We start from the raw sequence: 70,311 nt of genomic DNA on the forward strand, positions 1-70,311 counted from the left end.
AAAAATCCAGCATGTCTGGCTGGCTCAGTCGATAGGGCATCTTACTCTTGGTCCTGGGGTCATGAGTTCGAGCCCCACATTGGGCATGGAGCCTACTTAAAAAATAAATACAATAAAATATAGCTGGAAGGTAAGACTCTAACCCAGAGGTTCCCAAACTTTCTAGATCCAAGAGGCCCTATAGTGTGTCAGTAGTCAGGTCCAAACAAATTATTTCTGTTCTTATGTCTTCGTAGTTTTTGAAAAATAATACATGAATTGAAAGACAATTAATCATTTTATTTCCTTCTTGAATAACCACAATTACTTAATAATGACGTGTATGTGCCTGCTAGACACAGTACAGTTTCTCAATCCTTAGAATCAGATGGGACATCGTCCCTTCGTTTCCCTTTCCACCTCAACCAATGTTCATGCGCTACTTGCTTTTTAACCTTGCAACTGCCAACAACCCAGCATTGCAAAGATATGCCGCCATCTGATGGAACACAGCCCTAACTGATACTCAAACTATCAACTACCTCTGCTTTTGCTCCTCACTCACTAAACATGTGCTTTCCTTGCTATTTTAAAATAACTCAGAGAGGGGCGCCTGGGTGGCTCAGTCGTTGGGCATCTGCCTTTGGTTCGGGTCATGATCCCAGGGTCCTGGGATCGAGCCCCCCATCGGGCTCCCTGCTCAGCAGGAGGCCTGCTTCTCCCTCTCCCACTCCCCCTGCTATGTTCCCTCTCTCGTTTGTGTCTCTCTCTCTGCCAAATAAGTATATAAAAAATCTTTAAAAAAAAAATAATAAAATAACTCGGAGAGCCTCTGCATACCATTTTGGGACTGGCAGGCCTAGCCTCATCTGCTGACCCCCCTACCTTATCCTAGGAAACCTAACTGAACACTCCATCTGACTTCGGCACATTACATATTTGCCTTTTCCTTCTTTGAAGTGGAGGAAGCAGTATAGAATGCCCAGGGGGACAAAAAACAACAGTTTCTAAGCCCCTGCTTAAAAATTGGGAACTTTGATGCAACTAACAGGGATTCCCAACTCACTTAGGAATTTCATGTTGCTTAGGTCATTTCACTTGTTATTTTTTATAAACCCACTTCATAAAATATAAATTCAACTTTCCACCAGTGACTAGACCTACCTTGCCAAGTCAGTTATATTTTCTTAATTTTGATTGTTTATTTCTTTTGGATTTAGTCAGCTTTGAGGGGGCTTTCTTCATAAAAATAATAATAATGTTTCTTTAGAACCTGCCAACAAAGGAATGGCCCAGTTTTTACCGAATATTCACATAAGGAGCAACAACATTTTAAATGTCATTTTTTGCATTAGCATGTAAAATAGCTCCCCAATAATCAGTGGCTTTAGTGTCCTTTCCACCCTAGTGAAAGTGCCTATCTGTCGTTGATCACTCTGTCTGAAATAAAAGAGGGCAAGTTTTTTTTATTTTTTTATTTCTTTTAAGATTTTATTTATTTATTTGACAGAGAGAGACAGCAAGAGAGGGAACACAAGCAGGGGGAGTGGGAGAGGAGAAGCAGGCTTCCCGTGGAGCAGGGAGCCCAATGTGGGGCTCCATCCCAGGACCCCGGGATCATGACCTGAGCCGAAGGCAGACGCTTAACTGACTGAGCCACCCAGGTGTCCCTACTTAAATTTTTTTGATCACGCTTTGGTCTCATGTATTCACCCATACTCGACCAAGAGGTGGGAAGCCCTCCTTGTTCCCAGCACGGGAAGGCAGCAACTACCTCGTGCACTGATGTGTTCATGTGGTCTTACAAGTTTGCCTTTGCAAACATGGGAACAACCCTCCTGACACCTTGGGGAGATAGCAAGCAGATGTGAATCAGACAAACACCACAGGAAAGGAGAAGGTGACCTTGAAGCCTATTTTGTGCTCTTCTTTTTCTTTTTCTCTCCTTCTCTATTTCCCTACTCATTTCCTTCTCTTGCTGGGAGACAACCTTCAGATACACATTTCTAGTTTACCCTCACGGCTCTGATTCCAAGTATGCTGTAACTTTGTCTCTGTAAATAAACCCCAAATTGCCAGGGTAGATATCTACAAAAATGTCAGATTAAGGAAAAATCTCCTGAAGCTATAAAAATAACATAGTAACATCTATGTCCCACATGCTGGGCTAAATGCTGTTTATACATTAGCTGATTCATTTTTAGAACAGGTTCTACTTCTAGACACTTTAGAGAAAAGGAAACCGAGACACTGAAACAGATTAGTGGCCTAAACTCATATGCTGGTAATTGGCCAGCACTGAACTTCACACCCAGGTCTGACTCCCAGCTTCCCGACTGTCCGGTGAGGAGATACACCGCTCAGAGGAGGCTGGCGGGATCTGGTCCACGCTGAGTTACCATGATGGCTAGGGAGAGGATTTCTGTTTATTGTGCATTTGATAGTCCTTTTGAAGAAGGGAACTCTGACCCAGGATATTAGCTCCCAGTAAATATCTGCTCAATTAGGTTTTTTTTCATTGCAGAGGGTATATGGTGATGAATTCATTCATTTACCCACCAGGAAATCAATGCATTGCCTAGTATTTATGCAACTATGAGCACAGTCCAAGGGTGCAACTCTAGAAAATAAGAAAAAGGGAAAATAAGAGATGAGTCAAAGAAAATGTCCTATTTTGGGGAAACGTATAGCCTTAAGCAGAGAGAAGATTAACAGACATGTTCCAGTGAATCAACACCGTGTTAGTCTCCTCTTGTGGGGAATATGCTACTTCCTGTAGGTATCAAGAGGATGACAAGCTCGTTACGGAGCTGAGCAGTGGTAGATGACGTTATGGACCATCTCTGGCCCCTACTCTTGCTGCTGTCTCTGGCGCTCATTTCTTCCCGTCTTCTGCCCACTGGTGTTCTGTTCACTAGGGTTCTTTAAACCCTAAAGCAACTAGTATTCCTCAGTATTGCTTTCCCATCATCCCAAAGTCACAATACGAGCCTTTTCCTTCATGCTTTTATTGCAATGTGTACAGAATACACATCTCTGTCTTAACACAAGACACAGAATGTTGTAATGATTTATTTATCAGTCTGACTTCTCCACCAGAGTGATAGCGACTCTAAAGAAAGCATCACACCTTATTCATCTTTTGCACCGCCAATACCTTGCCTAGGACTTAGGATCATAGAAGCCCCTCATTGAGTGTTTCATGGCTGAACTAATCTGAGAATGACTCACGGAATCTGAGTTGACAGAACCCTATAGGGCATTTGATTCCACCCTCTACCTAATCTCCTACTTACAATATTCCCCCCCCCCAAAAAAAATCATCATACGGACTCTGAACAAATATCAGAGCCTGAAATACTAGGAAGTGCTTATATTGAGCTAAAATTTACCTTCATCTAACATCTTCAGTTCCCCCACTGGCCTTAAATCTAATCCTTCTGTTTGCAATGATCCCTCAAATGTTTATAGGCAAATGTTTACAGAACTGAGTCAGGCCCTTGGAGTAAGAGTTAACACTTTAACTTCTTTTGCAAAGTGAGCCCAATACAGCTGATTTTCTTGCCCAAGGCCTCCACGGTTAGTTCACAGGGAGCCAGGTCTCTGGCTGGTCCTCCCTCTGACCAAGCTAAGTGTTGGAATGGATGCATTTCTCCTCCTCCTCCTTCTCCTTCTTTTTAAATTTATTACTGAAGCGTCATTGGCATACAATGTTATGGGTGCCTTTCTTCTTACAGAATCAGCTTGGTACTTTCATTCAGCAGTATGTCCCTGAACTACAACATCCTAGTCAATGAAACATACACACTGGTTTTTGCTCTACCAAGAGCCCATTCTTCCTGCCTGGGACCTGCCCTGGACACGTTATACTAGATAGACACCGACTAGCTTCTCTCCAGGGAAGTTAGATCTCCCCCTGCTGACCTCTGGTTTCGGTGGAGCCAAGCTCAGGAAATTGCCCCAGGCTCTTTTTCAGTCCAGCTACTGCAAATGGCTGTACATACTCCCCTTACACGGAAGGAAACTGCTTTGTTTCCTGGTCTCCTGCTGAGGGCCCAGGCATCTTGCTATAATCAGACCCCCTGTCTCTATAGGGCCAGCATGCTTCTGCACACAGCTTAAAGTATCATAGTGCTCTGTGCAATTTCCCCCTTCGTTCCTAGAGTCATTTTTCCCATAAAAGTGGATATTCTTCATTGAATGTCTACTATGTCCCACAAAAATGAATAGCATTATGTCCCATTTTACAAATAAGGACAGTGAAACCCAAAGGGGGTATTTTCCTATGCACCAAACTGATAGAGCAGGGATTCGAAACAGATGTATCTGGTCCCAACACCCACATTTACTCCATTACATCAACTGCCTCTCTAAATGTGGGGTCACTTTACTTCTCTAGGACCCCGGAAGGGGAAAATTGTATAAGGTTGTGATTCTAGGCTGTCCATCATGATCTAGAGCATGACTTCCCCTACAGGGAATCTACCAGCTCTTCCCCAGTCAGAGCCAGTTGCTACAGGGAAGCAACCAGCCCTGCAACACTTTTATATAACACCTGAAAAAAATGGGCCTCACCGTTTCATTCAAGAGCTATTTATTGCTTAGCATAATACCCTCTAGTTCCATCCACATCGTTGCAAATGGCAAGATTTCAATTTTTTGATGGCTGCATAATATTCCATTGTATATATATTATGCTAAGTGAAATAAGTCAATCAGAAAAAGACAATTATCATGTGATCTCACTGATACGAGGAATTTGCAAAACAAGACAGAGGATCATAGGGGAAGGGAGGGAAAAATGAAACAAGATGAAACCAGAGAGGGAGACAAACCATAAGAAACTCTCAATTTCAGGAAAAAAACTGAGGGTTGTAGGGTTGCTGGAGTGGAGGGGGGTGGGAGGGATGGGGGGCTGGGTGATGGACATTGGGGAGGGTATGTGCTATGCTGAGCACTGTGAATTATGTAAGACTGATGAATCACAGACCTGTACCCCTGAAACAAATAATACATTACATGTTAATTTAAAAAAAGAGCTATTTATTAATGTCCACAATAGCCAAACTGTGGAAAGAGCCAAGATGTCCATCAACAGATGAATGGATAAAGAAGATGTGGTATATATATACAATGGAATATTATGCAGCCATCAAAAGGAATGAGATCTTGCCATTTGCAACGATGTGGATGGAACTGGGAGGGTGTTATGCTGAGCGAAATAAGTCAATCAGAGAAAGACATGTATCATATGACCTCATTGATATGAGGAATTCTTACTCTCAGGAAACAAACTGAGGGTTGCTGGAGAGGGGGGTGGGGTGGGAGGGATGGGGTGGCTGGGTGATAGACACTGGGGAGGGCATGTGCTATGGTGAGCACTGTGAATTGTGTAAGACTGTTGAATCTCAGATCTGTATCTCTGAAACAAATAATGCAATATATGTTAAGAAAAAAAAAGAAGAAGAAGATAGCAGGAGGGGAAGAATGAAGGGGAGGAATCGGAGGGGGAGACGAACAATGAGAGACGATGGACTCTGAAAAACAAACTGAGGGCTCTGGGGGGGAGGGGGGTGGGAGGATGGGTTAGCCTGGTGATGGGTATTAAAGAGGGCATGTTCTGCATGGACCACTGGGTGTTATGCACAAACAATGAATCATGGAACACTACATCAAAAACTAATGATGTAATGTATGGTGATTAACATAACAATAAAATTTTTTTAAAAAAATGCCTATGCACAAGCACCATGGGGGACACAAAAATGAGAAGGATGCATCCTACCCTCATGTTGCTGCCAGGGTAAAGGGAAAAAAAATAGGATCCTACAAGCCAGAAACAGTTCTATGGACATGTAAATGAGGTCAGTATTATATCCTGCACTGGAAGGAAGTCAGGGAAGTCTTCATGGGAGAGATGGTGTGTGATGGACTTGGAAGGATTTCAACAGGCACATGAGATTGAGTGGGAGATTACAGAGGGGGAACCAGTAAAGAAAAGGTACCAGGCATGCTTGGAAAATAAAAAGAGCTTATTGGTGTAAGTGGCGCAGGTAAGATAAATAATGGGAGGAGACAAGGGTGGTTGAATATTCTGGCAAGGGATTCCTACACAATTTAGAAAGCAATCGATAATGAGGAACAGAATTAAGATGTCTTCTTGTTGTTCTTTTGTTTTTGTTTGCATCATGGGAAGACCCAAACACATTTACAGGTAAGGAGAGAATATCTGGACAGTGGGAAAACTACTGAATACCTGGGGCCAAACTGGGACAAGATCCTGGCAGAAAAGGGAAGAAGTGGAGTTGGACACACATGGAAGGGTTTGCCTGGGAAAAGGGGGAGAGATGCAACCTCCTCAGACACTGGAGGGGAAGGAAAAGTGAACATGAAGAGACACATTGAGGTAGAGGGGAAGGAAGATGCAGGAGCGCACATGTCAGAGGCCAGGATGCTTTCGGGAAAATGCAGCATCTGTGGAGGGTGAAGAAGGAGTGGGGGTGGTGTGGAGAAGTAAGAAAAATAGAGATGGTGGTGAACACTTATTGTGAAGCCCATGACAGGACATCAAAAGGATGGCAAAGAGGGTAACCCAGCAGCAGCCCAATTAACAAGTCATTCCAGCCCCATTGCTTCATTTATTGAATGAAGACGTAGAACCAGTTTGAAAAATAGATAAAACCTAGGGGGCTGGGAAGGAAGAAAAACCACCCCACCTTCATGCAACAGCCCTATCTTGACACAGTGGCCTCCTGAGACAACTGGACCTTGAGATTCCTCCAACGCCTGAGAGAAAATCCCTACACTAGGTGACCTTAAAGGGGCCTTCCAGCTCTAACATGCTATGAACCTCCAAGTCTTTCTAGAGACATCCCATCCTCCTCCTCCTATCTCAGCATGCACACACACACACGCACGCACGTGCGTGCACACACACACACACACACACACAGGCTTGGTTAGAGGTATCTCTGCACTCAAAGCAGGTGGCCAACTCAAAATTTACACATTAAAGTGTCTGCCCTAGCAAGGGCTGTACTTACCAGAGAGCCCACAAAGGGATCCATAGTGCCTCTTCTGGGCAGCAGGGGCCATCATGCAAAACTGGACAAGTGATCTGCAGAAACCCAAGAAAACACATATGAAGACCGCTTCCATTTCCAAATAGGGAGACGTGCCAAAGATTACAGAGATTATTAACCACTGCACTCAATTTGACTCTCTCTTCCAGCTACCACAGGCTTAAGCAAAGAGGAAACAGACAAAGGTTGCAATGGAAAAGAAAGGCCATCATTCACTGGGGTGCGAGAGGGGGTGGCAATCTTTAAAAAGAAAAGGGATACATTGGTAAAGAGCCTACATCTGTCCACTAACTCAAGTGGGAGCTGGGGGTATGTACAGAAAGTCTATTTTACAATCAACTTTCTTAGGCTCTTGAGTAGTAACCTGTAGTGTTACCACAGGTTGATTACCTCAATTATAAAGTAATATTGAGGAAATAAAATGTAAAGAATTGCCCCATCACTCAAAATTAATATTCCTCTTAGAGAATCTTAGTATAGGAAGGGATCTTAGGAGATGATCTTCCTGTAGAACCACACTGAGGTTGCCTGGAGGGAATTACACTCTACTGGTAGGAACACATTCAGCTTCATCCTTCACAACCCTGAAACATAGTCCAGGACCTAATAACCCGCCCTGGAATGATGTTCCTCCTTATGTGCATCAAGGTCTTTTCTTCTGCACATGCATCCTTTCATTTATTCAACAAACATTTATTGAGCCCCAACTATGTGCCTTATGTACCACATATTTTTACATTCAATGAGTGCAATGAAGATGTGTAACACTTTACCCCTTAAATCACTGAAGAAGTTTCTCAGTTAATTCTTATTTAGGCTTAGTAAACCTAATTCTTCCAGTCTTTCTTTAAAAGGCTATTTCTGGGCGCCTGGGTGGCTCAGTTGGTTAGGCGACTGCCTTCGGCTCAGGTCATGATCCTGGAGTCCCAGGATCGAGTCCCACATCGGGCTCCCTGCTCAGCAGGGAGTCTGCTTCTCCCTCTGACCCTCCCCCCTCTCATGTGCTCTCTCTCATTCTCTCTCAAATAAATAAATAAAATCTTTAAAAAAAAAAAAAAAAAGAAACAAAGACTCAAGAAAAAAAAAAAAGGCTATTTCTAAAACAGTAGTCTTGGTAGGTTTCCTCTTATTCACATATTCAACAAACATTTATTGAATTCCTATTATGTTTCAAGGGGGTACACCTGAGAGGCCCCCATCCTCTTGGGGGTTCCTCACATCACTTCTGAGCATCCACAGCTCGTATGGGTTGTAGATCTGAGAACTGGGCACTGTCCTCCAGCGAGATTCTGGCTGCGCAAAGGAGCAGGAAAAGAAGGAAACAATTGCTCTTGGAGAACAAGAGGTGTGATCATCCTGTATAGAGAGAATGTCTCTATTTAGGAGTGACTTTTATTATCATTTTACATTTATTGTTAAAATGAGGAGGGGGAGGGACACCTGGGTGTCGAAGTTGGTTAAGCGTCCGACTCTTGATTTCAGCTCAGATCATGATCTCAGGGTTCTGAGATGGAGTTCTGCATCAGGCTCTGTGCTGAGCGTGGGGCCAGCTTGAGATTCTCTCTCCCTCCCCCTCTTCCCCTCCCCCATTCATGTTCTTTTTCTCTCTAAAAAAAAAAAAATTAAAAATAAATAAATAAAAATTTTAAAAATGAGGAATGGGAGACCTCTGACCTGACAAAGTTTTCTTCCCATTGCCTATAATCCTCTCTGAAGGACACAAAGCTTGAGAAATTAAATCTCCATAATAATCATGGAAGAATAATATGAGTAACCATAAACATTCATTGAGAGCCTACCAGACACTGTTCAAAATGCATTACAGCTATCATTTCAGTTTACCCTACGGGATATAATTATTGCTATGTATAGCTGAAGAAACTGAGACACAGAGAGATTAAGAAAATCCCCAAGGTTACCCAACTAAAAATGCAGGGCGTGAAGATGAACCCAGGTGGTCTGAGTCTGGGGTGTGTGCTGTCAAGAACTGTACTTCATGCATTTCCAGAGTCTGGCTCAAGAAAGAGGGCAGGCAAATCCTGGACTGTTCGTGGAATCCCACCAATGTCCTAGCAGATGATGGTGACCTTCCCATTATATTGCAGGACCAAAGTGGACCAAGAAGTCAGAACCCCCCTGTTCATGCTCTTAGCCTTTGCACTCTGCCCACAGACCATCCCTTCTCCCCTCCCACTTATTTTCCCCTCAGTGGCCCCATCAATTCAGGAGGCATGTGCTTCCATACTTGGAGTGCCAGGGCAATTGGCAGACCCACACAGGGATGATGTAGCCGGAAGTCCCAACAGGGCCTGGGAATCACTGGGGCAGGTGGTCCCCTGAGGCAAACACAGGAGGGGGGCGCTCAGGAGCCACAAACCATTCAGAAGGGGCACGGACCCATATTCTCTGTTTATAAGCTGAACACTCCAGACCGTGTATTTTTCCAGGAGGAACAATCCGTGGGAAGAAAGAGAGACAAAAGCAAAGAGGTGGTCTCGGATTCCACCCAAAGGACTAAGTTTCCACTCTGCACTATGGTTCTTCCTCAGCTAACATCTGTGAAACATTATTTCAAGATAGGCTTCAGTTTTGCCTGAAAGGTTTTCTTCTTCTTGCCTTTACATTTCCCAGAGCTTTACAAAACAGAGTTGTTACTGGTTTCTTTTTTTTTTCTATTTGTTTCTTTGTTCATCTGTTCTAAACTCCCATAAATACATGATTCCCTGGCTTATCCAACTCCACTGAGCCCCATTACTCTTTGCTATTTAAACATGCCATTACAACATACTTAAAAATTTTTGAATCATTTTTATGGAAATCTTTACAACATGTGTTATGTGCATCTCTATTCCTCTTAAATAGTATATATTCCAAATTTAGCCTTTTATTATTGTTAACTAGAAATTGACGGTTTTAACCAAGTATGATTCACTACGTGATGCTCTCAGATGCCACAGAACAATAAAGGAGCTTTGGCCTAATTGACTCCAGAATGTTCATAGCTGATGTTTCTCTTATTATACTATAGTTTCTTCCCCTCCTGCTTGTTCTTGCTTCTCCATATTACAGCTCTTTACAGCTGTTCCTATTGCCTTTTTTTCTACAACCCAGAGGAAACTTCACTTTTAATTAAATCAAACCAACACTAAATTTAGTTCTAATACCCAGCTTCAAGTTTAAAGCTCTGCTATTCTCTAAGGTAGCCACCAGCCACATGGAACTATGGAATTGGTTGATATGACTAAAAAATTGAATTTTTTATTTCATTTAATTTTAATTAATTTTAATTTTAAAACCAATCCTCAATTCAGTTACTGGAGCACTTTTAAGTATATTCATTAACAATTTGGGTATATGAATTCCCTTTTTTGATTAACATTTAGCATTTGAATTGAGAAGTATAAAATATACACTGATATTCGAAAGACTTGCTATGCATAAAAGAATATAACATACTTCATTAGTAATTTTTATAGTGATTACATGTTGAAAGTATAAAATTTTAGATATATTGAGTTAAAGTATACTGTTAAAATTAATTTCACCTGGTTCTTTTTACTTTTTTAAATATGACTACCAGAAAACTTTAAAGTGTGCATGTTCCAACACATTCCTGTTGGGTAAGACTGCTCTAAAACCTTGTTACTCCAATTATGGTCTGTGGCCCGACAGCATCTGCAGGGGAATTTGTTAGAAATACAGAATCTCAGGCTTGAGGCACCTGGGTGGCTCAGTTGGTTGAGCATCCAACTCTTGGTTTCAGCTCAAGTAAAGATCTCAGTGTCATGAGATCCAGCCCTGTGCGTGGGGTCCGAGCTCAGTACAGTCTGCTTCTCCCTCTCCCTCCTCCTCCCCCTCTGCCCCTCCCTCTTCCTGCTCTCACAAGTGCAGTCTCTCTCTCTCTCTCAAATAAATAAATAAATCTTTAAAAAAAAATCTCAGGCTCAAGCAGACCTACTGAATCAGCATCTACATGTTATAAGATTTCCCAGGTGATTCTTAACAAGATTAAGGAGCACTGACTAGAGAGCTGTGCTTCTCAAACTGTGGAGAGGATTCAGTTTTTGTTCTGTTGTTTAATTTCCAATCAAGTATATACAATTACATTTGTAAGATATAGTAAAAACGAACTATGAAAACAATGAAAATGAAATGGAAAAAAATGTCAAAATATAAATTCAAAATTCGTATGAAGTCAAAAAATTCAGCAAATGTCATTAAATGAACATACAAATAAAATAATTCCAAAAAGTGGACCCATTTTTCTTTGAAAGCGTATATATACGCAATTAATATAGAAAATCACTATTATGCTTGCAACTTTTAGCTAAATAAAACATTGTGTGTGAAACTGTCTCCATTTGAAACACCGTAGGCACACTTTTACTATGCATTGGACATATTAATAGTTAAAGTTTTTAATGTGATGATTAAGCTGGCTTCTTGTTTTTTATTTTATCTCATCTGGATTGGAGGGAAGACCATGCTCTTCTCAAGGGATAGTGTATATCTAAACTCTTTCTAAGTTTTGCCTAATAGCACACATAAAGAGAGAAACACTGTTCACAAAAGTACATTGATTGGAATGGAAGAAGAAATTTTAAAGTGATCTCAGGAAGTTCAGGACATTCTTTTTTTAATTTATTTTGAGAGAGAGAGAGGAAGAGCAGGGTGAGGGGCAGAAGCAGAGGGAGAGAATCTCAAACAGACTCCACGCTGAGCACAGAGCCCGACATGGGGCTCAATCCCACAACTGTGAGATCATGACCTGAGCTGAAATCAAGAGTCAGACTGCTTAACCGACTGAGCCACCCAGGGGGTGTGCCCAGGACATTCTTGTAACTGCTATCCAAAATGAAGCAAGTAGTGCTGTATTTTCAAAACTTATCTTCAACCTTTTATCAGTGGCCAGTTCTGATAGTTTATTCTTTAAGTTTATAATTAAATATCAGTTATCTTTCTTTCTTTAAGATTTTATTTATTTGAGAGAGACAGAGAGCACGCGTGTTCACTTGCATGAACTGAGGGAGGGGCAAAGGGAGAGGGACAAGCAGACTCACTGCTAAGCAGTAAGCCCAGCCTCGGTCTTGATCCCAGGACCCTGAGATCATGATCTAAGCCCAAGTCAGACGCTAAACTGACTGAGCCACCCAGATGCTCCAATATCAGTTATCTTTCAATGAAAGAAAATGATAAATTGTATGCATTTTCGGATAACAGTTTTCAAACTAACCTTAAAACATCACTAATGTAGTCCCACCGCCCACGTCTAGTATACAACTCAACCACCACAGCATTTCTCGCAGGGGTCAGATAAAACTGAGACTGATCTGAGTCTCATTCAACATATAGGAGTCCACATGCGTGGATATTGAGCAATGTTGAATTACCGCTGTAAAAGTTTCCAGATGCTTACTCTCAATTTCTGTACTTATCTTGTCATAGAGTGCTAATGATCAATTCAGCGCCATATTGCTCAGCCAACTACGTCTTTGAGTAACACTGCTTTAGATCTCCCGGCAGAATAAAAGATCAGGACTTAAATAGTCATCTTTCTCAGAAGACTTTAGATTCCAGTTTTCTAGATTTATTCTGGACAAATGAAGACTGTCAGAGGTGGGGCTACAGACAAGCAAGATACAGTGAACTCATTAGTTGATGAGATCGGCAGCATTAATTGAAACCACAAAGATATGTTTATAATTTTATTCCCTGTAATCACTACGCATTTCATGCAGATCTAGATTCACATCATTTGAGGGAACAAAGTGAGCCCTCCTCTACATGTGAAGTTTATATTCGTCTTTCCACTTGTTCACACAAATAAAATAATTATTGTTTCACAGGTTAAAAAAAGAACTATACATAACAAAATGGTAACCAATATTAAAATACTAAGGCCCGCCTTCCCATTAAACTCAGAGCATCCTTCATAATACATCCAAAAGACAGAGGCAATGTATATTAACAACTACATATACCAAAACTGCTTATTATTCAACTTGGTGGGAGTTGTCTGAGATACGAATATTTGCCATTTATTCAGCTCGAAACTGGGGGTGGGAAATGGTCTTTCATCATGTGTGTGCACAGTTATCCAGTCTAGAAACCTTTGACCTGCTTCTTCTCCCAAGTCCTAAATCCAAACCGCTCCACCATCCTGTGCCTTCTGTCATTCTGCTGCCTCAATTTCCACTTCTCTTTTTCAACTGCCAATGCTTCTGCTCAGGCTGCCTTCAGTGATGGCTAGAGTGGATTTGTGTTTTAGGCTCTTCACCAGCCTCCTTCCTTCTTTTCCAGACTTCTGTCATTCGTCTTTTGTAGAACAGGAATTAGCTTTCCAAAATATAACAGGAATCACTTCCACATTAAAACATTCAGAAGACTGCCATCACCTTCCTATAAAATCCAAATTCCTTAACCTTAGACGCAAAATCCTTCATAATCTGAACCCTCTTCTCCATAATCCTTTCAACAACACCCTGTGAAACCAAACTACCTAGCAATTGTCCATCATCCAGACACTACTTCCTGGCTCTGGTCTATTTCCCTATTTTCCTGTATTTTGCCATAATGCCATGTGAATCTGGAAAGGTGAGTTCATCCTGGGTTTATTTGTTCACATGTAATGAATGAAATTGCAATCCAGATCATAAAATTCAGTGTTCAGTGTTCACCCTACCTCAAGTGCAGGATAACAAATCCCATTAGAAAGGGTAACTTTAATCTCTGTCAATGTTTGAAATGTCTAAAAATTAACATCCATTTTCATGTGTGTGCGCACACATGCACAAATGCATACACACTCATGTGCGTACACTGTTTGTACAGGAACATGTTGAAGAAGGCAGAGCCAGCCTCTATAAGTCTGTGGTTTCCAACAGCTGCAAGGAGATGTCTTGTTACTCAGACTTTCCATTCCCAGAAGATTATCCAAACTATGTGCCAAATTCTCAATTCCTGGAATATCTCAAAATGTATGCAAACTGGTTCAGCCTTCTGGAATGCATTCAATTCAAGGTAAGACACAAAACGTCAGTCAGTAGTCAGAAAGTATTGCCTACCTGTTTCCTATTTCTCTCAATAGCCTAGCCCTTGGCTCTGTAGATGAGATCATGAACTGGCAAGATTGATGACACCTGGCTGGATTCCTTTTTCCCTTGTACTCACACCCACCCTAAGTAAATCTGGAGGTAGAGGTGGATACTTTCTGTAAGGATTCACATGTATACATTTTTAGTTAGTAATAACTTCATCCAGGTACCCAAAGGGACCTGAAAATATCAAACCACAATCTCAGCTTGGGACAAAAGCACATTGGGACATTGATGACTTCTGCCAGTACCTAGGTCTCCCCTTCCTGAGTATCCCTTTATAGGAATAAACATGTGCAATGGCCCATACACAAGAGAACCTCAGTATTTGAAGGAAATCTTTTCTAGATATCCTTGGGAATAGAAAAATCTTTGAATATTGTTCTTTTCATAGACCTTACCGACCTCCCTTCCCATTTCCAAGAACAGAGATAGGAAGAAGGTAGAAGGATGGAGGCAAATGAATATACTCTCTTTTTTTCCCCTTCTTTTCCTCTCCAAGAAACATGAAAATCCATGTGTTTTCCTTCTCCTATCTCCCCCTCTCCTTGATACAGATGGGGATGGTAAGGAATTCCCAGGGAATTGAAAGCAACATAAATGACCCAAACTAGTAGTAAATAAGATTCATATTCACAACCTTAAAAGTACTGACCAAAATGTAACCACTATCTTGAAGAGACATCTGCACCCCCGTGTTCACTGCGGCATTATTTACAATAGTCAAGAAATGGATACAACCCTAGTGTCCATCAATGGGTACATGAATAAAGAAAATGTGGCATACACATACACACACACTAGAATGTTGTTTAGCCATAAAAAAGGAAATCCTGCCATCTGCAACAACATGGTTGGACCTTTAGAGTATTATACTAAGTGAAATAAGTCAGACAAATACTGTATGATCTCACTTGTATTTGAAATCTAAAAACACCCAACTCACAGAAACAGAACAGATTGGTGGTTGCCAGAGGTGAAGGGTGGGAGTTGGGGGATATGGATTAAGATGGTCAGAAGGTACAGACTTCCAGTTATAAGATAAATCAGTTGTGGGGATATAACGTACAGCATGCTGAATATAGTTAACTGTATTGAATTGTATATTTGAAAGTTGCTAAGAGAGTAGATCTTAAAAGTTCTTATCACAAGAAAAAGAATTATAACTATGTGAGGTGATGGATGTGAACTAAACTTATTGTTTGTTGGAATTATTTTGCAGTATATACATTTATCAGATCATTACATCATATACTTTAAACTTACACAGTGTTGTATGCCAATTATATTTCAATCAAACTGTAAGTATTCCAGTTTTCCAAAGAGTATTTTACTCCACTTCCTTATTTTGCAAGGGACACTAAAAATGAAACACTACCATAGTGGAGGTATATGATCCACAGAAATATTTTTTAATGCATCAGAGTTCCTGAATCCGAAGCATTTCCTTTACTTACATGGTACCCCAAGTCTATTTTAAAATAATTGAAAAAAAAAGTTTAAAGCTAGATGTTCACCGAATTTTTAAGAAAGTACACACATAAGAAATTTCTTTCCTCTCTGTGCACTCCAAATTTTTAATTACAAACAGTTCTTATTTTTAAGATAAAAGTAAACTTTATTTTGAAATCAATTAATTTTTAATTAACTGAAAACATATTTTAAAAAGGAAGAGTTCCTAATACAAATTTTGGAATCCAACAAATGCTTCAAATATTATAAAACAAATAGTGAACCCATTAGGAAAGACTTCAAATGCCTGTCTTCTCTGAGAACTGAAAAAGAAAGGCAGCAAAGTCTCTTGGCCAGTGGAGCATTTATGCTTTTAAATTTGACTGTAAATTTATTTTACATATTTTCTGAATCAGAACCTCGCACCTATAAACTTATATGCACTCGGTTAAAACAAAAAATAGACTGAAATTTGGGATCCTCCCAGAACATTCAGGCCATAAAGTTAGCATTTCCCAATCATTCTCGGGATCTGGGAAAGCTTTAGCAACATATTGTATAGGACCTTTCATAAGATCCAAATTTATATTTTCAATTTATATTACCCATGTCTCTCCTAAAGCATAGCTCTAGGAGAGATATACATAACAGAAATAATGAAAAAGACATCCGAAGACCATGGTTCTTGGTTCTATCACTTACTGTGAGAACTTGAGCAAATCACTCAAACTTTTTGGATCTCATCACTTCTCTTAAATACCCCACCACTCTAAACTCTAAGCTTAGAATACTTTCATCCAGAAAATTATAGTTAATCTGCTAACTCGATTCAATTTCTAAGTTTATGCTTATTAATTATGGTTAGTCTGTGCTCTAGAACATTTGAAATGTCAACTGATACATTGGACAGCAAGCCCTTACTAGAAACTTGACAACAAATTGTGACTATAATTCTTTTTTCAGACTAAAGTCTGCAAAGTAACAAAATGCCCAGATTTTACTGTCACCGGCCAATGGGAGCTGGTCAGTCAGCATGAAGGAAAGCAAGAGTCTGCCATCTTTGACGCTGTCATGGTCTGCACTGGGTTCCTTACTAACCCGTATTTGCCACTGGACTCTTTTCCAGGTACAGCATTTTCTGAAACTGATCTTAATTTGTCTCAAGGGAGCCATCTTGTTACTGGCTTGATCTGGGAATGCATTTCTATGGTTCCTCCGTTAAATAGCTAAAGTTGTGAGGTAACAGGGATTCTTTTCTAACCAGCACTTTCTGGCCAGCTTTCGGCTTTCATTTGTTTCAAAAACCAGTAAGTGCCCAAAGGTAGAATAAATAACTAGCAAGCAGTTTTATGCTTCACTAAGGTTCAATGTCCCTCCGTAAGTGATGGGTATCACTCAGAAAGTCTTCTAAGTCACGGGATACTTACACAAGTGGTTAGCCTCAGCAGTAGCACACAACCAAAGCAGAGTTTAGAGGCCACAAAGGTCAATCAATGAATAAAGAAAAAAGTAGTGTGATTTTTGTTTGTTTGTTCTGTAGAGGTTTAGCTAGATCAGAGGTATTTGTCACTAGGTCAGTAGTCAACAGGGAGAAGAATCTTGGGACCCAAGTTAAGTCATCCTTGAGTCTCAGCTTCCTTATCTAGTTTTTGCAACCATGATTCATGTTAATCTATGTCAAATTTCCACTGGATGACAGTGCAGAGGGACTAGAAGAGGCAATGGTTTCGTTTATTTTTATCTGCAGTAAGTTTTCAAAAATTTAAAACTTTAGGAAAATTTTCTCTTCATCATCTAAACATGACCTGGAGGGATCTCAAGGCTTATCTTACAATAAACTCACATACCTCCAATGCCCCCAGAGCTTACTCAAGACAGGTCAAGTCAGGATAAAGCACATCCTGAAAACTGCCCTTGACTAAAGTCATTGAATCGAAAGCACCAAGTCCAGTCTTCTTCCTGATACAAGGAACTATTCTCCAACATCCCTGAGAGAGGCTCTGCAGCCTCTGCTTCAACAATTTATTTGGCACCCACAAAGTGCTAAAAATACAGAGGTGGATAAGACAACAGTAGCCTGTATGGAAGGAACAAAAAGAGACTTATAGGAGTCCAGTGGCGGAATCACAGTCTACATAGGACCTGCAAGTGATACCAATACTCATTTTATGATGAACTCATGTACATCCAATGGTACTGGCTCTGCCCTCCACATGTCGTTCAATTCAGGTCAAATTAGGATAAAGTGTACCTGGAAAGCAACTGAACCAACGTCCTCAGTTTGAATAGGATGGGCTTGAGAGCAGGAGGTACAGATTCTAGGCTATACAGTCAACAAGCTATACAATCTTGGGCTTTCCACTTAACCTTTCTAAGCCTCTGGTTTTTTGCCAAATATGAGGGGCTTGGACCACCTTACCCAACAGCGTACATCACAAATCAAGCAAACGGAGCTCTATGGGACTTGCAGTCTTTTTTTTTTCCAGTCTTTTTTTTTTTTAAGATTTTATTTATTTATTTGTTTATTTATTTATTTGAGAGAAAGCACACATGAGTGGGGGGGAGGGGCAGAGGGAGAGGGAGAAGCAGACTCCCCACTGAACAGGGAGCCTGATGCGGGGATCGTGTGGGACTCGATCTCAGGACCCTGGGATTATGACCCGAGCCGAAGGCAGACGCTTAACCCACTGAGCCACCCACGCACCCTCTCAATACCAATCTTACCAGCCACTACCAATTGGCCATTTGAAATCCCTGGCTAGTTAATCATTAAGGAGCCTTTGAGCTCTAAAGTTCTGTGACTTTAGATTTGAAAAGGAGTCCTCCAAATCTCACCAACTCCCTCTCTGCCTCACAACAGACTTGCTTAGTACATAGTACATACACCCTGGGGTCATTGTTTTGTTTTGTTTTGTTTTTTAAAGATTTTTATTTATTTATTTGACAGAGAAAGAGACAGTGAGAGAGGAAACACAAGCAGGGGGAGTGGGACAGGGAGAAGCAGGCTTCCCACTGAGCAGGGAGCCCAATGAGAGGCTTGATCCCAGGACCCCGGGTCATGACCTGAGCCAAAGGCAGACGCTTAATGACTGAGCCACCCAGGCGCCCCCCCGAGGTCATTGTTAACTGTTACAAAAATTCAAATTCATTGAAAACATTTAAAAACATGTGTCTGGAGGCACATTGCTCTGGAGACAATTCCAAAGATGTTCCAAAAAGTCTTAGTAAAAGTAACAGGTATCATAAAACAAATGTATAACTTCCCAAGATAACTACTTGTATTCATTCAGATATACACATTCTAGTGTGTTTACTAACACAACCACATTCACCTAATAAAAGTGCTTGTTCTGGGGCGCCTGGGTGGCTCAGTTGTTTAAGCGACTGCCTTCGGCTCAGGTCATGATCCTGGAGTCCCGGGATCAAGTCCCGCATCGGGCTCCCCGCTCGGTGGGCAGTCTGCTTCTCCCTCTGACTCTCCCCTTCTCATGCTCTCTATCACTATCTCTCTCAATAAATAAATAAATAAATCTTTAAAAAAATAAATAAATAAAAAATAAAATAAAAGTCTTGCTCTGTCTTCCTGTGACATAAGAGGAGAAAATATTAGTTTGATAGAAGACTCAGCCAGAGTCTCATATTTGCTCATTTGTGATCCCAAAGAGCCTGTTCTAAGCAAATCTAAGATAATTAAACATCCAGGGATAATGATTCTATGATTCTCCTTAAACTTGTCTAGCTCTCCCTCCTCAGCCATTCTCTGATCTATACTGGGTCCTGGCTGAATTAATATTTGAACTTGGTTGCATCATTGTTAAATTCTAAAGGCTCTGGATTATGGTGGGTTTTAACGGAGATTCATATCAGATTTCTAATGATTCAAGGTGAACTAAAGAGCTACCAGATCTTGACAAGGCTACTTGCCACAATCATCCATATTTATCCCCTGAGAATCTAGATGTCTTATCACTTTTTTCTGGAAAAAATAGGTTCTTTGTATAGTGTGTGTTACTTTTGATTGATTGTGTTAATGCAACCTTGAGAGTATTTTCCAAAACTCTCTATTCACATTTAATGTTTCAGTGAGAAATTTGGCATCCACTGCCTGAGCTATCCTTTCTAGTTAGAACAATAGATCTAAACACAGTATAACTAACATAATCCCTTTTTCTCAGAGCCAACTCTTGCTGACTCAGCAAACTCAACCTGAGTTATACTCAGTCACCAAGGAGAACTATCAGTGAACTTCCCCAACCCACATGGATCTTTTCGAATAAGAACCACATTTTATTTATCTTATTTCCCTAATATCAACTAGCACAGTGCCAAGCACATAGAAGCCAAAAAAGGTTGGCTGAGTGGAGTGGAGGCACTTGACTCCAAGTTTCCTTTAACTTCTCTGCTCTTGTTCCTTGCTTGTGAAAAGCTCTAATATAGTCAAATATTAGTAAGTAGGATATTACTGTCCCATTGATTTCTATCAACTTTTAAATGGTAATGACTCCTTACACTTTTGCTTAACAAGTCTTTATGCCACAATATTTCAACTTGGCAGTAAATAAACCTAGAGGCCTAGATTATCTAGTAAAATAGAGTAAGTACCTCCATTACGTAATCACTCACTAATTTCTGTGTCTTATAAAACCATGTATTCATATTTTGGATTTTTCTTAGAGTATGCTATTAAAAAATAACCAAAATAATCCATCAAAAGGATATTAATGGAACAATATTTATGTTTCATTCACTGATCCTATAAAATTCTTTATTTGACTTTCTTTTTCTATAGGTATAAATACCTTTAAAGGCCAGTACTTTCATAGCCGGCAATATAAACATCCAGATATATTTAAGGACAAGAGAGTCCTTGTGATTGGAATGGGGAATTCGGACACAGACATTGCTGTGGAGGCCAGCCACCTGGCAAAAAAAGTACCATTCTTCATGTTACTTAATGAAAAACTTTATCTTAAGATGCATGCCTCAGGCAAACAGTGATAAATGATGAAAGAAATAAATATGCTTAAAATACACACACATACAAAAAACAGATTTTTATTTTTTTAAAGATTTTATTTATTTATTTGTCAGAGAGAGAGCACAAGCAGGGGAAGCGGCAGGCAGAGGGAGAAGCAGGCTCCCTGCTGAGCAGGGAACCGGATGCGGGACTCAAGCCCAGGACCCTGGGATCATGACCTGGTCTGAAGGCAGAGCTACCCAGGCATCCCCAAATAACAGATTTTTAAAGTATTTTTCGTGTTTATAAATTTTACTGCAAATTCCAAACGTCATTTTTCCTCCAAGACAAACTTCTCTGACTTCCTATTTTTGTCATTTTCCCAGTCATCCTACAAGAGCTACAGGAGACATCTGTGTCTTACCTGGTCCCATCGGTGAGAAAATCCTGTCCTTTTTCCTTGTGAAGATCTCTCATCCGCTCCCTCCTTTCCTTGTTAACCGCCACTACCCTCAGCAGGTCCGTACTCGAAGGCTACCCCACTGTCCTCCTAATAATAATTGTAGAAATAATTCATATTTATTGGGGCTTCCTCTGTGCCAAGCATTTCACTAAATGCTTTACTGCATGGCCTCAGTCATCAAAGGAAGCCACTAGAGTGGGTCCTGTCAGTACCCTTGTCTGTAGATGAGGAAACTGAGGCTTACAGAAGCTAAGGAGCCTGTGTGAAGTTGTGCCACTTGCAGATGGCAGAGCCAGCCTTCAAGTTTAAGTCCCTCTGACCCAAAGCACCTGTAACTAATTCTACCCACATCCCTGCACGCCCAGTCCCTCCTCCCACACGGCAATCCTTACAGACACCCTAACACCGACAAACAAATCCTTTGAAAAGCCAGCTCTCATTATGACGCTCTTGTGTTTAAAAACTTCTAATAACTCCCCTTACAAAAAAAAAAAAAGTCAACTATACTCAAGTAAAAAAATAAAAAATAAAAAAAAATAAGTGGGAGAGAGAAGCAGAGGAGGCAGATCTGAGAAAGCACAGGCCACTTTTGATCGCTTTGCCAAACCACAGAAGCTAAGAAAGCTATGCTGGGTCCGTGCTCCTGCCAAAATGTACAGAGAAACTCTTTTTACTAAAATATAAAATAAAATAATAAAATAAAATAAAATAAAACAAAAGCAACACAAAAGAAAATACTAATGAATTGCAGATGATTAGCCCTGCATTATAGGGTTCTCCTTAATCCGGTTCAAATCTGCCTTTTCAACTTTATCCCCCACTACTCTGAGCCCTTTCCAATTCTGCGTCTGTCTTCCCCTTCCTCGTACCATACCCCTCCCTCCTACAGTGCCTTTTCTCCTTTATTACAATCCACATGTACATCCCCAGCTATCTCACCCCAACACAGTGATCTCTCTCTAGTACTAATTTATGTAATAATTATAATGAACATTCCTCAGTTGGCATTCATTAACAGCAAATAAAGATGAGTTGTTGGCTTCTGATGTGCCAAATGTTGTGCCAGGCACTGGGGATACACTGAAGAACACAATAGACACAAGATTTCTGCCATTGTGGAGCATAGAGTCATGGGGGACACAGATATCAACTAAATAAGTATAGATAATTAGATCACTAATTGCAAGAGTGAAAATAGCCATAAAGAAAAAGGATTTGGAGTGTGTGACTATAATATTCCTTTTGGAGACTTTCAAAAAAGGACCTGATTGATTGATTGATTGATTGATTTGGAGAGACTAGCGGTTTGGTGGAGTTATCCTGAAAGAAGGGAAAGGAGGTCCTGAAATAAAAAAGAATACAGTCTCATCCACTATGACCACCACATGTGGATAGCATATTATTATTTCTATTTCTCTAATGATTGGAAATTTCAAACTCAGTCAGCTGGTAAACTCAAATAGCCAATCTGTAAAGTCAAAAAAAAAAAAGAAGAATTCACCAAAACTAATTGTGTTACTGAACTTTATTGTCAATTCAAACAATGGTTTCTGTTGAAACTCGTTGTAGACAACTTTCAGTTGCTGTCATACCTACAAAATTGTAACCACCTGCTCATTGTTTTTTCACATGAGACCTTGGTTGTCACAGTATCTCATTCACTGTGGTGGCTAGCACTGTGTATGAAGAATAATAAGTTCTCCGTTACATGTTCTAAGGCATCTTAATACTCTAGATACTCAAACCACGATCTCAAAAGAATAACTTTAAGATGGGAGCTGGAGGAGCCAGAACTATGTGGTTGAGGATGTATTTTGAGGGTGGCAGACTTCTGGTGCCATTCTAATCATGAAACTTCCTGAATTTCTGGCAAAGCCAGCCCTGTTCCCTGGGTCAAACTGAGTGGCTTCTTTGATTGCTTCCAGGTGTTCCTCAGCACCACTGGAGGGGCCTGGGTGATGAGCCGAGTCTTTGACTCGGGGTACCCATGGGACATGGTGTTCATGACTCGATTTCAGAACATGTTCAGAAACTCTCTCCCAACTTCAATTGTGACTTGGTTGATGGCAAGAAAGATGAACAGCTGGTTCAATCATGCAAATTACAGCTTAGTACCAGAAGACAGGTAAATATAGTGTATCTGCTGAGGGTTGTTAGGAAGAAAGAAACTTGATCCTTCCACTGGCATATCCAAACCAGGCAATAACACAACCACATGATTGAATATGAAGGAAAACCTCATACAAATGTACTTCATAAGAGCTAACTGTTTTTGAGTTTTTAGTAAGTGAAACTATATATTTCATCTTCTCAATAACCCTTTAAAGTATTATTATACTCTCCTGCTTATCATGGGTAAACCGAGGCTTCTCAAAGTTCAGTTACTTGCCCAAGCTCATTTAGTAATAAGTGAGCCCTGTGAGCTAGGCAAGTTACACAAGCCTCCGCTACAGCGATCAAAAGAGAGTGACTTGTCTATGACTCCTTTGACATAAGCAACACACTTGCCTTGTTTCACTATGTGGGAAAAATCAAATGCTGTAGTTGCCTCTCACCATCTCTCCAATGGCAATGCCTTCTTGCCCTTGCCAAGAGGACCATGATCTCAGTCTGACCTTAATTCGATCTGTAACTGAGTTATCACCTACGACTTATCTCATTAGCAAAAACTGACTGCTCTACTTTCTCATTCATTAAGTTTGTACAGTGATATTCCATTACCAGGGTGGCACTATAGCCTGGAGATCATGTCTGATTTTCCTCCAGAGTTCACTCTGGACCAGCATGGACCACGTGACACCCAAGCCACCACTGATGGCACACAGCCCCCTTGTTTGTGTACATACACTTGTTTTCTCTTGCTCTCTCCATCCTTCTCTCCCATACCTCCCTCTCACCAGCTCTCCCCTTGCCTCTACTATTGCCATCTTCTCCTTCCATATTTCTTACCTGCCCTCTTCTACCTCCTACCTCCAAGCCCCCAGGGGTTTTGACTCTTGGCACCAGAGCTTTGTTTACCATAAGCTTTGTCTAACCTGGATGGCAGCTGGGGGACTATGACGAATTTTATTTAATCCCATAAACCTTAGAAGATGTGAAATGAACCTAAGGAACTATCATCCCTTCACTCTTGGATTTAATCATTTATCATTTCCAAAGTTCTTGCATATATATACTATTTCATGTCTGCCATGTTATTTGGTTTGCCATGTTATTTAGGATTTTGGAAATTTTGAGACCATCCCTGGCTCCTATTTCATATGCTCTTCATCCTACCCAATGAACTAAGGATGACAAGGGTCAGTATCCCTATTTTACACATGAATAAAAGCCAACTGGGACCAAATGACTTCCTCAAGCTCTGTTAAGTATAAACATTAGGACAAGAAGCCACCCTTCCTCCCTCCTATTCCAGTGGCTCTTTCCATTTTATCACACTGTCTCTTTCTGTGCCTTCACCATAAGCTCAAAAGGGCTCAGCTTATTTAAAATCATCTCACAAAGTATTTGCTTAGTGATCCCAAAGGCATAGGAAGAAAAAGATAATTCTGCCCTTGTTCCTTTTATTTTTTTTTTTTTACAGATTTTTATTTATTTATTTGACAGAGAGAGAGAGTACAAGTAGGCAGAGAGGAAGGCAGAGGGAAAGGGAGAAGCAGGCTCCCTACTGAGCAGGGAGCCCGATGCGGGACTTGATCCCAGGACGCTGGGATCATGACCTGAGCTGAAGGCAGCCGCTCAACCGACTGAGCCACCCAGGTGCCCCTTCCCTTGTTCCTTTTAAACACATGCCTGCTTTTCTTGTACAATTGCTCCCTAGGAGGAGAGAGCTCCCAGCAGTTCTCAGCCAACGTAGAAGTCCCCAGCTTCCCCTGTAGTCCTTCAGCACTGGGCTATCTCTAATGACAGTGATAACTGAGAGCTGAAAGTCAGCAAGGGAAACAGAAGCCAGAGAAAGCTCTGACCCCCTTCTCCACAGGCTTCCAAACTCTAGTAAATGGCAAACACATTCCATAATTCTTGGACATTCATGAGTCCCTCCCACAGAAGGAACTTCTCCCATGGCTGGCACCTCCTGCCTGGCCAAGGGGAGAGTCCCAGAATGAAGAAGTGAAGGGAAGGAGAAGGTAGGGCTGGCCATGCTGGTCACCGGCAGATCTCTTCCCTGCCCACATTTCTGTTTAGGACACAGCTGAGAGAGCCTGTGCTAAATGACGAGCTTCCGGGCTGTATCATCACTGGGAAAGTGCTCATCAAGCCAAGCATAAAGGAGGTGAATGAAAACTCTGTCATATTTAACAACACCCCAAAAGAAGAGCCCATTGATATCATTGTCTTTGCCACGGCCTACACCTTTGCTTTCCCCTTCCTTGATGAGACTGTAGTCAAAGTTGAAAATGGCCAGGCATCACTGTACAAGTACATCTTCCCTGCGCATCTGCCACAGCCAACCCTGGCTGTTATTGGCCTCATCAAACCCTTAGGCTCCATGATACCCACAGGAGAAACACAAGCACGATGGGTTGTTCAAATCCTGAAAGGTATGTGCACGAGAAACCGCAGGGCAAATGTTTTTGGCATGTTATTTAGAATATTGGAAATTTTGAGAACATCCCCAGGTCCTATCTAAAACAACACAATCTTTAAAAGCAGGATCCATTCTATTCTTCGGAATTACACTATCATAATGAATTTGAACCATTACCAGCACAAAAGATAAATCAGGAGTCAAAAAATATAAGTTGTTTCTACCTGTTATTTTCACCGAATCAATAGGTTTGACTAAAATGTAAAATTTCAATCAGTGAAGTGACAGAATTCAGTTGTGAGGTTTTGTTGTATCAGATAACTAGTGAGATGACCAGATGCTTACAACTTTTCGGCTGGTAGCATTATTACCAGGAGAATACCACTTTTTTTGGCCAAGTCACTGGGTACTAAGAATAAAAGATGAGCAGTAGTAAAGCATCTTCACCCACTAAGCAAGCAGGCTTAAAGTTAAATTGCCTTCTTTGTGCGTATGTTTCATAGGTATAAATAAGTTACCACCACGAAGTGTCATGATAGATGAAGTTAATGCAAGAAAAGAAGACAAACCCAGTGGGTAAGTTAACTAAGTTAACCACTTATACATCTTTTTTGAATCATCACTCAAATTGGTAAAACAATAGCAGACAGAGGTGAGTGACACTGGAGGAAAAAGAAGCACCTGAGACTTAGAGGAAAAAAAAATCTAGCCTAGCTTGTTTAAGGAGAGAGGGCAGAGAAGAAATTGAGAAGTTTAAGTGTCCCCAAATCGTCACTTCACACCATGATTATCCAGTGCCACATGGTAAGCCGAAGGCAGATGCTTAACCAACTGAGCTACCCAGGCACCCCTCTTTTACATTTTTAAATGAGTGGAAAAAAAGAAGAATATTTTGTGATATGTGAAAATTATAGGAAATCTAAATCACAGTGGCCATACATAAAGTTTTATGAGAACACAGCCGTACTCATTCGTTTACAGATTGTGTATAGCTGCTTTTTAGTTACAACAGCAGAGTTGAGTAGTTGAGACAGAGACCATAATATGGCCCTTAAAGCCTAATGTACTTACCATTTGGCCTTTTGCCAGAATAAGTTTGTTGACCCTGTTTCCGGAGAAGAGGTTTCCACTTATGCTCTGCTCTTTGGCTGGCACTCAAGGGCCAGGGATAAGAGAAGGAAGGTGGCCAGCAAAGAAGGGAGTCTCGGCCTCCCCCACACCCCCAATTCTCACTCCTAATCCAACTAAAACATCTCTGGTTTTATCTGTTTCACTGTGAATCTGTTTTGCGCTTTCACATAAATTTTCCTTTAAAAAATGGTTTCTCAGACCAAAAGAAAGTTTTAAAATCACTGCATTTAAGAATTTTTATCACTTCTCTAATTTATATATGTTTGCAGACTTCGTGTTGATCTATCCTTGTCAAAGTGCTAAATCCCAAAATAATAAAAACATTTTAGATGTCTCTTTTTCACCCTCACCCCGGAATATGATTCAATCTCCACTATGGAATTCTGCTATAACACAGATAATTAATTAGAACTGCACAGTGGAATTGTGGAACACTGCATCAAGAACTAATGATATACTGCACAGTGACTAACAACATAATAAAATTTTAAAAAAGCATTAAAAAAAGAACTGCACAGTGGAAGGCCTCTTGTCACAGGTCAGTCAGTGATTTTAGGGACTAAGCCCTGCTTTACAGGGAATTCTACCCTATTGATTTTTGCGGACTTTTACATTATATAAATCTAACAATATTTGAGTTTTAGAAAAATTTAGGAATAGTGAAATTATGTAAAAACTTTCTTTCTAGAAATTGTTAATTATTTGACAAAAGAACTAAAGAAATACCAGCTGCATTACGAGCATTTGGAGCACCATGTGTATAGAGTATCTTGTCAAGGAGCTCATCTTGCATTTAAAAATATATATATAATGAGACCATTAGACAGCTATGGGCTTAGAGGGAAGAACACACTAACCATTTCAAATTTTCTAACATCGCTGTTTACTTTTTGGCACTTTTACTTATTCTGGATTATCATTATTTTACCCTTTTGTCTTTATCCCCAATTTTCCTTTTATGAAGATTTGGCTTGTGCTACTGCAAAGCTTTACAATCAGATTATATCACATACATAGATGAACTCCTGACCAGTATCAATGCAAAACCCAACCTATTCTCTCTGCTCCTGACGGACCCACGCCTGGCTTTGACCATCTTCTTTGGCCCATGCACACCATACCAGTTCCGCCTGACTGGCCCAGGGAAATGGAAGGGAGCCAGAAATGCCATCTTGACCCAGTGGGATCGAACATTCAAAGTCACCAAAACTTGAATTGTACAAGAATCCCCATCTCCTTTTGCAAGTTTACTTAAACTCTTAAGCCTTCTGGCTTTGCTTATGGCCATTTTCCTAATTTTCCTATGAATAAAAGATTACCCAGATGGCTTCTCAGATGCACATAGTAGATTTACAATGCTCTGGTCCCTCCATTGCCATGTCATTCTCTTCATAGCCATGAACCATATTTGGGTGGTGACGGCTACCTCCCATCCTTCCCTGGTTGGCCCCAGGGCTACCAATGGTATTCCTGGGCCTCTCCCAGCTCCACCTGCTTCCAGTGCTAGAGGAAGATAATCACAATTTATGTGCACTTGAAGGCTGCTAGGAAGTTCCAGGTTGACTTTACAAGAGAGAGCTGTTTAAGACAGCACTCTGAGCATTTATATCTCTCTCTCACATAAACTATTTTCATAGGCCTCAACTAAAACCCCCTACTTCACAAAAGATTTAGTTGTACTAAAATGATCCTGTTATGGTATGAGCTGATTAGAAATAAAAAGAAAGAAAAAAACCTAGAAATTGAATGTTTCAGGTGGTCTTTTATGCTCTTTTTACAAGTTGAGGGGAGAGAAGAGGATGAGGTATCTACTCATAAAGGCCATAAAAGAATTAGGGGTTCAATAAATTTACTGGAATGTGTCTAAAGGAATGTAAGGACTGTAGAGAAAGAAAAAGACCATATGATTTCACTTATATGTAGAATCTAAAAAACAAAATAACAAATAAACAAAACAAAACAACAACAACAAAGAAACAAAATCCAGAAACAGACTCACAAACACAGGGCATTGGTGTTTCCACAGGGGTGAGGGGTGGGAGAATGGGAAAAATAGGAGAAAGGGATTAAGGGGTACAAAATTCCAGTTATAAAATAAGTAGGTCATGGGGATAAAAAGTACAGAATGGGGAATATAGTCAAAAATATTACAATAACTTTGTATGCTGACAGCTGTAACTAAGCCTGTGGTGAGCATTTTGCAATGTATATCATCATTGAATCACTATTTTGAAAAAAAAATTATTTTAATAAAAATAAAGGTATGATCCTGCCTGGGAGTGCTTATTCCCCTAGAATGCACTCTACAACAAAATGGGGTGCTCCAGCTGGCATAATAACAACTCAAATCAGATCTACCCCACAGAAAATCAACCACCTCCACTCGTTCATGGAGCCAGGCTCCATGAAATGAAATTTCCATAAAAACCCAAAAGCATGGGGTTCAGAGAGCTTCCAGATTGGTGAATACATAGAAGTTTGGGGAGACTGATGCCCTTAAAGAAGACATGGAGGCTCTTCACCCCTTCCCACATATCTTGCCCTATGCATGTCTTCCATCTCATTTTTCCTGGGTTATATCCTTTTATAATAACCTGGTTCTCTAGCAAGTAAAATGGTTTCTCTGAGTTCTGTGAGCCACTCTAGCAAATTAGTCAAACCCAAGGAGGGGTCATTGGAATCTCCAATCTACAGCTGGTCCTCAGAAGCATGGATGACAATCTGGGCTGAAGTGAGAGGGGAGGGCATCTTGTAGGACTGAGCCCTTCACCTGTGGAATCTGATGCAATCTCTGGGCAGACAATGTCAAAATTGAGTTCAATGGTAGGACACCCAGCTGATGTCCAAGAATTACTTTGCAGTGTAGGGGAAAAGCCCCCACACACATTGGAATTGGGTGCAGAACCCTTAACATAGAAACTCATAATGAAAAACTGCTCCATTGAATACTCGCCCTTGAAGCAGAGCATTCCTCATGAAGTTGGCTAGAGAGTTTCAGTGCTCAAGGTGAAATGTGGCAAGACAAATTACCCAGGTCACAGTGACATACCACAAGAACACAAGCTGGAACCTGAACCTAGTCTCCTCTATTGCACTGAATACATTGATCTGAGGGATTGAATGTACAAATGGACGATGGCCAGACCACCTACAACAGTAGAACTCTGACCCACAACCTCCACACCAGTCCAAAACAGTCAGGACTTGATCAGTGAGTGCCAGCTTCTCACTTTTGTCCCTGCTTCCAACTCAGGACCAACAAAAGAAAGTCAGATATACTCCTCAAAACCAGTCATATATGATGCCTTGCTTCTAGCTAGCCCACTTCCACCTCCTTCATGCCAACAGCCTCTAGTGAGATCCTGCCTCTTTTTCCACTATAAAAAAAGTCCCTATTTTAAAACTCTGTAAATTATAGACGATAATAGCAATGCAAAATTATCTTGTCTATAGACATGTAAATTACATCTACTAAAGGTATAATTGGCCTCCCCTCCCCACTGTGGGAAAGACTAGTTTTGCCTCTACTTTGTGACATTCATTTCAATATCCCTGAATCTATAAATGTGTGTCACCTTCAAACTGATGGTCACATCTTACCAATCCCCTCCCTCTTTAATAACAAGTTAAATAAAGTCTTTCAACTGTATTCCTTTTATATTTGTATGAGAGTCATGATTTTGCCTCCTTTGAGAATTCTCTTTTAGCACCTCTCTCAGGGAAAAACAATTCCATTCATCCATAGTTTTCCACTGAAACACGAAAGAAGTCACCTTGGTTCCCCCCACCCCCACCCCTTCTAACAGTCATCAATCCTATCAGTGTGTCTCTCTTGCAGAGCAGGGATCCACTGGAACTGTGTGTGAAAGCACAGGCCACAGAGTCAGCCTGCCAGGCTTGAATTCCACTTCGTGGTTTTTAGTTTGATGAAATCCCACTTGTCTATTTTTGTATTTGTTGTCTGTGCCTTTGATGTTATATCCAAGAGATCATTGGCAAGACCAAAAATGTACAAAAGTCTCCAATGAATCTCTCCTCGTTTCTCAAGTCCTCATGGCCAGAATTGCATCAGACACAATCATTTCCTCAGGGAATGAGTTTCCCTTTTGATCAAAAGACCCACACCTGGAGCAGGAGAGGAGCCAGCATTCCCAGGCTCAGAGCTGCATGGAGGAGTGAATGGATCTCCGACTCAACGTCTCTCTCTTCACCATTACTTTTCTCATAATTCTCAGTGATTTCACAATCAAGTATACAATCCTTCCCCATCATGCCCTCTCAGTTCCCTAAACCCGTTACCTCTAATGATCTTACCCTCCACCTGTCTCAACCACTCATCACTATGTTCACCCTCTAGACCAGTGATGTCCAAAAGAATTTCCCACCATCACAGAAATGTTTCATCTTTACTCTCCGATGTGATAGCCACCCTCCTCGTTTGGCTACTAAGCCCTTGAAATGTGGCTAGTGTCAATAAAGAAATATATTTTAATTTTTTTAATGTTAATTAATTTAAATCTCAACTTAAATAGCTATATATGGCTAGTGGCTGTTGTATTAGCCAGTGCAGGTCTTGGCCTTGTCGTTCTCAGCAAGAGCAGCTCTCCACAGTCTGATTTACAAACATCCCATTCTCCACTAACCGCGCCATCGTCTTCCAGCTAAGTCCTTCTCATGCAACGTTCTCTTCTAACCGCTGGGCCTTCCAATCCAAACACTCAGCTATCTTTCACTTCCCGCCTCCCCTTAGCTTCTCATTTCCCTCATTACCCCTCTTAGACTTCGTGATTCAATAATATCACACTTGAATGTGCTTTAGCACATTGAAGACAATAGCTAGAATGGAGAAATCAATTCATGGCAACACAGAGTCTCTAAGGACAGAAATGAAAGCTGAATGACAGAACTTAAAAATGCTACAATGAGATCCAATCTAATCTAGATAATCTAACAGCTAGAGTAAGTGAGGCAGAAGAATGAATTAGTGACCCAGAAGACCATTTAATAGATAAAAAGGGAAAAGAGGAGGCCAGGGAAAAACAACTCAGAATCCATGAAAATAGAAATCAGAGAAATAAGTGACACCATGAAGCGTTCCAATGTCAGAATTATTGGAATCCTGTAGGGGGTGGAGAGAGAGAGAGGACTAGAAGATGTATTTGAGCAAATCGTAGCTGAGAACTTCCCTAATCTGGGGAATGAAACAAATATTCATGTCTTAGAGGCAGAGAGGACCCCTCCCAAGATCAAGGAAAATAGGCCAACACCCCGGCATGTAATAGTAAAACTCGCAAATCTTAGAACCAAGGAAACCATCTTAAGGGCAGTTAGGGGGAAGAGATTCCTTACGTACAGAGGGAGGAACATCAGAATAACGTCAGACCTATCCACAGAGACCTGGCAAGCCAGAAAGGCCTGGCAAGACATATTCAGGGTACTAAGCAAGAAGAACATGCAGCCAAGAATACTTTATCCAGCAAGGCTGTCATTTAGAATGGATGGAGAGATGCAGAGCTTCCAAGACTGGCAGAAACTGAAAGAATATGTGACCACTAAGCCGGCCCTGAAGAAATATTAAGGGGGGTTCTATAAAAGGAGAAAGACCCCAAGAGTTATATAGAATAGAAATTTACAGAGACAATCTATAAAAACAAGGTCTTCACAGGCAACATGATGACAATAAATTCATATCTTTCAATAATCACTCTCAACGTGAACGGCCTAAGTGTTCCCATAAAATAACACAGGGTTGCAGATTGGATAAAAAGACAAGACCCATCCATATGCTGTCTACAAGAGACTCATTTTGAACCTAAAGATACATCCAGACTGAAAGTGAAGGGATGGAGATCCATCTTCCACGCCAGCGGACCTCAAAAGAAAGCTGGGGTAGCAATTCTTATATCAGACAAATTAGATTTTAAACTAAAGACTGTAGTTAGAGACACAGAAGGACACTATATCATTCTTAAAGGGTCTATCTAACAAGAAGGTCTAACAATTGTAAATATCTACCCCCCCAACATGGGAGCAGCCATCTACATAAGCCAACTGTTAACCAAAATAAAGAGTCATATTGATAACAATACGAATTGTAGGAGACCTCAATACTCTACTCTCAGCAATAGACAGATCATCTAAGCAGAAAATCAACAAGGAAACAAGAGCTTTGAATGACACACTGGACCAGATCGACCTCATAGATATATACAGAACATTCCACCCTAAAACAACAGAATACTCATTCTTCTCAAGAGCACATGGAACTTTCTCCAGAATAGACCACATACTGGGTCACAAATCAGGTCTCAACCGATACCAAAAGACTGAGATTATTCCCTGCATGTTCTCAGACCATAATGCTCTAAAACTGGAACTCAATCACAAGAAAAAATTTGGCAGAAATTCAAACACTTGGAAGCTAAAGACCACTCTGCTCAAGAATGTTTGGGTCAACCAGGAAATCAAAGAAGAACTTAAACAATTCATGGAAACCAGTGAGAATGAAGACACATCGGTCCAAAACCTATGGGATACTGCAAAGGCAGTCCTAAGGGGGAAATACATAGCCATCCAAGCCTCACTCAAAAAAATAGAAAAATCTTGAATTCACCAACTCTACACCTTAAAGAACTAGAGAAAAAGCAACAAACGATGCCTAAGCCACACATTAGAAGAGAAATAATTAAGATCAGAGCAGAGACCAATGAATTAGAAACCAGAAACACAGTAGATCAGATCAACGAAACTAGAAGCTGGTTCTTTGAAAGAATTAATAAGATTGATAAACCACGTCTTTTTCTCAATGGGTTTGCCGTCAGAATGCAGGTGTCGTGAAAACCTTCCCTCAACCTAAACCAAAATGGGAAAGGAAAAAACTCACATCAACATTGTCATCATTGGACATGTAGATACGGGCAAGTCTACCACTACTGATCATCTGATCTACAAATGTGGTGGGATCGACAAAAGAACTATTGAAAAATTTGAGAAGGAGGCTGCTGAGATGGGAAAGGGCTCCTTCAAGTATGCCCAGGTCTTGGATAAACTGAAAGCTGAACATGAACGTGGTATCACCATTGATATCTCCCTGTGGAAATTCGAGACCAGCAAGTATTATGTGACCATCATTGATGCCCCAGGACACAGAGACTTTATCAAAAACATGATTACAGGCACATCTCAGGCTGACTGTGCTGTCCTGATTGTTGCTGCTGGTGTTGGTGAATTTGAAGTGGTATCTTCAAGAATGGGCAGACCCGTGAGCATGTCCTTCTGCTTACACACTGGGTGTAAAACAACTAATTGTTGGTGTTAACAAGATGGATTCCACTGAGCCACCCTACAGCCAGAAGAGATACGCGGAAATCGTTAAGGAAGTCAGCACCTACATTAAGAAAATTGGCTACAACCCTGACACAGTAGCATTTGTGCCAATTTCTGGTTGGAATGGTGACAACATGCTGGAGCCAAGTGCTAACATGCCTTGGTTCAAGGGATGGAAAGTCACCTGTAAAGATGGGAATGCCAGTGGAACCACATTGCTTGAAGCTCTGGACTGCATTCTGCCACCAACTTGTCCAACTGACAAGCCCTTGCGTCTGCCTCTCCAGGACGTCTACAAAATTCGTGGTATTAGTACTGTCCCTGTGGGCCGAGTGGAGACTGGTGTTCTTAAACCTGGCATGGTGGTCACCTTTGCTCCAGTCAATGTTACAACTGAAGTAAAGTCTGTTGAAATGCACCATGAAGCTTTGAGTGAGGCTCTTCCTGGGGACAATGTGGGCTTCAATGTCAAGAACGTATCTGTCAAAGATGTTCGTCGTGGCAGTGTGGCTGGTGACAGCAAAAATGACCCACCAATGGAAGCAGCTGGTTTCATGGCTCAGGTGATTATCCTGAACCATCCAGGCCAAATCAGTGCTGGATATGCACCTGTGCTGGATTGTCACACAGCTCACATTGCTTCAAGTTTGCTGAGCTGAAGGAGAAGATAGATCGTCCTTCTGGAAAAAAGCTGGAAGATGGTCTCAAGTTCTTGAAATCTGGTGATGCTGCCATTGTTGATATGGTTCCTGGCAAGCCTATGTATGTTGAGAGCTTCTCTGACTATCCTCCTCTGGGCAGTTTTGCTGTTCATGACATGAGACAGATGGTTGCTGTGGGTGTCATCAAAACAGTGGACAAGAAGGCAGCTGGAGCTGGCAAGGTCACCAAGTCTGCCCAGAAAGCTCAGAAGGCTAAATGAATATTATCCCCAATACCTGCCACCCCAGTCTTAATCAGTGGTGGAAGAACGGTCTCAGAACTGTTTGTGTTAATTGGCCATTTAAGTTCAATAGTAAAAGACTGGTTAATGATAACAATGCATCGTAAAACCTTCAGAAGGAAAGGAGAATGTTTTGTGGATGATTTGTTTTGTGTGTGTGTGTGTGTGTGGCAGTTTTAAGTTATTAGTTTTAAAAATCAGTACTTTTACATGTATCATATGACCTCACTGATATGAGGAATTCTTAATCTCAGGAAACAAACTGAGGGTTGCTGGAGTGGGGGGTGGGGTGGGAGGGATGGGGTGACTGGGTGATGGACACTGGGGAGGGTATGTGCTCTGGTAAGCGCTGTGAATTGTGCAAGACTGTTGAATCTCAGATCTGTACCTATGAAACAAATAATGCAATATATGTTAAGAAAGAAAAAAAGAAGAAGAAGAATGTAGCAAAAGGGGAAGAATGAAGGGGGGGAATCGGAGGGGGAGAAGAACCATGAGAGACGATGGACTCTGAAAAACAAACTGAGGGTTCTAGAGGGGAGGGGGCTGGGAGGATGGGTTAGCCTGGTGATGGGTATTGAGGAGGGCACGTTCTGCATGGAGCACTGGGTGTTATGCACAAACAATGAATCATGGAACACTATATCTAAAACTAATGATGTAATGTATGGGGATTAACATAACAATAAAAAAAATTTTTTTAAAAATCAGTACTTTTTAATGGAAATAACTTGACCAAAAATCTGTCACAGAATTTTGAGACCCATTAAAAAGAAGTTTAATGAGAAAAAAAAAAAAAGATCGCTAAACCACTGGCCAGACTTATCCAAAAGAAAAGAGAAAGGACCCAAATTAATAAAATTATGAATGAAAGGAGAGAGATCACGACTAACACCAAGGAAATAGAAACAATTATTAGAAATTATTATCAACAACTATATGCCGATAAACTGAGCAATCTGGATGAAATGGATGCCTTCCTGGAAACCTATAAACTGCCAAGACTCAAACAGGAAGAAATTGACAAACTGAATAGGCCAATAACCAGTTACAAGATTGTGGCAGTGATCAAAAACCTCCCAAAAAACAAGAGTCCAGGGCCTGACAGATTCCCCGGGGAATTCTACCAAACATTCAAAGAAGAAATAATACCTATTCTCCTGAAGCTGTTTCAAAAAATAGAAATAGAAGGAAAGCTTCCAGACTCATTCTATGAAGCCAGCATTACCTTAATCCCCAAACCAGGCAAAGACCCCATCAAAAAGGAGAATTTCAGACTGATAACCCTGATGAATATGGAATCCAAAATCCTCAACAAAATCCTAGCTAATAGGATCCAACAATACATTAAAAGGATCATCCACCACAACCAACTGGGGTTTATCCCTGGGATGCAAAGGTGGTATCAATCAATGTGATAGAACACATTAATAAGAGGAGAGAGAAGAATCATATGGTCCTCTCAACTGATGCAGAAAAAGCATTTGACAAAATACAGCATCCTTTCCTGATTAAAACTCTTCAGAGTATAGGGATAGGGGGAACATTCCTCAAGTTCATAAAATCCATCTATGAAAAACCCACAGCAAATATCATCCTCAATGGGGAAAAGCTGAGAGGCTTTCCCTTAAGATCAGGAACACATCAGGGATGCCCACTTTCATCACTATTGTTCAACATAGTACCAGAAGTCCTAGCAACAGCAATCAGACAACAAAAAGAAATAAAAGGTATTCAAATTGGCAAAGAAGAAGTCAAACTCTCTCTTTTTGCAGATGACATGGTACTTTATGTGGAAAACCCAAAAGACTCCACCCCCAAATTACTAGAACTCATACAGCAATTCAGTAATGTGGCAGGATACAAAATCAATGCACAGAAATCAGTTGCTTTCTTATACCCTAACAATGCAACTGTAGAAAGAGAAATTAGAGAAATGATTCCATTTACAATAGTACCAAAAACCATAAGATACCTCGGAATAAACCTAACCAAAGAGGTAAAGGATCTATACTCTAGGAACTACAGAACATTCATGAAAGAAATTAAAGAAGACAAAAAAGAAATGGAAAAACATTCCATGCTCATGGATCAGAAGAATAAACATTGTTAAAATGAAGTGGGGGAAATCGGAGGGGGAGATGAACCATGAGAGACTATGGACTCTGAGAAACAAACTGAGGGTTCTAGAGGGGAGGGGGGTAGGGGGATGGGTTAGCCTGGTGATGGTTATTAAAGAGGGCACATACTGAATGGAGCACTGGGTGTTATATGCAAACAATGAATCATGGAACGCTACATCAAAAACTAATGATGTAATGTATGGTAATTAACATAACATAATAAAATTTTTAAAAATGTAAAAAAGAAAAGAAAAGAAAACCTCAGGAAGGAACTACTAACAACATCCGTTACCCCAGAAATTTCTAGTGTGCATTATTAAAGGTTTTGAGAAGTCCTGGAATAAAGTAATGTTTCACTTTTGCCTTTTTGAAAAAAAAAAAAATGTCTATGCTACCCAGAGCAATCTATACCTTCAGTGCCATCCCGATCAAAATTCCAATGACATATTTCAAAGTGGTGGAACAAACAATCCTAAAATTTGTATGGAATCAGAAAAGACCTTGAATCGCCAAGGAAATGTTGAAAAAGAAAAACAAAGCTGAGGGCATCACATTGCCCGATTTCAAGCTATATTACAAAGCAGTGATCACCAAGACAGCATGGTACTGGCACAAAAACAGACATATAGACCAATGGAACAGAATAGAGAGCCTAGATATGGACCCTCAACTCTATGGTCAAATAATCTTCGACAAAGCAGGAAAAAATATGCAATGGAAAAAAGACAGTCTCTTCAATAAATGGTGCTGGGAAAATTGGACAGCCACATGCAGGAGAATGAAACTCGACCATTCTCTAACACCATACACAAAGATAAACTCAAAGTGGATGAAAGACCTCAATGTGAGACAGGAATTCATCAAAATCCTAGAGGAGAACACAGGCAGTAACCTCTTTGACATCGGCCACAGCAACTTCTTTCAAGATACATCTCCAAAAGCTAGTGAAACAAAAGCAAAAATGAACTTTTGGGACTTCATCAAGATAAAAAGCTTCTGCACAACAAAGGAAACAGTCAACAAAACAAAGAGGCAACCCACAGAATGGGAGAAGATATTTGCAAATGACACTACAGATAAAGGGCTGGTATCCAAGATCTATAAAGAACTTCTCAAATTCAAATAATCAAAAAACAAATAATCAAGTCAAAAAATGGGCAGAAGACATGAACAGACACTTCTCTGAAGAAGACATACAAATGGCTAACAGACACATGAAAAAATATTCATCATCAACCACATTGAGATACCACCTTACACCAGTTAGAATGGCAAAAAAGGACAGGGCAAGAAACAACAAATGTTGGAGAGGTTGTGGAGAAAGGGGAACCCTCTTACACTGTTGGTGGGAATGCAAGTTGGTACAGCCACTTTGGAAAACAGTGTGGAGTTTCCCCAAAAAATTAAAAATAAAGCTACCCTATAACCCAGCAATTGCACTCCTGGGTATTTACCCCAAAGACATAGATGTAGTGAAAAGAAGGGCCATATGCACCCCAATGTTCATAGCAGCAATGTCTGCAATAGCCAAACTGTGGAAAGAGTCGAGATGCCCTTCAACAGATGAATGGATAAAGAAGATGTAGTCCATATATGCAATGGAATATTACTCAGCCATCAGAAAGGATGAATACCCAACTTTTACATCAACATGGATGGGACTGGAGGAGATTATGCTAAGTGAAATAAGTCAAGCAGAGATAGTCAATTATCATATGGTTTCACTTATTTGTGGAACATAAGGAATAACATGGAGGACATTAGAAGAAGGAAGGCAAAAATGAAGGGGGCAAAATCGGAGGGGGAGATGAACCATGAGAGACTGTGGGCTCTGAGAAACAAACTGAGGGTTTTAGAGGGGAGGGGGGTGTGGGGATGGGTTAGCCCAGTGATGGGTATTAAGGAGGGCATGTATTGCATGGAGCACTGGGTGTTATATGAAAACAATGGATCGTGAATCACCACATCAAAAACTAATAATGTACTATATGGTGACTAACATAACAGAATAAAATAAAATAAAATTTAAAAAAAGCCAACTCTCTACCTACTTCAAACTTCCACTTGAGCACTTGACCTTAGGCAAAGGAAAAACACTCAGCCCCCTAACTGATCACTCTCCAATTCATGACAACACTACTGCCCCCAAATCCTGATAGATTGCTCTAATTCCTTCCCTCCCCAGTCTGATCTCCTAGATGACTATTTTATATCGTCACCTCTCACCACATCCTCCACCACTTCCTTTCTCAGCTCACTCTCAGATGAGAAAATAGTGACAATTAGCAGAAAGCGTCACCAGGTTCCCACCACCATATTTCCCAATCCACCTGGGGCTGTGTCCATATACTCTTTCCTGTTACTAAGTGTGACTACCTGTGCTCTGAAAGGCAATTCCTACTAGTGTTCTGGATTCCATCCTTTCACACTTACCCAAAAACATCTCTCCTATAATTTGTCCAGTTACCCTCCCAAGTTGATCTTTCCCTTTCTCCTGGACCATTCTCCACAATATATAAATATGGCATAATATTCCTGTTTTTTGAAAACCCTCCCTGACCACACATTCCCTTCAGCAAATGCTTTTATATATCAGAGCAGCACGATCTAATTCATGAGTTTAAAAGATCGTTCTGGAGAATAGATTATAGTGGAACAAATGAAAGTAAGGACACTAATTAAAAGGCTATTTCAGGAGAACAGTTTCAGCAGTAGCAAACTAGATAATACTGACCGATCTTAAAAAATGAACTATTGGGACTTCATCAAGATAAAAAGCTTTTGCAAAGCAAAGGAAACAGTCAACAAAACCAAAAGACAACCGCCAGAATGGGAGAAGATATTTGCAAATGACATATCAGATAAAGGGCTAGTATCCAAAATCTATAAAGAACTCATCAAACTCCACACCCAAAGAACAAAGAATCCAATCAAGAAATGGGCAGAAGACATGAACAGACATTTTTCCAAAGAAGACATCCAAATGGCCAACAGACACATGAAAAAGTGTTCAATATCGCTCGGCATCAGGGAAATCCAAATCAAAACCTCAATGAGATACCACCTCACACCAGTCAGAATGGCTAAAATTAACAAGTCAGGAAATGACAGCTGTTGGCAGGGATGCAGAGAAAGGGGAACCCTCCTACACTGTTGGTGGGAATGCAAGCTGGTGCAGCCACTCTGGAAAACAGTATGGAGGTTCCTCAAAAAGTTGAAAATAGAGCTACCATAGGATCCAGCAATTGCACTACTGGGTATTTACCCCAAAGATACAAAAGTAGGGATCCGAAAGGGTACGTGCACCCCGATGTTTATAGCAGCAATGTCCACAATAGCCAAACTGTGGAAAGAGCCAAGATGTCCATCGACAGATGAATGGATAAAGAAGAGGTGGTATATATATACAATGGAATATTATGCAGCCATCAAAAGGAATGAGATCTTGCCATTTGCAACGACGTGGATGGAACTGGAGGGTATTATGCTGAGCGAAATAAGTCAATCAGAGAAAGACATGTATCATATGACCTCACTGAGATGAGGAATTCTTACTCTCAGGAAACAAACTGAGGGTTGCTGGAGTGGGGGGTGGGGTGGGAGGGATGGGGTGGCTGGGTGATAGACACTGGGGAGGGCGTGTGCTCTGGTAAGCACTGTGAATTGTGCAAGACTGTTGAATCTCAGATCTGTACCTCTGAAACAAAATGGCAGGAGGGGAAGAATGAAGGGGGGGAAATCGGAGGGGTAGACGAACCATGAGAGATGATGGACTCTGAAAAACCAACTGAGGGTTCTAGAGGGGAGGGGCGTGGGAGGATGGCTTAGCCTGGTGATGGGTATTGAGGAGGGCACGTTCTGCATGGAGCACTGGGTGTTATGCACAAACAATGAATCATGGAACACTACAACTAAAACTAATGATGTAATGTATGGGGATTAACATAACAATAAAAAAAAAGAAAAAGAAAGAAAAATACTGACCGATCTTAAATTGGACCCTTGGAGGCTGGAAGACTGTGACAGAATAGGGCAAACTAAGGAGACCTCAGAGTTAAATGCAATTTGTAAATTTGGATTGGCTGTTTAATCAGGAAAAATATAACTATAAAGAGTGGAGTGTGGTTCAAAATATGCAAATCAATTAATGTGATACATCACATTAACAAAATGAAGGATAAAAGTCATGTAATCATCTCAATAGATGCAGAAAAAGCATTTGACTAAATTCAACACACTTTCATGGTTAAAACTCTCAACAAACTAGGTACAGAAGGTATTTATCTTAACATAATGAAGGTTATATATGACAAGCCCATAGCTGACATCATACTCAATGGCGAAAAGCTGAAAACTTTTCCTTTAAGACCAGGAACAAGGCAAGGATGTCCACTCTTGCCACTTACATTCAACATTGTACTGGAAGTCCTAGCAAGAGCAATTAGGCAACAAAAAGAAATAAAAAGCATCCAAACTGGAAAGTAAGAAGTAAAATTATCTGTTTGCAAATGAGATGATCTTACATATAGAAAACCTTTAAGACTCCAAAAAAACAAAAACAAAAATCCTGCTAGAACTAATAAACAAAACTACAATGATTAAAACAAGATAGTACTGGCATCAAGACAGACATAGACCAATAGAACAGAATTTGAGCCCAGAAATTAATCTCCAACAAGGCTTCCAAGAACACACAATGGGGAAAGGACAGTCTCTTCGACAGATGATGCTGGGAAAATTGTATATCCACTTGCAAAGGAGTGAAATCAGAAACTTATCTCACACCACACACACAAAATCAACTTAAAATGGGTTAAAGACTTAAACATAAGACCAAAAATATAAAACTCCTAAAAGATAAAATAGGGAAAAAGCCTTTCGACAGTGGTCTTGGCAATGATCTCTTGGATATAACACCAAAGGTACAGACGTAAAAACGAAAACAGACAAGTGGGACTTCGTCAAACTAAAAACCTTCTTCACAGCAAAGAAAATCATTAACAGAATGAAAAGACAACCTACAGAATGGGAAAAATATTTGCAAACCATACACCCAATAAGGGGTTAATATCCAAAATATGTAAGAGACTTCTACAACTTAATAGCAAAAAAAAAAAAAAAACCAAAAAAAATGGGCTAAGTTCTTGAATGGACATTTCTCTTAAAAAGACATACAAATGACCAACAGATATATAAAAAGGTGCTCAAAATCACTAATCATCAGGGAAATGCAAATGAAGACCACAATGAAATATCACCTGTTAGGATGGCTATTATCAAAAACACAATAAGGGCGCCTGGGGGGCTCAGTCGTTAAGCGTCTGCCTTCGGTTCAGGTCATGATCCTGGGTCCTGGGATCAAACCCCGCATTGGGCTCCCTGCTCCATGGGAAGCCTGCTTCTCCCTCTCCTACTCCCCCTGCTTGTGTTCCCTCTCTTGCTGTATCTCTCTCTGTCAAATAAATAAATAAAATATTTAGAAAGAAAAAAAAGAAGAGCGTAGAATGGTGGTTGCCGACTGGGGGCAGAGGAAAATAGGGAGTCGTTCAACGTGTATGAAGTTTCAGTTCGGGGCTCCTGGGAGGCTCAGTTGGTTAAGTGTCGGCCTTCGGCTCAGGTCATGATCTCAGGGTCCTGGGGTCAAGTCCCGCATCGGGCTTTCTGCTCAGCGGGGAGCCTGCTTCTCCCTCTGACTGCTGCTCCCCCACCTTGTGCTCTCTCTCTCTCTCAAATAAATAAATAATCTTTATAAATAAATAAATAAATAAATTTTCAGTTATGCAAGATGAACAAGTTCTAGCAATCTGCTGTCCAACACAGTGCATATAGTTAAAATACACATTGTGCACATAAAAATTTGTTAAAAGGGTAGATCTCAGGTCAAGTAATCTTGCCAAAAACAAACAAAAGAGCATGAGGAAACTTATTGAAGGTGATGGGTATGTTTATTACCCTGATTGTGGTGATGGTTTCACAAGTGTATGGAATGTGTCCAAACTCCAAACTCATCAAATTACATTCATTAAATATATGCAGGGTTTTTCTGTGTATCAGTTATACCTCAAAAAAGAGTGGTGTGCCAATAAACTAGCCATGGGATAGAGAGGATCCCAGACTTAGCGTAATTGCCAATTTCCATGGTATAAATATTCCCACCCTGACCAATGAATGTCCAGCTACTGTGATATCACTGAACTTGGAGTTGGAAGAGATGCACACCTTCTCACTGTACAAGCCAGCTCTGGTATGCCACTAGATAAGAACGCTTTGGAGACAACTGAAGAAATTTGAAAGTAGACTGGGTATGTTGGCTGGTATTATTGAATTTATATAGATTTTCTTAGATGTGGTAATAGTAACGTGAATGTGTGGACGAGTGCCTCTATTCTTGTGAGATATATGCTGGAATATCCTGATGGCATCCCTGGTGTTTAAAGACTACACTCAGGGCACCTGGGTGGCTCAGTCGGTTGAGCATCTGCCTTCAGCTCAGGTCATGATCCCAGGGTCCTGGGATCGAGTCCTGCATCGGGCTCCAGAGCCTGCTTCTCCCTCTGCCCCTCCTCCCATTCATTCTCTCAATCTCTCTCTCTCTCTCAAATAAATAAATAAAATCTTCAAAAAAAATAATAAAGACTATACTCAGATGGGTGTGTGTATGTGCACGTGTGTGTGTGTGTGTGTGTGTGTGTGTATTAAGAGAAGAAAATGTACCAAGAGGTTGATGGCTGAAGATATGGGTGAGGGATACATTGTTGTTCATTAACAAAACCGTTCTTTCAACTTTTCTGAGAGCATAATATTTTTCAAAAGAAAAAATCAATTTGTTACCAACTGAAGATTTCATATAAAAATCTGGATTTTCATTTTCTACTGAAGAGTTTAAAATTGCAATTTTGGGCTCATGTTCTCAAATAGCACCATTTACCTGAAGCTAACAGACTGGAGATGTGCTTTCCAGTCGATCTTAACCTGGCCCTCTCCTCCTTTGAGTTACCCTCCTGACCCCTGTGGACATTGCATTTGTGCTCCTGGTCCAGAAACCATTCAATGAACTTAAGATGGCCAGCTTCCAAGCACTTGATGGAGAAGAAAAAAAGATGGTGCCTATTTAGTATTCTATTGTTGCTTCTGTAATTATTCTTTTGTACGGTTCCCTAGGCTAATACTTAAAACTAATTTTATGCTTTCTCAAACTCGTTTTACCAGCTCCCTCTGCTGACCCTTTCTAAAAGGATGACACTGCTTAAATCCCTTATAAATTCTGGATTTTAAAATCATATTTCTGGGGTTAGAGGGCTCTAGACATGAAAGAACTTGATGAGGTGACAGTCACCTAAATTACTTTATTCTTTGGACTGCCCCTATGATGGCTCAAAGGACTAATGATGCAAAAGTGTTCGGCAGGCCGCAGGCCTGTTTCAGGAACGGCTGTGACGTTGGAGGTGACTTTGGCGCCCTCTAAAGGTTACCATGAGAAGAGCAGCCGCTGAACAAGCTGTCCTTGAAGTTTCCGGCTTTACTGGAACTGTGACGTTTAAGAGGGTGGGGAAAAGGGGCAGAAGTAGTTTATGTTCTTCGATTCCAAAGCCAGTTTTGTAACTCGTCATTTAGCCCTCCCCTGAGATCACGGAAGTATCCAGCTCTTGTCCTACACAACTTTTTATCCTCGGTGAGTGGGACACTTTCTGCTGTCACCAGGATGACTGGGAAGGCAAATGGTTTTGTTTCACTGAGACCACTTGTTCAAAGTCAGCTTTCCTTTGTTTTCCTTTTAGAACAAAGACTTTGAGTTTTGAAAAAAATAATTTAAGGCAAACACTGTCTTTGTCTATTTGCTTTGAGAAATAATTTGTCAGAGTATCTGCTCTGTGCCAACAAGGTAAGTGTCCTGGATTATTCTTCTTTGCTGTTGTCTTTTTTTTTTTTTTCATGGGGAGATGTTTCCAGAAACTGCTTTTGCAGAGGATGAATATTCTCCTTGGTAAGTGCATTCCTTAAAAATGTATGTGATTCTCTTCTTCAGGAGCCTCTTGATTAGGGTTAAATTAAGGAGAAAGTCAGAAAGCAAAGGAGCATTGTAAGGAAACAAAGTTAGGTTGTAGGGAGAAACCATCTGAAAGAAAGGTGTTGCTTGGAATCATAGAATCATGGGACTTTCTATAATTCTCTTCTCACCTCTGATTTCATCTGATGGATGAGCTGGTAATGCCAGGCATTGGGAAACATAAAATCCTCCACAGTTTGGTATTAGGAAATTCTGTAACAATGTAAGGGCATTGGTGGGTGATGATAAGAAATATGAACAGATGAGATTCAAATAAATCATAATCCACCGCATGATTTGCAAATCACCCAAATCTCTCCATGTCTCAAAAATGATTCCTACATTTTCTGGTCTGGCAGGTTTGGGATGGGGTTTTCATGTCATTCAAAAGTCCAGTTCAATAGTTTAGGGCTCATCTCTACCAAGGAACTCATTATAAGCAACCTTTGAGCTACAGAGGACCTTCCGTTCATAGCACCCTTTCTAGTTTACAAAGAGCTTACACACACCTTATGTCCTCACCCCACCCAGCCCCCATCCCCCACCCCCACCGTTCCCCCCCCCATCCTTCAAGCCTGCAGTATCTCTCCTACCTTTCAATTCACACCTATTTTGGTACCAAATACTTGTCATTCAGACATAAAAACAATTCTCTTGGGCTGGAAGGGGAAAACTACTAGAAACCTCTGTTTTACAAATGTGGGAACAATCTCACAGGGAAATAAAGATATTGTTTAAATGTATACAGCTGGTTAGAGGCGGAGGGAGAACTAGAACCCACATCTGCCCATTTCCAATTCTCACCAACTTCCCTCAGTGATTCGAAGCCTGTTTTTTAAATCACTGCCCTCACTCGGAGATTTGTAATCTGCAAGTGTTGTGTAATTTTAAGAGACATAAATTCCGTTTGTTTTTGCGGCCTGAACAGTCTCTTAAGTTGGTCTGTAAAGGACAAGGTGTTTTCACCCCAGAAAAACACAGCCCACTCAGCGTCTCTAACTAGGCCTCCAGGCAGAGTTAAACAGCACAACAGTGCTGCAAACGTCTGTACCCAGAGCACGCTGCTATTACAGGAACATACCATGTGATATCATGTGTGTCCACATCTCTCCATATGGTGGCGTCTCCTTGTGGACAGTCACTGGGTCTATTTAGGACTGTTATTTAGTCATCGGGTCTTCATCTTTGGGTCCCTCACACTTGACTCAGTAACTGCACTTAGAGATACCCAGGGTGCGTTGTTGAATGAATCAGTTTGCTGCCAGTCTATTCACTGTAGCCCATTTTGCACTTTACCAGTTCAATTAAGCAACCATTTCTTTTGTGTTATTACTGCAAAGACAGAGCACAGCTGAGATGTACCAACTTCAGGCTTCTACCTAGTGGCCTGGAAATTCCAGTGTTCTTATTGGCGGAGGCCATTCATTTCTGATGAAAAGCTGTCTAGAAATCCGACTCCTCAACCCAAAGGAACCCACAGGTATGTATGCCTATTTATTTCCAAATTTGCTGATTAATTTTGTCTTTGTGAGCTGTCTTTTCTAGGAGAAAAAGAGGGAAAGAGGGAGACAATTAGGGAGCTAGGGAATGAACACTGATAAATATTTGGTGGTAGGCACTTTTGTATAAGTAATGTCACTTCATTTAAAACTCAGACAATTCTACAACATAGCCAATTTGCTGGGATTAACTGAGTGGTTAGCCCATCTGTCAATACAAAAGCTATATCGATGTTTGCAGAAATCCAAATTACAATACCAAGAAAAACTGGCTATAAATCCCTGGGACACGTACTTCCTCCAGTCTCTACTGACAAACATGGGCATCCACATTTCTATAAGACCTCATCTAGAATGTCCCATATAACTTTCCTTGGGGGCTTTCTTCTAAATTATGGTCAGTCTGTCTTGCCTCTGTGCAAGATTAAGGCCCGCCCTTAACTCATGGAATATCTTTGTTGTATGGCAGGAGATGACCCATGGCCAGCTATTCTTCAGGACTCTAGATGCTTTGAATAAAACTAACATTTTTGCTAGCTGCAGTTCCTAGGGTCCAGAGGGACTAGGTGGTAGCAAAGGGCCCTTTTAATACTGAGGGGATCTAAAGTCCCAAGGGGCACCTGGCTGGCTCAGTCAGTAGAGCATGTGACTCTTAATCTTAGGGTCATGAGTTCCAGCCCAACGTTGGGCATGGAGCCTACTTAAACACTACTACTAATAATAAAACATGTTTAAAAATTAAACAAAAATAAAGTCTCAAGGGGATCAAGGTCCTGACTATACTAATTAATAATAAGAACTAAATTTAAATGAGCACTTACTATGTAGGAGACACACTTCTACAATCCTTCCAACATATCAATCATTTCATTTCATAACAAATATTTAAGATATTATTATTATTATTATTATTTCCATTCCCATTGTACTCAATAGAAAACTGAGGCCCAGAGAAGACAAACAGCTAGTCCAAGGTCACACTATTAGTAAGTGACACTAAGATTTAAACCAAACACTCTGATTTCCAGAGTCTGATTTCATTTTTAACCAAAATGTGAATCTGCCTCAGCTCAAAGAGGGTGTGTATACCACTATAAGAGTTGAGTTCTATGACAGGAGGTTCCTTCCAGTTTTGTCATATAAAGAAGCTCAGCCCAACCTTCCCCCAACAGAGTACCATGGCCAGGCGAGTTGCAGTGATTGGAGCTGGTGTGAGTGGCCTGTCCTCCATCAAGTGCTGCTTGGATGAGGACCTGGAGCCCACCTGCTTTGAGAGAAGTAATGACATCGGGGGACTATGGAAGTTTACTGTGCGTAGTTTGTACCCTCCCACCTCCATCAGTCATAATCTGGTAGTCTGCTTTGTCCCTGCTCATGCATGGTGGCTTCAGCCTACCTTGACGATCACCTAAAAAAGCAGCTCACTGCAACACCACAGGCTTGTGTGCAGCATAGTGATGAACCTAGAGACTTGGCAGGGCAGGGGCAGTTGGAAGAGGGAGGAAGGAAGAGTTAAGTCTGATACACAAACATAGTATTGGAAGTTACAGTGATTTCTAGACCATGGACATTCTGAGACAAAGTAACAGTGTCGCATAGGTTAGGCTGAATGGCATTTGTGAATATGGAGCAGATGACGCTTTTGGAAGGATGGAAGTTGGCATCAGGGAGTGGAGCTCCAGCCCACAGGATTATTCAGGTCTTTGGGAAGAGAATTGGCAAGAGTGAAGCAAGAATCCAGACCCTGAAAGGTTGGGGTAGGCGGTTGGGTAGCTTTCACATTATCACAATAAAAACAGCCAAGGCACTGATCAATCCTTCTAAGGAGTGGAATGTGCATCCTGGGGGGGTTATACCTAGGGCTAGGCCAGCTTTTAGGTGACTTGAGCAACAGAAGTAAGGGCTGGAAGTGGCCAAATACCACCTGCCTTGGGCCAGGATTGGTCCTGGTAACTGGGAGTAGCAGGATCTTCAGGAGGGACCTAGGGATCCATCCCGTTGGTGGAGTATAAAGTGTCAGAAGATAGGCGGTCTAAGTACTGGATGTTTCAGTAGTAATTGAAAAGCAACATTCAGTGGGAGCTCATGGGAGTGATCTGTAATTCAATAACTTAAAGGAAGTGAGAGTATAAGGAGAGTACTTCAAACTGGTATGAGGGAAGCCTTCATGGAGAAAGTGGCATGGGCCAGTCTTTGATACACGGTGAAGAAAACAGAAATAGCAAATGTATGTAAGCAGGTATGGTCACAACCCTAGGATTATAGTGTGCTAGGGGAAAAAGCTTCTTCTGATGTACTGTGGCCCTGATTGAGCCACCAAATGTCAATGTGGAAAGAAAACACTGGGTCTGGTTTTTGTACCTTCTGCTATTTGACCCCACGGTTGATTTGGTTTTCTTCCCCCACTCTAAAGTAATATAGATAAATTTTAGAAAATAATTTTGAGTTATTAAAAAAAAGAAAAAGAAAATAAGAGTGTCTGGGTGGCTTAGTTAAGCGTTTGACTCTCAATTTCGGCTCCGGTCATGATCCCAGGGTCCTAGGATCGAGCCCCTCATCGGGCTCCCTGCTCCGCGGGAAGTCTGCTTCTCCCTCTCCCTCTGCCACTCCCTCTACTTGTGCTCTCTCTCTCTCTCTCTCTGTCAGATAAATAAATAAAATCTTAAAAAAATAAAATAAAATAAAATTAGAGTCTTCAGTATAAGTGCTGATGGGAAGGAGCCAATAAAGAGAAAGTGACTGAAAATATACATGGTGGGTGACTTGGGTGGCTCAGTCAGTTAAGCGTCCAGCTCTTCATTTTGGCTCAGGTCATGATCTTAGGGTCATGGGATCGGGCCCCATATTGGGTTCCACATTCAGTGCAGAGTCTGCTTGAGATTCTCTCTCTCTCCCTCTGCTCCTCCCCCCAACTTGTACATGTGCTCTCTCTCTCTAAAATAAATAAATAAATCTAAAAACAAGAAAAAGAAAATATACCTAGACAATAAATACAAAAATCAGTGAGCAGTTCTGTGAGCAAAGGCAAGAGGAAGAAGTCCTCATGAGTGGAGAGATTGAGGATGGCAAAAAAAAAAGAAGAAAAAAATAAGCAAGTCAGACCGTAGGCCCCATGTTCATGGAATCACTGAATGGCAATGCTAGTCTTGGAGAGGCCTGCTAAATTTTGTTAATTTCTTTGTAGTTTGAGAAGGATACTGTGTTTAATAATTCCAATCCCACCAATGATTTCTGACAACTATAACATGGAGATCCAATGCTGTTTTCCTGGAACTCTTTGGAATTACAAATGGAATCTTTTTTCTTCCTGCCTCCCCCACCCCATCAAGCTAACTATGTTTCACCACAGGAAACTTCTAAAGATGGGATGACCAGGGTCTACAGATCATTAGTGACAAATGTCTGCAAAGAAATGTCATGTTATAGCGACTTCCCCTTCCAAGAAGATTATCCCAATTTCATGAACCAAGGAAAATTTTGGGACTATCTCAAAGAATTTGCTGAGCACTTTGACCTTCTGAAATACATTCGGTTTAGGGTAAGACAACTTGGGCTATGGAAGGTTAATGAATGGGGGCTGCCCATTCAGCAATCTAATGGAAAGGGGATCCTAAGTAAATTTATTCCTGATTTTATCTCTATCTGAATAAGGTAGATAATAAAGGCTCCTCACTTCTCCCATTTCTCATGTTTTACTCAAATAAATCATTAAGATACTGACTTTCCTGAGTCCTCTTCTGAATCCAAATTCTTATTCGGGATGCGATTTAGAAATTTTTTTCTTGAGACGAAAGGAAAAATGAATTTTGTTCATGAAACCTGCTGGGAAGAAATGACTAGGAATCTGAACCACAGAAATTATAATGAGCCAAAACTCTTCCTACATTTTCCCAATGCATTCAGTATTGTAACTCATTTCCTCACTGGGAATAAGAACTAAGTGTTTCTTCCTTCCAGTGAAGGCATGCAGATGTTTTGGGTCCTACACTAGGACAGCTTTTGAGACTTTGTACAGGTTACTTAATTTCTTTATCAGGAAGACAAACCAATATTGACAGACCTCTTACCCTGAGACAGGTTTGGCCCACATGAAGTAACAAACATGGTTACCATACCAGCCATTTCATGAGGTCCCAAGGTGACTGACAGAAAGTGAGTGTTTGTCTGCCACTTTCAGACCACGGTGTGCAGTATAACGAAGCGTCCAGACTTCTCTGAAAGCGGTCAGTGGGATGTTGTCACAGAGACAGAGGGGAAGCAGGAACGAGCTGTCTTTGATGCTGTGATGGTTTGCACCGGACATTACCTGAAGCCCCATTTACCTTTGGAGTCCTTTCCTGGTGAGTCATTTCTACCTGAGACCATGTCTACTCGTCTGGGTTCTCCTTGAAGAAAGTCATTTATTTGAATTGGAAATAATTCCTAATGATTAGAGACGACTCTGTGTTCACCCTAAGAAATAATATGTACAGATCTTTGAAAGGTATAAAGCACTATGTAGGTGTCTTCTTATTTACTTATTAATGTAAATGCTGCCATTACTGAAGTTTATCATGCCTGCCTGATTCAAGTTCAATGATCACATAAGGCTGAGGTGTCATAAGAAAAAAAAAATGCAAGCTTTTGAATTTTGTCATTGAATTACAGGTCATTTGAATTGGGAGTGATCTGTAATTCAATAACTTAAAGGAAGTGAGAGTATAAAGAAACTTGACAGATTTGTTTTTAAGAAACAGAGCAGCAATTATACATCCAAAGAAATAGTTTCATCCTTCAAAACAGTCACCACAATAATAATCCATACATCTCTTATCCCAAGGCTGTCACCACAAAGGAGTTTTAGAAATTCCTTTTGGAAACGCTTCTGACTCCAGCAGCACATTTTTTGAAATGTACAGTTGGCCTTTGAACGTCCCAGGGGTTAGGGATGCTGACCCCCTTCATAGTCAAAAATCCCCGTAGAACTTTTGACTCTCCCCAAAAAACTTAACTAGTAATGGCCTACAGTTGACTGGAAGCCTTATTAATAATATAAACAGTCGATTAACCCATATTTTGTATGTTATATATTATATACCATATTCTTACAACAAAGTAAGCGAGAGAAAAGAAAGTGTTACCAAGAAGACCATAAGGAAGAGAAAATACATTTATAGTACTGTATGGTATTTACTGAGAAAAATCCATGTATAAGTGGCCCCACATAGTTCAAACCCATTGTTGTTCAAGAGGCAGCTATACTGATGATTGGCAGATCTCCATCTTTTGAGATCAAATGAGGATTATTAAAATGTAGTACAGCTACTCTTCTTCTGTCACTTATAAGTGGCTTTAAAGGCAATTGAGTAAGTGAAGTTTGGAAACTTCATTAAGGAATTGAAAGAACGTTTAAGGAAGAGTGTGAAGAATAAAACTTGCACACCTGGGCCAATAAAACAAAAAAAAACAAAATGTTTGTAAATCTTATAAACGTAATCTCAAATTAAGAAAATATCCCACTTTAAACAAATGTTTTAGGGATCAAGTGAGACTTCAGTGCATAATTTTGCGAAGAAGCAATGTATAAATGGTGGTTGGGCTTCAGACTTGCAGCAAGCCTGTGGGCTAAAAACACAATGGCACTGGACTAAAGAAATATAGAAGCACCTTTTATAAAGAAGTTTCTACGGGGAGATGTGTTACAAGTGTCAAATAATTGATGTTTTTGGAATGTAGTGTCTTGTCAGGTTTGGCTTGGCTTACCCTCAGTTCACTTACACTCTGACTAAAAGATGCTATTGCAAAAGATCAGGCAAGTACTGAGAGGTGAGGATCCTTGTGGCAGTTTAAAAGTGTATAATCTGGAAGAGTTGGTTCCAAGAAAAGAGACTGGGCAAACATATAATAGAATTGCAAGGTAGTTTGAGATCATTTCGAGAGCAAACGTTTCTCTATACCTTAATGATCTCTGGGGAAGAAATGATTGCATTAGAAGTATTGGTGTGCCCTTCTCTTTTGCCCCAAAGCCCAGATTATGGAAAAGGAAGAAATCCACACAAACAGATTTCAGCAATCCTCCTCAGGAGGTCTAAGTTTATGACCAGACTCTAGAAGGATTTGTGACAGCAGGACACCAGGACAGATACCCCAGTTTCCTCTGTGTTCCCAGAATGAGGAATCCTGGTGAGTGGACACAGTGGAAGTTTTCTAAGGAGTTCTGATCTGCTCCAGTTCCCTCAGGGCAATGACCCTTGATGATAAGTGACCTTTAGCATACTAGTTATGAACAAAATCCTAAAGTCAGCAGCCTGGAGCACATCCCGGTTCTAATTGCAGAATCTTGGGTAAACTTCACCCAATGACTCCATTTCATAGAGCGGTCATGAGAATTCAATGAGATCGTCCACGTGAAACACTCAGGGGAGGACAGAGCACATAGGAGCACTCCATCAACATTAGCTACCAGCGCTATGACTCATGACCTACTGGGAACTGGTATGAACCCTTTGAGAACTGTTCAGAAGGAGCTGCTTCCTAAGAGCCATGTGATTCCCCCAGACTAAGAACTATCCATCCCTCTGTTATAACTCCCGCCTCGGCAGCCATCCCACCCCAGAGTTCGAGCTCCTCCTGTATCCCAGGTGGGAACCCCTGGGCGGGTAACGCAGACACGAGTTCCGCATCCCTCTCCCACACACAGAAGGTGTGTAAGAGTGACTCTCCGACCACATATCAATTGTGATCGTTAGTTATAGATGAGTGATGTGAATGCCTAATTGTGTTTGATCAATTATTAATAAATCTCTTTAAACTTTGTGAGCATGGTAAATGGAATTCAAGTGCATTTCCTAACACATAACCTTAGGGCGATAAATACAAGATGAACAAACCACAGCAGCAAAGCGTTCCAGAGATAATTAGTGACAAGGCAGACTAAGCCCCATGCCCCTCGGCAGACCCTGAGGGTGTCACTGTATAAGAGGACAATGTAATAATCGAAGGTTATAAGGATGACCTTGAATTATCAGTATGTTCTAGTTTTAGGACATAAAATATATAATACCCTTCAGAAAGATTTCTGTAAAAAAAAAATTAAGATTTTGATGTTTCTGTGTTAAATTGCCCAGTTGTCTGAAAACTTCTCTCCCGTAAATGTTGCATTTCCTTGGCATCAAATGATGCATTTATTATATTGCATTAGACTTCCCCAAAGTGAGGGGATGGCACTCCAGAAGTGCTCAGTAGTCCCCAGTTCTCCTCTCCCTGTCCCCATCCCCATACACGGTTGTGAGATAGAAAAAGGAAAATACAGTAAAAATGAAAGCTGAACCTTGAAGTAATTTTCCGTGACAATAGTATATGTTTAATATGTGCTTACTGAATGAAGTCAGTTACCCAACAGTCTTTTATGAAAACAGCCTGAAGGAAAAGAACTAGTGTAATGATAGACGTAGGCTTTGACCTCAGCACAGTGTTTCCCAACAACCACCAAGACCTGAGGTGCTTATTTTAAAAGCAAGTTAATGTGGTATTTACAGAATAAGAACCTCCGAAAGTGGGACCCTGGAATCCTAATGTTTCCCCAGCAATGTGATTCTCATGGAAACTAAAGGTTAAGAATCATTTCCATAGTCCGAGTAGAGGCAGCCTCGCCCTGTGGTTACCATGTGGTTAAGTTCAAGTTGTGCCTCTGACGTTTATTGGCACCTGGGCAAATCCTGTGTCCTAAGTCCCTATTTCTCCACCTGTAAAATGAAGTACTCATAGCACCTTTTTCTTAGGGTTGCTTGAGGATGAAATCAGCTGCTAGCCATGGAGTGCCTAGCACAGGACCTAGAACAGGACCTAGAACAGCTCAGTGGAACTTATGGGTGTTGGTATGGAAGAATTCTACCCACTCTTTTGCAGAAAAAGAAATGGAAAAAAAATTACTGGTGCCAAATTAAATATAATTATTTTCTATTTCCAGGGCAAACTCAATCACTTGAGTCATTTGAGGGAAAAAAATAGCTTGAAAGGTAGCACAAAATTGGAGTCATAAAACTGAAATTTAAATCCTGTCTCTGGTACTTATTAATTATATGACCTTAAGTCAATCACTTAACCTTTCTAAGCACTAATGGATTTACCTGTAAGACAAGGATGAATAACTCCCCCCTCCAGGAGGACTGCTGCAAATCTGACTTGAGAGAATAACTATGGAAGCACCTGGCTGAGCACAATTCATTAAGATTTTTTTGTAAAAGGTAACTTCCTGCTAAACTGTAACACGAATTCATTCTTTGAGTAACAACAATGCAATTTACCGTGCACAAAGCCATGACAGAATGATACTGGAAGAGACAGGGGAGGGTACTGGAGCATAACACGGACGTTAAAAGTCCAGGATCTTGCATCAGAGTACTTGCATTTAAATTCCCAGCTCGGGGCTCCTGGGTGGCTCAGTCGTTAAGCATCTGCCTTCGGCTCAGGTCTTGATCCCAGGATCCTGGGATGGAGCCCCGCATCGGGCTCCCTGCACAGCAGGAAGCCTGCCCCATTCCCCCTGCTTGTGTTCCCCCTCTTGCCATCTCTCTCTCTGTCAAATAAATAAATAAAATCTTGATAGATAGATAGATAGATAGATAGATAGATAGATAGATAGATAGATAAATTCCCAGCTCTCAGGGCACCTGGCTGGCTCAGTCAGTGGACTGTGCAACTCTTGATCTCAGGGTCACAAGTTCAAACCCCACGTTGCATGTGGAACCTACTTATAAATTAATTAATTAATTGTTAATTAATTAATTGAAGTAAGTTCCCAGCTCTCTATTCATTGACAAGTGTGATGTCACAAAAATCACATAATCCCTACAAATCTGTTTCCACATATGTAAGATGTGTAAAAATAGTATCGACTTCAAAGGGTTATTGTGAGAAAAATCCATGTAATCACTCTATAAGTGTTATTGGAACTGCAATACAAAATGTCCTTTGGATCTATTAAGGATTCCCTGCCCTCAATTTATTCTGAGGGAAAAGATTATAATCTCTTTCTTTCTAAAACGACCCCCACTCCATTCAGATGAAACATTAAATTGAAGTTCCATCTGCCTGAGTTTAGAAGTTATTAATGTTAAAGTTTCTTATTGCTCTGGTTTAGAAAAAGGAGGATGTACATACATGTGTCCTAGCTGACGTTGCCTTTTTTCTGTAAAAAAAAAATATGGGTGGGGCGCCTGGGTGGCTCAGTCGGTTAAGCTTCTGCCTTCAGCTCAGGTCATGATCCCAGGGTCCTGGAATCGAGCCCCGCATCAGGCTCCCTGCTCCACGGGAAGCCTGCTTCTCCCTCTCCCACTCCCCCTGCTTGTGTTCCTGCTCTCGCTATCTCTCTGTCAAATAAATAAAATCTTAAAAAAAAAAAAAACTACAGGTGAATTGTCAAAAAAAAAAAAAAAGACCCCCACTCTGCATATATGTATGCTGAAATGCACAGCTCTGTTTTGTAAGGGAGAAAAGACTTTCCGTCTACCCTCCTCAGTTTGATAGATTAGAAGGGAGAAAGGTATACAGATTTATTAATTTTTAATACTAATGTGGGGGCACCATAGGAAAATAATGAATACCAAAAAAAAGCTGTGAGATTTGAGTGTTTATATACCGTCTTCATAGGGAAAGGGGAGGGGATGTAGGCCATCCAGGGGAGAGCAAATGTTTCCAGAAAGATGAATGGGCTCTTAGAAGAGTGGATGGGAGATACGATCATCTGTGACAACGTTTGTCTGGATATAGACTTCTACGGTCCTCTTCTGTGATATAAGAACCGATCTTCCCTGGCTGATGAAACTGCCAGGGAAGAGATTTATGACCATAGGAGTCCTTTCCAAGGCAGATGAGAGGAGTTCAGAGAAAGCCTCTCCCTGCCTTTGCTGTTTTTCAAGATCCTTCACTTGAAAATAATAAATATATCAAAGCGGCACATTTTGGGTAGCATGTCCTGTACTCCTTCAGTGGTAAAGTAAATATTTCAAACATGACAGCAATCCAAAAAAATAACATCAAGTCATCATACAATTTCCTCAAGGAAATGACAAGGCATTGGAAGACAAAGCCCTGGCCAAAATCTGAACAGTTTGGGAATAAATACCAGAATTTCTGTCAATCTTTACTTAGACCAGAATGCAAGAGAGATACAACTGTTTGGGTAATAATTTCAAATGCTGTCAAAACCCCTCTGACATCTGGCCAAGGTTTACTCTTTTTAAGATGCCTTTTCTGCTGGGGCGCCTGGGTGACTCAGTCGATTAAGCATCCGCCTTCAACTCAGGTCATGATCTTGAGGTCCTGGGATCGAGTCCTGCTCAGCGGGGAGCCTACTTCTCCCTATGCCTCTCCCCCCCCAGCTTGTGCTCTCTCTCTGACAAATAAATAAAATTTTAAAAAAATAAAATCTTCAAAAGATTCTAAAAAAAAAAAAAAAGATGCCTTTTCTGCTTTTCACTAATCACCATGGATCTTTCACAAGTAGTTGTAAGACTGATGTTGAGCTGGGGGAGGAAAAACTTGCTACCAGGGCAGCCAGCTCCCCTTGCAAGCAGCTGTAGCCACAGCCTGTCAAGCTTGGGTCAAACACCAGGCCCCAGGCTTCAGAGACTCCAAGGGTCAAGGTCTCACAGTGGTCTCCTTGCAGCCCCTCAAACGTGCCCCCATGTCCAGGGGACAGAAAACGTCACAGCACTTTAAGTTCATTCCTGAAATTCTCCAATTTCCAGCTCCTGGCCACTTCAACTCCAATCCCCCAAAGTGAGTGAGGGGCTAGGGATCCCAAAACGGGTCTGCAGCATGGGTGGTTCAGTGGTAGAATTCTCGCCTGCCAAAACGGGTCTGCATACACATTCTTTGCAAATCCTGCACAGTGGGTTTAACACGTCCCTTGGAATACGGCCAGCATTGTATTCAGTTTCCAGCTTGGGGGGCCTTAGGAGACAAAGAATCCAATTAAAATATTGTGTTACACATATTACCTGTGCAATAAATGTTATTAAGTAAATCGTGGGAGGGATGGGGTGACTGGGTGATGGACACTGGGGAGGGTATGTGCTCTGGTAAGCGCTGTGAATTGTGCAAGACTGTTGAATCTCAGATCTGTACCTCTGAAACAAATAATGCAATATATGTTAAGAAAGAAAAAAAGAAGAAGAAGAATGTAGCAGGAGGGGAAGAATGAAGGGGGGGAAATCGGAGGGGGAGAAGAACCATGAGAGACGATGGACTCTGAAAAACAAACTGAGGGTTCTAGAGGGGAGGGGGGTGGGAGGATGGGTTAGCCTGGTGATGGGTATTGAGGAGGGCACGTTCTGCATGGAGCACTGGGTGTTATGCACAAACAATGAATCATGGAACACTATATCTAAAACTAATGATGTAATGTATGGGGATTAACATAACAATAAAAAAATTTAAAAAAAATGTTATTAAGTAAATCAATCAATCAATCAATGTATGATAGGAGAATGATAATTCTGGGAGACAGTTTCATCTTTTTATTTTTTAGATTTATTTCTATTTTATTTTTTAAGATTTTATTTATTTATTAATTTACTTATTTATTTATTTATTTGTCAGAGAGAGAGAGCGAGCACAAGCAGGGGGAGCTGCAGGCAAAGGGAGACGCAGGCTCCCCGCCAAGCAGGGAGCCCGATGCGGGACTCAATCCCAGGACTCTGGGATCATGACCTGAGCTGAAGGCAGACGCTTAACTGACTGAGCCACCCAAGCACCCCTATGTCTATTTGTTTTAGAGAGAGAGAGTGGGGGAAGGAACAGAGAGACAGGGAGAGAGAGTCTTAGACTCCCCACTGAGTGCAGAGCCTGCTACGGGCTCGATCTCATGACCCTGAGATCACAACCCTGAGACCACCACCTGCGCTGAAACCAAGAGTTGGGCGCTTAACCAACAGCACCAACCAGGCACCCCTAGTTTCATCTTTTTATTTTAAAATTTCAGAAATACTTGAAGTATTGGGGTGAGAAGCTGTCAAACCCTCTGAACTGCAGAGCTTCCCTTTCAGATTCATTGTCAGAGCTTCGTCTCACCCATCTGTGGGTCTGACGGTCACTGCCCCCATCACTCTTGTTCCTTCTGCCACCTCATAATTCCCGTGGCTGCAGCCGCCACTGGAAACACCTCTACTTCTTCTGTTACTACCAGTCTTCATTTATATGAATCCATGGTTTATGTCTTTTATAGATGCCAAGGAGATAGTCACCAAAAATAAATCAAGAGAAGAAATATTTGAGAACCCTTCTCATATACATAAATACCATAATAGTGATACTTCTATTAACAGAGTGTTAGGAACTTGAAAGGTTAAATATATATAATGTAAGAAAAGAGTATAACAAATATACAAATATAAATAATGTAAGAAAAGAGTATAAACGAGCGCACGGTATAATAAAGCATTAAGCATACAATAAAGTAAAAGTATAATAAAGTATAAGTAGCAAGCTTAAACCACAAAAATAATTACTTTATGTACAAAAGAACTTGCCACAAAATTTCTTTTGTGGAAAATTGTAATTGAACTAAAATTCAATCTGTAAATATGTTATGTACACAAACCATATTCTCATAGACTATATCTGTTGGGTAAAATGCAGTCTATTTCTTGCTTAACGATGTTCAGGGTCATGCATGAAAGGTTTGTTGTTGTCTGCAGTGAGCTTGATTTCCCCAAGTAATTGCTTTCAAAGGAAGCACTCATGTGGAATACAAATTCTCCTGTACTTGTCAATCTCCTGCAGGTTGTACTAAATCTATATCTGGGCTCACAGAATCCAGTGGAGAGGGAGATGATGTGCTGCTTCTACTTCCTGCAATTAGCAGCAGGAGCAAAAGGCTGACATATTTCTGGAACTTCCCTCTTCCTACAGACCCCATGCCTGCCTCCTAGGGAATTACAGCTTTAGATACTTCTGATTTTCTGATCCCTCCTTCCCCTCAGGTATTCATAAATTTAAAGGCCAGATCCTGCACAGTCAGGAGTACAAGAGCCCAGAAGGCTTTCAAGGCAAGCGCGTGTTAGTGATCGGTCTTGGGAACACTGCAGGGGACGTGGCAGTGGAGCTGAGTCGAACGGCAGCTCAGGTACACCTGGGTGAATCCACACCCTCACCCCACCATCATTTCTGGTGGCCAGAGAGAGGTATAACGATTATAAAACACAGTGGCCAACGGCTAAATCACGTGGACACAGCATGAGTGCAACAAATCCACACGTGACGGGATTGAACCATCTCCAAGAGGGGTCTAGGAAATTGTATGGATGTCAGACCACTAGGCATCCTTCAGAGGCACTGTTTCAGAAACAAGACCAAATGGACAAACGATTCCGCCCAGACCAATTATCTTTCTTTTACGCTCTCCCTTTGCAATTCTGGCGAAACCCCCGTAGAAACATAGAAAAGGGAAGTTGTTTTCTGACCATGCTTGTTTTTAAAATAAAAGCAACCTTTACTCTGCCCACGAAGTGTCTGTAATGATTTTAGAATGTCCAAGCGTAGATTCACAAATTAGAAATCTGTTCCACTTTAACATAAATTATAGGACAATGATTCGATTTGGAAAGAATAGATTTTTATTTAACTCAGTTAAAATAGTTTTCTCAAAACATCGCTTTAAATTCTATATTATTTAGATGTAAAAAAAAACCTGCCAGATGAATAGTGCATATCTACTAGTCCTATAATTTTTTATACTGAATATGATAAAAATACTTAACAGATATATAGATCAGATAAAAGTGATTTACAAAAACAACGGCAACAACAGAAACAGTCATTTATAGATCTATGTACAAATTTACCAGTTAAGAACAGATGTTATGAATGAAATCTTGCCATTTGCAACAGTATAGATGGAGCTAGAAAGTATAATGCTGATAAGCAAAATGAGTCAGTCAGGAAAGGACAAATACCAAATGATTTCACTCATATGTAGAATTTAAGAAACAAAACAAACAAGCAAAGGGAAAAAAAATAAGAGAGAGAAAGAGAAACAAATCAAGAAACAGACTCTTAACTATAAAGAACAAACTGATGGTTCCCAGAGGGGAGGTGGTTGAGGGGATGGGTGAGATGGCTGATGGGGATTAAGGAGTGCCCCTGTGGTGATGAGCACCGGGTGATGTATGGAATTGTTGAATCACTATATTGTACACCTGAAACTAATATAACACGGTATGTTAACTAACTGGAAATAAAATTTTAAAAACTTTTTAAAAAAGGACAGATGTTATAACAACATTTGAAATACACCAAGGAAAAATACTACAAAATGATGTATATATATTTATCCTTCCTTACTTTTTAGGTACTTCTCAGTACCAGAACTGGTGCCTGGGTTCTCCACCGCTCTTCAGTTGGGGGCTACCCACTTACTATGGTGATTACAAGAAGATACCTTAATTTTATTGCACAAGTTCTGCCCTCGTGTGTACTAAACTGGATTCAAGAGAGGGAATTGAATAAAAGACTTAACCATGAGAATTATGGATTAAGTATTACAAAGGGGTACGTAAATTTTTTTATTTAATGGGAAAATTATTTTTCATTCTGCTTTATTCAGAACTCAAAATCTTCAATAATTATCATGCTGCTTTGTTTATTCTGTTCTGAGCTTAGCTCCTTAATTAAGACGATGTCCATCAGGTACCACAGCAGTCCTTGAAATGGGAATATTCTCTGGTAACAAAAGTAGTAAGTAATTCATTAAGCTAGAAGAAAACGTAGGATAAAAACTTTACATTTCGAGCTTGAAAATCAGGAAATTAAAATTGGCTTTGAGGAATCTTGGAATGGCTGCCATCTACAAATGGAATATTTGCAGCATCATAAGTACAGATGGCCAGCTAACTTTTAATAAATAACTTTTAATAAATCTCTGGCTGAATGATTAGATGATACCTTTCCAACAGGAATTCCTAGAATTACATATTTTAATATATATCTGTATAAAGTTGCACATGGCAAGAGAAAGAAAGCCTTTGAAATGAATATAAGGTCATTAAATGTGACTTTTATTTTATGCTTGACCCAAATATTTTTCTTTGGTAAGACAGCTCTCAACTTATAAAGAAAATTAATGGCAATGGATAATTTGTCTTTTTTTTTTTTTTTTTAGAGAGAGAGAGTGAGAAAGAGAGAATGTGTGCACATGTGTGACCGGGGAAGGGAGAAAGGGGCCGAGGGAGAGAGAGAATTCCCAGTAGCCCCGACACCCAGCGCAGAGCCCCATGTGGGGTTGACCATATGACCCTAAGATCATGACCTGAACCAAAATCAAGAGTCGGTCGCTTAACCAACTGAGCCACCCGGGTACCCAGATATGTCAATTTTACAAAGACATTATGTCTGCTGTGATTAGATAGAATGATGTTCACAATGAAAATATTTATCAGCATAAATCGATTCAGATTTTTATTTTTATTCAAAAAGTTTCTTGGTAACTTCCTCTTTGCCTAATGTCAATCCTTTGAGGCCTGGGTGAGGTGAGACCCAAAACTGATTATTAAATGGATTGTTGCATACTCGATCCTGACGCTTCAAGAAAAGCATTGCTCCAGAAATTAATTTCAAGAGAATTTTAAACCCCAAGCAGGAAAGAATAGGTTTAAACATTGTCCACATGCCTTCTACTGGAAGTAGGAACACAAAACGTGTTATTGCAACAGTAAGTTGGATAGGAAACTTTAAACTAGACATTGGTCAATTCACTCCCTTGGCTTGGCAGATAGTTTCCTTGAACTGACCAAATAAATAGTTTGCTCAAGTATCTCACAGATATAACTACAATGAATAATTTTCTCTTCTGTGTCAAAGGAAAAAATCAAAATTCATTGTGAATGACGAACTGCCAACCTGTATCCTTTGTGGGACAGTCACCATGAAAACCAGCTTGAAGGAATTTACAGAAACCTCTGCTCTCTTTGAAGATGGAACAGTGGAAGAAAACATCGATATTGTGATCTTCGCTACAGGATACACATTTTCTTTTCCCTTTCTCGAAGAACCTCTTAAAAGCCTTTGTACAAAGAAGATATTCCTGTACAAGCAGGTCTTTCCTTCAAACCTAGAGAGAACAACACTAGCTCTCATTGGCCTCATCAGCCTTAAAGGATCCATCTTAGCGGGCACAGAGCTCCAAGCACGCTGGGCCACAAGAGTATTCAAAGGTACTTGACTCTATTTAAAGCCCTACGTGATCAACTGAGTCTTCAAATTAGTGCTTTGTGATTTAGCCCAAATGGAACAGATATGAGCTAAAGTAACATAAAATATCAAAAGAGTTTAATGGATACTTAACTTCATATATGGGTAATATTACCATAGGTGTGCTTATATCGCTAACGTGATAGAGTGGGAAAAAGGTTTTGATTCTGTGGATGGAATAAATTTGGACGAGATATAATCACATTTCTCAGATTAACTGAAATTATTGAAGCTTCAGGATCCTCTATTCTCTTCTACTCTAGTCTAGTCTAGTTTATTTGCTTCTAAATCTTATCATTTATTTCTGGAAGTAGAATTTTGTGCCGCTTCCAAAGAAAGTTATTGGAATAATGCACACTGTGTGTGATAAAGTTGAATTCTGGGGAGATGGTAACCTTTGAGAAATGCCTGTAAAAAATTTTTTAGACACTGGACACCAAATTGTCCGTTTTCACTGTAAGAGCACAAGTGATGGGGTCAGGGCTACCGGGGTCTGATCCTAACTCTAAAACTCATTATCTTTGCGAGGACCTCTCCGAATCTCAGCCATTTCATCTGTACAGTGGGGATAATGAAACCTCTTTCACAAGGATTTTGTAGGATGGACGTCCGCCAAGCACTTACCACCCTTCTTGGCACACAGTGAAGGCTATAAATTGACAGCTGTTATTATCATACCTCGTTAAAGCAGGGCAAGTTTTAGATTAGTGAGCATTTTAAACAATTGCACTTGTATGACTTTTTAAATATAAACAGCAATCACAGTTTGGCCAACGAGCTATCCTTTAGCAGATGTGTGTCCTTAGTGGATAAAAACAATCACCAATAATTTATAAATAGGATATAATGCGGTACTAAGGAGTGTCAACTTCTTTCACACTGTTCAAATGTAATAGACATCAAATCCACACATTTCCATTAAGCGATCACAAATTTTTATTTCTTTAAGGCCAATTAAGGTGCTTTCACAGCATTATCTGATTATATTAAAACCACAAAAGATTCTTAAGTACGTGGTGGGGTTTTTATAAGTGTTTTATAATGAGGTCAAAAATGCCTATCAGAATGATAGAGCTGACAAAATGAAACTCGGTTAGATCACACCCCAGGAGTAATTACATGCTTCTCCAGAGAGCCTCCGGGGACGATCCGGGAAACACCAAGTAAAGTCTTGCCCACTTTTTACAGGATAAAGTGATGCTGGTGACAAGTACACTACAGAGTGAAGTCAGACCTAGCTCAAGTACACAGTAACCCCACCCTCTGGAGTCAGCACTTGGCTCCTAACCAGAAGAGCAGAGCCCACGCCCTGGGACTGTGTAGGTGAGAGGCTGAAACAGAGCACATCCTCACCACCACTCAAGCAGTCAGAGCTTTGTGAGGCCGAGAGACCATCAGGGGCTTCCACGCTTGAGGCTCCTGGTGTGACGAAAGTGAAGACATGTCAAAGCAGGGTTATAAAAATGAGGTCAAATGTTAGTATTTCCATTTAACCAACGAATGGCTTTCACACACACATATAAATACAAACAGGCATATACAAACCATATAATACAAATAATATTATATATGGATATATGTGATGTGTGAGCAGATAAATGAGCTGGAGCAGGTGCTGATGACCAGTGAGCCCATGCAGGCTGAGGGCTGGGCTGTGGGTGTCCATCCTCATAATTCTGGCAGTAGAGGACCCTAGTTAAGTGGGTTTGGAGGAGGACTTTGCCTCCGGAGATTACCTCTAATTCCAGGCTAAGCTTTGACTGTTACATGTCCTAAGGATAGAGCAGTGGGGGGCCAGAAATGAGGAGGAGAACTCAAAGGAAAATACGTGTGATGTTAATGTGTTTCCAATTTTTCTCACAGGACTCTGTAAGATACCTCCATCCCAAAAACTGATGGCTGAGGCTACTAAAAAGGAACAACTCATAGAAAGGTATGACAAGCATGACATGCAGCTTGTTCCAGCAGAACCTACCGATATATTTCCTCACACACACACACACACACACACACACACACACACATCCTCAGTATAAGAGCCATTCCTAGAGAAGTGCTACAGCAGGTTGGATATCACTGCACTAGAGTCAGAAGAATATGTTTTTAATCTTAACTCTTCCACCAACTGGATTTGTGGCCTTAGATGTATCAGTGGGGGCACCAACCACATCACCTCAGCAGAGCAGAGAGCCTGGCCCCCAGCAGATGGCAATGGTGGGTTCCCTTGACCCCCAGAACTCCACTGTGTCTTTGTTCTCCTGCCTCTCAGGATGCTCTTTCCCTGCATTTACTGGTACCTCCTCCTCCTCACGCCTAAAGACTGGTGAACCCGGACCTTAACCCTCAGACCTCTTCTCACTTCCATTAACACTCACTCCTAGGAGGCCTCTTCCAGGCCTGGGGCTTTAAATGCCTTCATATAGTCATGGCTCCCATACCACTTGGGTATCTCAATTTGAATATGTCTAAACACCAACTCTCGACCCCCATCACCGCCCCACCCATCTTGCCTATGGGCTGCTCTGAGACTTCTCTCCCCTTCTTCGTCGCTCGCTACTCATTCCAGTTGGTCCATCTAAAACCCTAGAGTGATCCTTTCCTCCTCTTTATCTCTCAGACCCCATGTTAGCAAATACTGTCAGCGCCTACCTTTGAATAAATCCAGAATCCAGACCCTTCCAGCTACCCCCACAGCCACTCCCGACCATGTCACTGTCATCTCTCACCAGGACACTTCCTGTCACCCCTGCTCTGGTCTCCCTGCTTCCACTCTGTTCTACAGTCAGATCTTGACACCACAGCAGGAGTGAGCAACACCACACTGTTCTTCTGTTCAAAACTTCTGTTCAAAACTGTTCAATTGCTTCCCATTTCACTCCCAGAAACTTCCCTGCAACTCTGCAGCCCTCCGGAGCAACCAGCTAGCTCTGCACCCTCACTGCCCCCTGTCCTCCCACCTCGCCCATACTGCTCCAGTCACTCCAGCCTCCTCCCTTGTCCACAAACATGCCAAGCACAGCCCTTTGCACTTATATTCCCTCTGCCTGGAATGTTCTCCCCACCAGATAGCTACAGGCTCACTCTGTCAAATATCACCTCATAATTGAGAAGCCTTCTCTCACAACACTGTATAAATACGGCAGCCCAGCCAGTCCCTTCATTGCATCTTCCCCCCAGCTGCCTTTATATTTATTAATAATACCTATTACCACCTGATTCGTTATGTATCTATTTGGCTGGGGGGGTTTTCAATATTTTTTTAAGATTTTATTTATTTGAGAGAGAGTGAGTGAGAGAGAGAGAGAGAGCACAAGTGGGGGGAGGAGCAGAGGGAGAGGGACAAGCAGACTCCCCGCTAAGCAGGGAGCCCAACTCAGAGCTCGATCCCAAGACCCTGAGATCATGACCTGAGCCAAAGGCGGACGCTTAACCGACTGAGTCACCCAGGTGCCCCGTCTGGGGGTTTCTATAGCCTGTTAATTTCCTCACTAGAATGTAAGTGCTTTGATGACAAGGCCTTTGTTTTATTCACTGCTGGACCCCTAGCACCTAGGATGATGCCTGTCACGTGATGGACACTTAATATTTATTTATTGAAAGAATAAATGAATGAATGAGTGAATGAATGACATTGGGACATTACGAAAGTTTACTAACAGGAGAAATAGGTAGGAATAAAGCTTTCATATACATTACACTCATATCTGTGTCATGTTCAGAGCTGGTACACCACAGATGGCCCACAATTAACATCAATAAAAATAATTTAGGTGGCCATATATGTGATGCTTTCTGATCATGTTCATTCATTCAACTGTTGTATTTGGACTGACCAGATTTTTACCCTCATATCAAATTCAAGAACCTAAACCATTATCTAGAGCTCCTCTTCCAATTGCCTCCTTTTACCATTCCCTTTAACAAAATTAATTACCCTCACAAATACCCTTTGTAGATAAACTCCTCTCATTTTTTTTCTTTGCAACATAGAAAAACATTCCCAAACATGGTTTGACTCCGATAAAAAGAAACAAAATGGTGGGAGGAGGGATGACTTATAACTTGAAAATGAAAAATGATCCATCTTTTTTCCTCTCAGGGGTATGATGAAAGACACCAGTGAAGACAAACTTGAGTTCATTCTGTACCTGGATGACATTGCTGCATGCATAGGCGCAAAGCCCAGTATCCCTCTTCTGTTCCTCAAGGATCCTAGGCTAGCTTGGGAAGTTTTCTTTGGACCCTGTACTCCTTACCAGTACCGCCTCATGGGCCCTGGAAAATGGGATGGAGCCAGAAACGCCATCCTGACCCAGTGGGACAGGACGCTGAAACCCTTAAAAACTCGAATCATTCCCGATTCCACCAAGCCTGCCTCCATGTCACATTATTTAAAAGTTTGGGGGGCACCTATCCTCCTTGCCTCTCTTCTACTGATCTGTAAATCTTCATTTTTTTTGAAATCGGTCCGAGATAACCTACAGGATAGAATTTCCCCTTATCTAATAAGTATTTGGTGAGGATGAATCTGATTCATTATAAAAGCTGTCCCTAGCCACATTAATTCTATCTCTAAATATTTTGTGCATTCCTCCTCTCCTTTCCGTCTTAACTGCTATCATCCAAGTTCAGGTCCAGTCATCTCTTATCTGAATTATTATACTGTCTTCCTCTTTGGTCTCAGTGCCTCCTTTCTTGCTTCCTTTTCCAATCCATATTCTACTCTGCTACCTAAGCAACTGTTCTAAAATAAAAATATTGTCACTGTTTCCATCAAGATCTTGATAGGAATAAGATGACACTCAAATTAGGTAATTTGTGGACATTTTAATATGGAGGTGATTACAAAAGGTTTGAGCAGAGTGTAGGGAAATCATAGGGATAATAAAATACTCCCAGACTGGTAACAATGAGGTATTTTTACCACTCCTAGGCCTAATGAGGCAAGAGGAGAAAACAATTATGAATGAGAGAGAGAGAGACTTCTTTGTGAAGAGGGCCACCTCTCAAGAGTTATGACCTTCAGATGACAGAGGAAGGCAGTCTGTGGTAACTCCAAAAGTACAGAGCTTGGGAATAAATTCTCTAACTTTATTTTCTTCCCTCCCTCTCATCCCCTGTCCATGCTCCCCAATGGCCTAACCCAACCAAAACTCAAAGGGCAAGGTTGCCGACTATTGTAGATTGAATCATGTCCCTTCAAAAAGATATATTCAAGTTCTAACCCCTGGTACCTATACCTTATTTGGAAATAGGATCTTTGCAAATGTAATCAATTTAAGATGAGCTCATGCTGGAGCAAGATAAGCTAGATCCCATATGACAGTTGTCCTTATAAAAGGAGAAGACAGACAAAGACATGGTAGAAAATGCCATGTGAAGACAGGCAGAGGTTAGAGTGATGGACCTACAAGAATCACCCAGCAAGCAAACACTGGCAGCCAGGGGAGAGGCATGAACAGATTCTCCCTCAGAAACTCCAGAGGAAACCAACCCTGCTGACACCTGGATTCCAGACTTTTAGCCTCCAAAACTGTGAACGAATAACCCACTTGGGACACTTCGTTTTGGCGATCCTAGGAAACTAACACACGGACTGATGTCATCCATGGAGGTCAGCCTTCGAAAGTACAGACTGAGCAGACAATGGAGAGCATATGAAAAGGATCCAGTGCAGACATGTTGCTTTCCAGTTTAAAATCCCTGAAAATGGGGCGCCTGGGTGGCTCAGATGGTTAAGCATCTGCCTTCGGCTCAGGTCATGATCTCAGGGTCCTGGGATCGAGTCCCGCATCGGGCTCCCCACTCCTTGGGAGCCTGCTTCTCCCTCTGCCTCTCTCTCTTTCATGAATAAATAAATAAAATCTTTAAAAAATAAAAATAAAAAAATAAAATCCCTGAAAATGTCTCTTTGATCAGAGATAATGGTCCAAATTCCTTAGCCTGGAAAAGGAGACCCTTTGTGATCTGAGCCCATTTGCCCGATCTCCAGAAACCCCCAGCCCCACTTCAAACCTCCCAACCAATACTACCAACCCCTGAACTGCGCCATACCTCCTCACTTTGGCTCAAGCTCTTGCCTCCACTGGGAACTCCAACTCTCAACTGTCTTTCAAGAGACACTCAAGTATCTCCCTCTGTGAAGCCTTCCCTGAATCCTCAAAGCAGAGCTGGCCCCACTTTGTAATGACTGCACCTCATGCACTGCTTTGTCATTGCCCTTTCTCACTGTAGCATATAGTTGATCCTCGAACATCACGGGTTTGAATGGAATGGGTCTATTTATGAGTGGATTTTTTTCTCAGTGACTACAGTAGAGTCCCGTAAATGTATTTTCTCTTCCTTATGATTTCCATAATAACATTTTCTTTTCTCTAGCTGACTTGATGATAAGAATGCAGTCTATCATACAAATAACACACAAAATACATGTTAATTGACTATGTTTATCAGTAAGGCTTCCGGTGAGCAGTAGGTTATTAGTATAACTGTACTGTTAAGTTTGGGGGAAGTCAGAAGTTATTCAGATTTTTGGCTGTGCAGGGGTGCATTGTTTAAGGATCAACTGGAATATTCTTTTTGAATCTGTCTCCTAACAAATGGTGAGTTACCGAGAGGAACCATAACTTGTTCAGCTAAAACACTGCCTGATGCAAAGTACTGCTAAATAAATAATTGCTGATTTAGCAGTGCCCTCACCAGCTGACATTTCTTGTCTGTGCTCTTCTACCCACATTCTTTCTCCTGCCAACATGATAAATTTCCTCAGATTACCTCAGCCATGCAAATGAACAAGGATAGTCCATCAACAGCAAGAAATCCATATGGCAATTGGAGTAAATATAACTACACAGTAACTGAGAGCCATGTGTACTGGTTGAAAACACTAACTCTATAATTTGACCTGGATTATAATCCCAGTTCTGCACTAGCTGTGAGGGCTTGGCCAAGTGACTCTCTGAGCCTCAGTACCTTCATCCGGAAAATGAAGAGAAAGTGCACAGTGAGACAGGATAGAGTGTTAGACACACAGTAATTTGACTATTAATAGCTGAAGAGTCTGAGGACATTTTCAGTTTTCTAAATTAAAGGATTTGAAACCTGTTGCCTAGTTCTTTTCCCTCTTGCCTCATCAGAAAGCATGGCCTTGGGTCTCCATAAATTCTCCGGTAGCACTTTCCAGCTAGGATCACTCTTTTGTCCTTGTGACCCCTCACCAAATCCCTGAGACCTATTGCCACTACCATGGCTGTCACCACCACAACACTACCCATGTGCTACTCAGATGGACTCTCCAGAATACAGCAGGTAAACATCAGCCAAGGAGGAATTGTTCTCAACCATTAGGAGTGGACCTCTTGACATAACTTGTTGATGCATCTAGATTTTTACTAACAACATCACCCAGTAGAAGGGGCACCTAACTCCAAATCTTCAAATCCAACTAAAACTGACCC

At 40.9% G+C, this 70,311-nt stretch overlaps 2 protein-coding genes and 1 pseudogene across 11 annotated transcripts; all 3 read left to right on the forward strand.

The window, feature by feature from the left end:
• The first annotated feature begins 13,634 nt into the window (after positions 1 to 13,634).
• FMO1 (flavin containing dimethylaniline monoxygenase 1) lies at positions 13,635 to 27,993 on the forward strand. The gene is given in 8 exon segments (XM_078078664.1): positions 13,635 to 13,655; positions 13,893 to 14,081; positions 16,571 to 16,733; positions 20,397 to 20,539; positions 22,953 to 23,152; positions 25,213 to 25,568; positions 26,059 to 26,131; positions 27,651 to 27,993. Coding segments are annotated over 8 exon segments (1,488 nt in total).
• A 5,517-nt stretch (positions 27,994 to 33,510) lies between these two features.
• LOC118528243 (elongation factor 1-alpha 1 pseudogene) lies at positions 33,511 to 35,084 on the forward strand (annotated as a pseudogene).
• A 9,557-nt stretch (positions 35,085 to 44,641) lies between these two features.
• On the forward strand, positions 44,642 to 68,224 carry FMO4 (flavin containing dimethylaniline monoxygenase 4). 10 transcript variants are annotated; one of them, XM_078077950.1, is made up of 11 exons: positions 44,648 to 44,750; positions 44,857 to 44,960; positions 46,466 to 46,605; positions 47,797 to 47,902; positions 49,974 to 50,162; positions 50,802 to 50,964; positions 59,590 to 59,732; positions 60,957 to 61,156; positions 62,465 to 62,817; positions 64,718 to 64,787; positions 66,954 to 68,224. In XM_078077950.1, the coding sequence occupies exons 4-11, from the start codon at positions 47,870 to 47,872 to the stop codon at positions 67,372 to 67,374; spliced, it is 1,572 nt and encodes a 523-aa protein (XP_077934076.1). In that variant the 5' UTR covers positions 44,648 to 44,750; positions 44,857 to 44,960; positions 46,466 to 46,605; positions 47,797 to 47,869; the 3' UTR covers positions 67,375 to 68,224. The 10 variants fall into 10 exon arrangements, with proteins under 10 accessions (XP_077934077.1, XP_077934076.1, XP_077934073.1 ...); XM_078077947.1 differs by having other exon boundaries at positions 44,650 to 44,750; positions 44,857 to 45,062; positions 47,797 to 47,934; XM_078077948.1 differs by having other exon boundaries at positions 44,650 to 44,750; positions 46,470 to 46,605; positions 47,797 to 47,934.
• The last annotated feature ends 2,087 nt before the right edge of the window (positions 68,225 to 70,311 follow it).

Source organism: Halichoerus grypus, chromosome 7 (assembly GCF_964656455.1).
Source record: "Halichoerus grypus chromosome 7, mHalGry1.hap1.1, whole genome shotgun sequence".
Classification (NCBI taxonomy): domain Eukaryota; kingdom Metazoa; phylum Chordata; class Mammalia; order Carnivora; family Phocidae; genus Halichoerus; species Halichoerus grypus.

Excerpts from the sequence above, each read along its gene's own strand:
- FMO4 (XM_078077947.1), top strand. The coding sequence starts at position 47,803 with ATGGCCAGGCGAGTTGCAGTGATTGGAGCTGGTGTGAGTGGCCTGTCC. Across the intron at positions 59,733-60,956 it reads TGAGTCGAACGGCAGCTCAG|GTACTTCTCAGTACCAGAAC; the intron begins GTACACCTGGGT and ends CTTACTTTTTAG. Across the intron at positions 64,788-66,953 it reads AAGGAACAACTCATAGAAAG|GGGTATGATGAAAGACACCA; the intron begins GTATGACAAGCA and ends TTTTCCTCTCAG.